Genomic DNA, 60,953 nt, shown 5'->3' with positions numbered 1-60,953 from the left:
TACGTTCGCGGTCGACCGCCGCTGACTCGTGGTCGACCACCGCTGACTCGCAGTCGACCGCCAGTTTGCTTGGCTGAATTTCTGGGTTGTTTTCTTCAGTTGTTTGCCAATTCTTCAGTAACATCTATTTAAACTCATGTAATTGAACACATCAATCATCAAATGAAACTACAACATTCCTCAATAATATTTATTTTCATGATGGTATCAGAGCAACCCATGTTCAAATCTTACTAATTATAATTTTAAAACAGATTTCCTAAAATTTGACACCATTGCGGGAGTTCAGGTTTCAGCCTATTAGAAGGGCGATCAACCTTAGGTGTCATGTTTGAATATAAAAATATAATCCTAAATCTTCACCATAATTTAACTAAAGCATTATTCATGTAAACTATATTAATAATTCAAATATCACATCAATTTTAGAAATTTACGAGATATATCGACTATAAAATTATACGAGTTTCGATCGGTACCTATTGTAGTCTTCATCAATTAATTAAAGTAAAGGACGGGAAACACTGTCTACAGTATTTTAGTATATTTTGTAATTTAAAATAAATTTCTGATACCAACAAATATATCATTTTTTATTCAAACTTATGGAAACCGCAAACTACCAATTCAGATACCGAAAAGGGAAAAACGAAATCACTACAGATACCAAGATTTTATCCTTCGAATCAATCAAACCCTCTAATCCATCTATTTAACCTTCCAAATTGGTACTACGCAACTTAATGCCAGAAACGCCGTAAAAAGGCTGCAAGACCGAAGTCAGATCCTCGATATAGCAACACAAAGATGCAGAGTGCAGGAAATATTGTAAGCTCGAACACTAGCGGAAGTATTTCACTGGTTTGTGCTTTCCTGCCTCCATATATGTTGAGGTAGATGTTGCACGAAAAAGCCACGAGAAGTGACACCAAAGCTAAGAATAAGGACACATAGGCAAAGAAGTACCTCGTCGGGAGAGACCTACGGAAGTCCTGCTCTCTATAAGGAGAATTCACAAGGGTCAAGAACAATACAAGGGCAGTGGAAGCACAAGAAAGGCCGACCACGTATGAATGACTGAAGACCTTGAAGGCTGTCTTGTGGTAGAAAGTGGGGTTTCCGTTCTCTTGGTCACCTGGAATGGAGAAACTGGAGGCGAAGACTACCGCGGCGACAAGACCTGAGCATGTTTTCCCGATTTCTACTAGCTGAACCTTGGCATCTTTTACCATGTCCTTGTGATTCTCGGTGAAGAGCTCGTGTGCTGTTTTCTCGCCTTCATTGCGACTGTACTCCAGATCTTTGGGGACCAGCTTTTTAACCCTCTGCACCAGAAGAAAGAATTAGTCACAGAAATTCATGTGCTTCTTTCTCAGAACAAAAAAAGATAACTCCACATGTTTATCTGCTCTACTCACTGCTTGCAGATTTATCTTTCAGCAATCATCTAGCTATGTTTTTCATGTTTCAATGTAATGTGTTATTAGATAAGGAGCATATATTGTTCAAGAGTCTAGTGAGACATAAAAATGAGATACTGAAGTAGCTTAGAGGCTCAAGCACCTGTATGGACTTTAAAGTTGCAGTTGTTATACTTATTTGAGTCGCGGGTCCGCAATCGTCCTTTTAATTTCTGCACTCTCTCTCTCTCTCTCTCTCTCTCTCTCTCTCTCTCTCTCTCTCTCTTTCTCTCTCTCTTCCCCCTCCCGATCTTATAGTTGAAAGCGGTTCTTAATTTGAAGCTCACCTCAAACCATTGGAGTTCTTTTTGCATTTGTAGAGGAGACGCATCTTCTTTCTCCATTTTCTCTGCAGCAAAATGCAAGATAGTGTTCTTAGTGTTTTTGTCAATGCTCGACAGCAACCATGATGGAAGCACCGGGTTAGTGCCAGTGACCATTGACTCCACGATCCCCACAATCTTTTCTTGACCATTTTGGATGGCAACTTGTAGGATGTTTCTTCCCTCAAAGTCCAAGAATATTGCCGACTGTGGACATACCTTGAGGATTTGCTCTACAAACTCGTGGAGACCCATTTTAGCCCCGAGCGTTAATGGTGACTCATCCCATCGTCTGCTGTCAGAATTCTTGGTGTCTCCTAACATGGATTTTGCTCGTGTCATTTTACCGGAGTCATCTGAGGAAACTGTTGGCTTCCTCTTTCTAATGGAGTCTGCAGTTTCCTCTTCAGACGGAGCTGTCCTTCCCTTCACAATGAAATCCCAGTAACTAGGATCTTTCGCCAGATACTGAACAAGCTCCATTGCTTGCTTATGTTTTATCTTCTGCTGTTCAAGGTACACAACTCCGGAAAACACTGTCCAAAATTGTTGGTAGAATTAGAATGGTCTATATGAATAAATGATAATTGAATTTTCTTAGAGATGAGGACTCACTTTGCTTCAGAATTATGAGGAGAAGCACCCTTATCCATCTGACTGCAATAGAAACTGCACAAGATTTTCAATTCTATCAAGTTCTGAAAATTTGGCAGTTCCAAGCCCGTGCAAGAAAGAAAAAGGAATAAAAGAAGTCAGTGTAAAGGGAGTCTTTACCTGGAATCCAAGCAGTCGTTAACAAGTCAAAGAAGGTTGCATAATTGGGTGGAAATTTACTTCGGTGTCTCGTTAAAAAGCGTATGCCTGCCCTCTCCGCTGCATCTCCAAGCGGCTTCACGTTCAATTGGTGATCAAATGACATGCACCATCGTAGTCAGAAGAAATTTTTACTGACTTATGTGCTAATTCTTAAGGCTAGCTAGTCCTTACCCAGTATGATTGATCAGAGTTTTCATGTGTTACTTGCTTCTCTAGATCGCCTTTATGGGTCATATTGGCAGCAATGCTGTCTTCTAGAGGAATAACTGAAAATTCATCAAAAAGGTAGGAAAAAATTATGTCTACATGCATTCTTGTTATTAATGTTCCGACGTACTTTGCTATTTCATTCCGAAGCATTATATTTTATATTGTTGGGTTAATTGCATGTTGACTCCCTGTACTATCGTCCAGTTGTGGATAGGCCCTCATAGTCCTATTGTTGCGGACTGACCCGTGTACAATCGTCTAATTGAGGATGGACCCCATGAGTGATTTTTTTTTCTTTTTTGACTCTTCACGAGGTCTATTTGTCAAAAAAAAAAAAAAGAAAGAAAGAAAGAAAAAACAATAAACAAATTTCTGTCTCTGAAGGTAGAAGAGCCAAAAATTTAACTCGGGGTCTATCTGCAACAATAGAACCACAAGGGATCTATTTGCAACAATAGAACCACTGGGGTCTATCTGCAACAATAGAACGGGGTTCTGTCTGCAACCGGGAGATAATACGGAGGTCTGTCCGCAATTAACCCTGCATTGCTTCTCCGGTCTCGGTCTGAAGAAGAAGAAGGGAAAAAAGGGGCTCTCACAGTCATAAATAAGAGCCGAAAAGGACCCAAGAGATAATTTGCTCCGAAATGCATCTGGAATAGTCACCACGAGTTGCAGAGGTGTGACTGCTCTATCGTTGCGGGTTGTCATCAGGTCACGGTATTCACTTGCTATTTCCAAGGCGAGACCTTCCAATCATATATATATGTATGCACAAAAAGTTAATATTTATAAACCTTGAACGCCCAACAGTGGATGCACAGAGTGTGAGTTCCCATCTTCGACTCGAAGTAATATTGCTTATAAATATTAATTATTTGGAGGAGTCAAAGTTCATCACGCCGAATATATATATAGGCGGTTGTTAGCAAAGGTTTGGGGGTTTAGTGAGAAGAACGAAGTTTGGGGGCGCTCTGAGGCATGCAGCCCTTTTTTCGCCCTCGGGTGTGTTGTAAAGTTAAGCAATATTTGCAGAGAATGATTTTTGATATATTTAACTCAATAATAAACTGGCCATTATATAGGCTTTACAATAAAAAACTTTAAACTGAAAAATCGGAAATGCTAGTACTTAGTGGATAATCATGGGCCACGATTTACTCCACCAAATATTAACTAAATACTCTGACTTCTAACTTCTAAGTGTTGGGAATTTATCAAATAAATAAAGATTATAGCATGAATTTAAACCCGGAAATTAAATAAATAATATATTAAATATAGATAATATAAATTAGAGAAACAGGCCTGACGGGAGCAGTCGTGTAAACACTGCCCTAGAAGATTGAGGACCCGCCTATCGCCCTGGCGCAGATGATCCCTTCTCCCCTAGCGGTAAAAACCCCCGGAAACGGCCCGGCCTCTGCACTCGGGCGAGAGTGCAGAGCTTCAGCTCAGATGAAGAAGTTGCCCATAAAGTAAAACTAAAGTATAGATGAAAATGATATGTAGAGGAGAAAAGAAAACAAGATAAGTTTTCCACATTTTTCTTCATGTTTCTTGAGCTCAACATATGTTGTTTATATAGGGGTTGAAAAGAGCCGTTACAAAATCCCTCAATAAATTTCGTAACGTTCGTCATAATGTATAGTCATTATGCCCATTTTAATTACAAATTAAAACACATTAAAACATATTTTAATTGCATATTTTAATTACAAAAATTTATTAGAATTCATTAAGGCAAAATTGCCTTTTCTTTAAAAATATCCAACAACAACTTAATTCTAGACCCAATTTCCTTCTCCATTCTCGCAATTGTTTTTCCACGTGAGCCTACTATCATACTTGTGAAATCGTAACCAGGATATTCTTTCCCAGGTATATAAATCTTTGTTTTGATCTTAGTGGCCTTTTTCCTCATCCATTTTTTTAATGCTTTTTGGCAGCTAGAATTATTTTGGGTCAACTTTTCGATGAATTTTTCCCTCTATTCCTTGAGTTTGCTGCGAAGCCTGACCTCCCTTGTATTTACTCTAATCGCAAAGTCGTCGTAAAGAGGTGGTGGAGACCTTTCACTCTCTGGTCGATAATCGACTAGTCTAGACTGCAGCTTTTTTGATATTTCAAAAAGTTGAGCAATCAATTTTGAAGTTTCTATATCATTAAGAGGAGGATTATTTGCGGTGGATGCCATGCTATATTGAGAATCATCATCGGATCATCTCGATTGCCGAGTTTTCCTCTTTTCTGATGATGAGACTATACTACCAACATTCTCTGCTAGTTCTTTAACTTTATTTTCAGTAACATTCCCTCTGTCACACCTCTTTTTGCCAGCAATCTCTTTAGCAGGCAGTTTTTCAGGAACAGTTACATTACCAGCTGAATTCATAACACAAGATAGCTCAGAAAATCTTGGCGCAGAAGCTATATCAGATGTCATATTCATCTTGCCTGAATTCAAATGCATAAAATTTTTAAAATTATTCTATTATAAGAGGTTACAAATTGGTTGCCTACAAAGGAGACCGTCCAAATTTAAATCGGTTGCCTACAAATGAGACCTTCCAAATTTAAATTGGTTGTCTACAAAGGAGACCTTCCAAATTTATGTTGCCATTTTTCTAGTACCACCTCTTATACAAATAATAATAATAATTGTACATACGTGCTTTAAAATTTCAAGTGCATTCTTGCATAAAACCTTGAAATTAATCATGTAACAAATGCAAGTTATCCAAAAGATATATGAACATTTATTGTAATATCCATTATAATGCAATAAAAGAGATGAACTTTACATATGAAGATTTGAACAATATCCATCATATAAAATAGAATTTTAAAAAATGCACCTCTTTGATTTGTTCGCTCATATATTGATCATTTATCATTAGGCAATATATGATGCAAGAAGCGTAATTAAATAAATGCATATGAATTTTTCTCATAATTCCGGTCCTCTTATTCCAGGCAATATATGATGCAAGAAGCGTAATTAAATAAATGCATATGAATTATTCTCATAATTCCGGTTCTCTTATTCCAAACCAAAAACTCCTAAAGTGAAAAGATTAAAGTTTTACCCGGGTAGTTAGCCAGGTAAGGATAGTAATAGAGGTTGATCAAAGATCAATTAAGTACCTCGTTCCTTGCAGAGCGCGTTACGCAACCCTTAAACCTTGCCTTAGACACCAACTAATCCAAGAAAACTTGAATCGGTTCACTCAATGAGTTTTTGTTCCTTAACAGTATATAGAAACTTTAAAATATTTCCTATTGATGTTCGAACCTCATGATTTTCATGTTTTGAGAGTAAAAACTCATCTGCTGCAGACAACTGCCACTTAAGTTGCTGAACAAATCTGCATTCACTTTTACCACCTTCTGTACTAAGCTTATTAGATGCATAAACACTCCAAAGTATGGAATTATTAATAGAAGGCATCATATTATTGATAGCTTAAAGAAATAAAAGTATTAAACCATGAACAAATCCAGATATTTCAAAGCATCTATGCATCCAGAGTTTGTTCTCTTTATTCTTGTCAAAACCATGCATATAAAATTTTTAAGAATAAAAATGTGCATTGCTACAAATTTATAGCATGTTTCAAATGCGAATGACATGCACCATCGTAGTCAGAAGAAATTTTTACTGACTTATGTGCTAATTCTTAAGGCTAGCTAGTCCTTACCCAGTATGATTGATCAGAGTTTTCATGTGTTACTTGCTTCTCTAGATCGCCTTTATGGGTCATATTGGCAGCAATGCTGTCTTCTAGAGGAATAACTGAAAATTCATCAAAAAGGTAGGAAAAAATTATGTCTACATGCATTCTTGTTATTAATGTTCCGACGTACTTTGCTATTTCATTCCGAAGCATTATATTTTATATTGTTGGGTTAATTGCATGTTGACTCCCTGTACTATCGTCCAGTTGTGGATAGGCCCTCATAGTCCTATTGTTGCGGACTGACCCGTGTACAATCGTCTAATTGAGGATGGACCCCATGAGTGATTTTTTTTTCTTTTTTGACTCTTCACGAGGTCTATTTGTCAAAAAAAAAAAAAGAAAGAAAGAAAGAAAAAACAATAAACAAATTTCTGTCTCTGAAGGTAGAAGAGCCAAAAATTTAACTCGGGGTCTATCTGCAACAATAGAACCACAAGGGATCTATTTGCAACAATAGAACCACTGGGGTCTATCTGCAACAATAGAACGGGGTTCTGTCTGCAACCGGGAGATAATACGGAGGTCTGTCCGCAATTAACCCTGCATTGCTTCTCCGGTCTCGGTCTGAAGAAGAAGAAGGGAAAAAAGGGGCTCTCACAGTCATAAATAAGAGCCGAAAAGGACCCAAGAGATAATTTGCTCCGAAATGCATCTGGAATAGTCACCACGAGTTGCAGAGGTGTGACTGCTCTATCGTTGCGGGTTGTCATCAGGTCACGGTATTCACTTGCTATTTCCAAGGCGAGACCTTCCAATCATATATATATGTATGCACAAAAAGTTAATATTTATAAACCTTGAACGCCCAACAGTGGATGCACAGAGTGTGAGTTCCCATCTTCGACTCGAAGTAATATTGCTTATAAATATTAATTATTTGGAGGAGTCAAAGTTCATCACGCCGAATATATATATAGGCGGTTGTTAGCAAAGGTTTGGGGGTTTAGTGAGAAGAACGAAGTTTGGGGGCGCTCTGAGGCATGCAGCCCTTTTTTCGCCCTCGGGTGTGTTGTAAAGTTAAGCAATATTTGCAGAGAATGATTTTTGATATGTTTAACTCAACAATAAACTGGCCATTATATAGGCTTTACAATAACAAACTTAAACTGAAAAATAGGAAATGCTAGTACTTAGTGGATAATCATGGGCCACGATTTACTCCACCAAATATTAACTAAATACTCTGACTTCTAACTTCTAAGTAGTCCTAAGATGCTACTTTATTTTAGGAGATTAAACTGCCACTAAGGCACTAACAACTAACCACTTAGTCCACTAATTTTGGGGCATTAACAAACACACTCCCTTGCCCTCAAAATCAGTCACTCCCATTTTGGACCTGAAGTACCCATGCTTGCCAACAGACAAGGACTTTGTCAGAACATCAGCTACTTGTTCCTTAGTTCCACAATGCTTCAGTACAATTAACTCTTTTGCAACAAGATCTCGAATGAAATGACAACGTATATCAATATGCTTTGTTCTGCTATGGAATGCCGGATTCTTCGCCATAGCAATTGCTGCTTTGTTGTCACAATAAATCTCAGTTGAACCAAGTTGCTCTTGTTGGAAGTCTGCAAATAACTTCCTTAACCATATTGCTTGACATGCTGCTGCAGTTGTTGCAACATACTCAGCCTCTGATGATGACAGAGCCACCGTTTCTTGCTTCTTCGAGCTCCACGTAATAGCACCGGAACCCAAACTGAAAACACAACCAGATGTGCTTTTTCTGCTATCGAGATCTCCTACCCAGTCACTATCTGTATAGCCAACCAGCCTGCAGTTTGATACTTGTGAGTACCAAATTCCGTAACCAAGAGTTCCTGCCCTATATCTGATAATCCTTTTCGCTGCTCCGAGATGATGCATAGTTGGATTATGCATGAACCTGGAAATAACACTGACAGAATATGTTATATCCGGTCTTGTATGAGACAAGTAATTCAATCCGCCAACCATACTTCTAAAATACAGTGCATTTGCCAAGCCCGTACCATCATTTGCTATGAGGGACTCATTTGGATTCATTGGAGTTGGAGCTATACTGCAGTTTTCCATATTGAACCTTTTGAGCAGGTCATTTGCATATTTTCGTTGAGAAATGAAAATCCCTTTAGCACATTGATTTACTTCAATCCCAAGAAAATAATGCAACAACCCCAAATCCGACATTTCAAAAGTTTTCATCATAGAGGACTTAAATTCAGCAACAAGTGATTCACAAGAACCCATATATATCATATCATCGACATAAAGACAAACTAACAATAAGTCAGTTTTACCTCGTTTCTTCACATAAAGAGTAGGCTCGTTTTTGCTTCTTTCGAACCCATTCTCCAAAAAGTATGAATCAATCTTGCTATACCATGCTCTCGGTGCCTGCTTCAGGCCATACAAAGCCTTCCTTAGCCGATAAACTTTGTCTTCTTCACCTCTCACAGCGAACCCTTCAGGTTGTGTGACATATACTTCCTCTTCTAGATCCCTATTTAGGAACGCAGACTTCACATCGAACTGGTACACAGGCCAATGTAATTGAGCAGCAAGAGCCAAGAACGTTCTCACCGTCTCAAAGCGAGCTACTGGAGAAAACGTCTCTTCAAAGTCGATTCCTTGTTGTTGAGCATACCCTTTAACAACTAGACGAGCTTTGTGCTTGTCTATACTGCCATCAGCATGGTATTTGGTTCTGAATACCCATTTAAGCCCGATTGGACTCTTGTTTTGAGGAAGATCGACCAGCTCCCATGTAAGGTTCTTCTCGATGCAATTTATTTCTTCCTTCATTGCATTCTCCCACACTTGCTCTCCTGCAGCATCTGCATAAGAAACAGGATCTGACACATACAAAGCAAAGTTACATGTATCATATATTTCTCTCAGGGATCTTGTTTTTCTTGGAGGTGACCCGGACAGTGAGTTTGATGATGATCCAGAATGAGGACTTTGGTTTCCAGAGGAACCATTGTTGCTTGGTGAGGAAGGACCCGAACTGTTGCTTGAGGTTGTGGATGAAGAGACGAAGCTTGGCTCGGGACTTGCATGTGTTGCTATCTCACCAGGTGGGAGTTCAAAGTCTTCTGAAGCTCCAGTTAATGTTGATGTTTATGCCCCTTCATGAACCAGACTCCAATCCCAGCTTTCTCCTTCATTAAACTCAACATTTCTACTGACAAACACTTTACCACTTAACGGATTATACAAGTGATATGCCTTGGATTGTGCACAGTAGCCAATAAATTAAAATACACTTAACAGACTTTTCATCAAGCTTAGAGCGAATGTTGACTAATGCATATGCTACACATCCAAAAACTTTTAAGTGGCTTACCCGAGGCGCTCTGCCTTTCCACGCTTCATAAGGGGTCTGATTGAGGACTGCCTTTGTTGGAGAGATATTGAGAAGATATACGGCTGTTGCTACCGCTTCTCCCCAGAACTGATTTGGAAGCTTCTTCTCTTTCAACATGCATCTTGCCATTTCGACTACAGTGCGATTCTTTCTCTCTGCCACACCATTCTGCTCTGGCGAGTATGGTGCTGTGAGTTCTCTACGAATGCCATTCTCATCACAAAAATCAGAAAACTCATCACACAAAAATTCTCCACCACGATCAGTTCGTAGACACTTAATATAGCAGCCGCTCTCTTTTTCCACCAAGGCCTTAAATTTCTTGAAACACTCAAAGGATTCAGATTTGAGTTTTAAGAAATAGACCCAACTTACACGACTGTAATCATCTGTAAAGAGCAAAAAATATTTACTCCCTCCAAGAGATTCTGTTTTCATCGGACCACACAAATCAGCATGCACTAACTCGAGCACATCAGAAGCTCTCCAGGACTTACCACTCGGAAAAGATTTTTTACTTTGTTTGCCAAGCACACAACTTTCACAAAAATCAATGGCACTAATCTTTGGCAATCCAATAGCCATATGCTTCTGACACAACAATTTTAGCCCATTGATATGAAGATGACCATAGCGTAAATGCCACAATTTTGCTTCATTATTACCCTTAGCAACTAATGCACATCCTGTAACATTTGACACTGCTAAAGAAAACATTCTGTTTTGAGACATGTGAACATTAGCTATGGACTGTCCACTTTTCTTATCTTGAATAACACAATTCATATCATCAAACACAACAGAATATCCAGAACTCATAAGTTGACCAACACTTAACAAATTATGAGCTAGACTAGGAACGTATTGCACATCAGTAAGAAGCTTTACGTTACCCTGAGTTGTTTTGATGGCAATTGTACCCTTTCCTTCAACCCGAATCTGCTTGTCATCACCAAGTTGAACCTCACTTTTCTGATCCTCGTCAAGATCTCGAAACAAAGACTTTGTGCCCGTCATATGATTTGAGCACCCACTGTCTATAAACCAGACATCATCTAAAACATCACCAATAGAGGAATGTGCCATAAACAACTTACTTTCTTCTTCAACCTTCTCTATGAAATTGGCATGCTTCTGCTCATGTCGTTGTTTAGACCAACATTCAACCTCCTTATGCCCGTACTTCTTGCAATAGTGGCATTCTCCAGCAAATTTACCTCCAGCAACTTTACCTCCAGAAAATTGACCACGTCCTCCTCTTCCACGGCCACGACCTCGACCACGAAAGCCACCTCTTCCACTTTCGCGACCTCCATTGTTATCGGACCTCCATTTGTTCGAGGGCTCCCCTCTCACTTGAAAAGCCTTCTCTTCCACCTTTTCCTCGTTTCTCTTGAATCTATCTTCATGAGCTAGCAAGGAACCCATTAATTCATCAAAGGAATAGGTTGACATGTTTTTTGATTCCTCAATGGCAGCAACAACGTGATTAAAATCTTTTGTTAAACTCCGCAATGCTTTACTGACTACAGTTAAATCAGTAATATTTTCACCATATGATTTCATTTGATTCACAATTTCAGACACTTTACTGACTACAGTTAAATCAGTAATATTTTCACCATATGATTTCATTTGATTCACAATTTCAGACACTCTAGACAAATAACTTTGCACAGATTCTTTGCTATGCATACCTAGTTCTTCGAAATTCCCACGTAAGGTTTGCAATTTAAAACTTTGCACAGATTCTTTGCTATGCATACCTAGTTCTTCGAAATTCCCACGTAAGGTTTGCAATTTAATAGAAATTACCTTACTATCACCATGATACTCCTTTTTGAGAATTTCCCATGCCTCTTTGGAAGAACTAGCTGCTGAAATTCTTGGGAAAATTGAGTCATCCAGTGCTCCTTGGATGTATAGCAACGCCTTTGCATCCTTCTTTCGATTCTCTCGCAATCGCTGATCAGGCTCTGCCGGTACTTCTATCGGCTCGGTATACCCTGTTGCCACCATATCCCAAAGCTCTTGGGATTTGAACAGAGTTTGCATCTTTCTTTCCCTTTTCTCTTTTTTTTTAAATTTTTGTTATTTGAGGACCCAACCTAACTTAGAGAAAAAGAGCTGCACGTGTCTTCTTTCTCTAATGCTCTGATACCAAATTTGTTGTAAAGTTAAGCAATATTTGTAGAGAATGATTTTTGATATATTTAACTCAATAATAAACTGGCCATTATATAGGCTTTACAATAAAAAACTTTAAACTGAAAAATAGGAAATGCTAGTACTTAGTGGATAATCATGGGCCACGATTTACTCCACCAAATATTAACTAAATACTCTGACTTCTAACTTCTAAGTAGTCCTAAGATGCTACTTTATTTTAGGAGATTAAACTGCCACTAAGGCACTAACAACTAACCACTTAGTCCACTAATTTTGGGGCATTAACAAACAGGGTGGAGGTTGGATTTGAAAATTTCCATTGATTAAAAAGAACTCAGTTAATGTAATGTTTGAATTTACTGAGTTCGTTCTGAATGAAAAACAGAGAAGAAGAAAGAGGATTTTTGAGGGGCTCTGGTAATGGGTAAGTGGGTTTTCTTATTGATTTTCGTTGTGCTTTCTCAAGGAGAATGATCCTCCTTATATAAGGGCTAAACCCATCAACTCTACGATAGAACAGGACTTAATAGCCAGTAGGAAGGAACCAGAACTGATAATGGTGCAGCAAGAGCTGAATTATGTCCACCAGAGGCATAATGCTGGAAGCTATAAAAACCCTGGTTCTAGTAAACCACAACCACGAGGACCGAAATCACAGCAGTTCAAGAGAAAGAAAGTACCCCGTGGAGCCTGCTACAATTGTGGAAAGTTCGGGCATTTCAAACCCAATTGCCCACAAGGTGAAAAGCAGGAGAATAAGGGAGGCTATAAGCATCCAGAACAAGGGGGTACTAGCAAAAGAGAATTCGTCGGTGTGACGGAATGTAATGCTGTGATGACGGATATCAGTGGTTGGTGGATCGACTCCGGTGCGACTAGGCATATCGCAAAGGACAAGAATGGAGTCGTAGAATTCACCGAGCTGAAGAAAGGAGAACAGAGAATCTATATGGGAAATAATACCTATCTCGATGTAGAAGGTATTGGTTCGTATAGATTGAATCTTGGGGACAGCATTCTTGTCCTCAAAGATGTGTTCTATGCGCCAGGAATTCGACGCAATCTGATCTCTGTTCCCAGCTTGATGAAGAAAGGACTGGAAGTGAGGTTCTATAATAACAGGGTTTCTATAGGCAAGAATAATAAAGTGTATGCTATGGGTAAATATGTGCCCGAGCATGAATTATGCATTCTTCCAGTAGTTTGTAATAATTCTGATAATAAAATTTCGAATTTGAACTACTTGTCCTGTTATATTTCTGAATCTGAATTGTGGCATTCTAGACTAGGACATGCTAGTATTTCAAAAATGAAAGAAATTATCAGAATGAACTTGCTTCCTGCACTATCTAATGTTCAATTGCCACCATGTGAACATTGTTTAACTGGTAAAATGACTAGAAAACCTTTTGTTGGCGGACATAGAGCCAATGAACTTTTAGGGTTGATACACTCGGATATTTGTGGTCCCCTAAGTGTCAAAACTCATAGTAATAAAGAATATTTTATTACTTTTATAGATGATTATTCCAAGTTTGCACACGTCTATCTTATATCCAGAAAATTAGAAGCTTTTGACTGCTTTAAGAGATATAAGACAGAAGTTGAAAATCAACTTGGATTGAAAATCAAAATTCTGAGAACTGATAGAGGTGGAGAATATAATTCTAAAGAATTTGAAAGTTATTGTATTCAGCATGGAATTAAAAGGCATACAACAATGCCGTATACGCCACAACAGAATGGTGTTGCTGAAAGAAAAAACAGAACATTATTAAATGTAGTTAGATGCATGTTGTCTCATTCTGGTCTCTCTAAAAACTTTTGGGGAGAAGCATTGTTAACTGCAAACTACATTTTAAATAGAATTCCCACCAAATCAGTTATATCTACACCTTATGAATTATGGAATGGGAGGAAACCTAATTTGAGTCATCTCAGGAAGTGGGGATCTATAGCCCATGTTCTCATTCCATGTCAACTTAGAGATAAGTTGGATTTTAAAACAATAAAGTGTAGATTCATAGGGTATTCAGAAAAGTCAAAAGGTTATAAGTTCTACAATAAAGAAAAAGGTGTCATTGAAAGCAGAGATGCTACATTTCTAGAGAATCTAGAGGAAGAGGAACAAGTTCAAGAGGAAACAGAACCTCTAACTGTAATAGATGATGATTATTACAGTGTTGTTCCCACTAATGACCCTGATATTGTGAATGAACCTAACCTTGAAAATGATGAAATACCTATAGAAATTAATGTACCTAATCAACCGGTTGTAGGCAACAAAAGGCAAAGAACACAACCTTCATGGATGGATGATTACTATTTGTATTCATGTGAGTCATCCTGTTTTTCGGTAGATACAAATATAGAAGAACAAGATTCCTTAACCTTTTCTGATGCGATGAAGTCGCATGAATCAGCTTTATGGCTAGAATCTATGAGAGAAGAACTTGATTCCATAGAAAAGAATAAGGTATGGGAGTTATGTGATCTACCAGAAAATAGGAAAGCCATAGGATGCAAATGGGTGCTCAAAAAGAAATATCGTGTTGATGGATCTATTGATAAATTCAAAGCACGGTTAGTTGCCAAAGGTTATAACCAGAAGGCAGGAATAGATTTTCAGGAGACGTATTCTCCTGTAGCTAAATTTGCATCCATTAGAATTATTTTGGCTATTGTTGCATATCTTGATTTGGAGTTATTCCAAATGGATGTTAAAACTGTATTCCTTAACGGAGAGTTGAAGGAAGCAATATATATGCAACAACCTGAAGGTTTTCAGGTGAAAGAACAGGAACATAAAGTTTACAAATTAATAAAATCTCTATATGGTTTAAAACAGTCTTCTAGACAGTGATATCTCAAATTTCATGATGCAGTTACTAAACTTGGTTTTATTCAAAATAAATTAGATAATTGTGTATATGTCTTGAAAAGTGGGAGCAAGTTTACTATATTATCCTTATATGTGGATGATATATTGCTCGCTGGAAATGACATAGAAATGTTGAATAAAACCAAGGCAGATCTCAGCGAAAAGTTTGAGATGAAAGACATGGGAGATGCATCATATATTCTTGGAATTCAAATAATTCGAGATAGAAAGTCTAGAATGCTAAGTTTAAACCAAGAAAAATATTTAAGATCGGTTCTTAAAAGGTTTGGAATGGAGAATTCCAATCCGGCACCAACTCTGTTGGTTATAGGAAAGAGATTATGTAAAGAGCAAAGCCCTGGAGAGGGGCAGAAGCCATTAGATGTTCCTTATGCTCAAGCAATTGGAAGCTTGATGTATGCAATGTTGTGCACCAGACCTGATATAGCTTATGCTGTGAGTCTAGTCAGTAGATATCAAAGTAATCCAGGACCAGCACATTGGGAAGCTGTTAAAAGGATTATGAAGTATATCAGAGGTACATTGACTCATAGATTAGTTTATCAAGCTGATTCGCTTGAACTCCTCGGTTATTCCGATGCTGATTTCGGAGGTGATAAAGATGATGGAAAGTCTACTTCGGGATACTTATTCATCTTTGGAGGAGGAGCTGTTTCTTAGAGTAGCAAGAACCAAGGGTGTGTTGCTAGATATACGCAAGAAGCTGAATATATAGCTTGCAGTATGGCAACTACACATGCTGTCTGGATAAGACGGTTTTTGATTGATCTTGATCTATAATATTAACTAGCTTTTTTTGGGTTTGATCCACAGTGGGAAAAAGGTGGAAGGGGTTGGTTACAGGGGGTTCTTCATATTGGGGCCTTGACACAATTTTCCCTTGTAGGAAACACATTTTCCAAAAAAAAAAAAAAGGAATTTCTTAGGTTCTTTTGAAAATGAGTTTTTTTAATATTTAGCTTGCAATGAAATTGGGAGGAGGAAATAGGTTTTCATGTTTTCCATTGTTCAATTCACAAAACTAAAGTAAGAAGCGATAATACTTTAATCTTTTAAGAAAACTCAAGCCATTCAATCGATATTTTAAACCCTTATTAATAGTTTTTCACCCTTTTTCAAGCTTTGAGTTCGGAAATGAGTTTTCCTACAATTTGTTAGCTTGACTTGGTCATTGATGACCAAATCAACCACTGTTTCTCTGTTGAGAGAATGGTGGAGAACGTGAATCATGGGTGGTTGAGAGAAAATCTCTCATGGGGGCGGATCTGAGGGGTAGAGATGATGAGTTTAGCCCTTATATAAGGAGGATCATTCTCCTTGAGAAAGCACAACGAAAATCAATAAGAAAACCCACTTACCCATTACCGGAGCCCCTCAGATCCGCCCCCATGAGAGATTTTCTCTCAACCACCCATGATTCACGTTCTCCACCATTCTCTCAACAGAGAAACAGTGGTTGATTTGGTCATCAATGACCAAGTCAAGCTAACACGTTCTGGATGTGAATGTTACTCGTCGGGATCGTAAATCCGAAATAAGGCTGTAATTACTGAGAAACTGGTTTATTAAGCTCATGTTTGCTCAATTCGAAAGGTGAAAAAAAAAATTGTGAAGTTTTTATCCTATTTTTTTAAAATGGGTTATCTGACGGAAATAAAGGAACATACTCGGAGCATTGCCCATAATAGCGGAATGAAGAACAGTAGCACCATTTTCTCTCCGAGCACTCGGATGACCGCCCTTCTCTACAAGAAGCCAAAACATTTCACTCTCCCCAAACAATGCGGCTTTATGAAGAGGAGTCTCCAGCTGTTTGTTCCGGGCGTTAACAAGGTCCTGCTTTCTCTTAATCAATGCTTGAGCCATCGTCACATCTCCCTTCGTTGCAGCTACATGAAGCGCTGTATCTCCATCATGATTCGACTCCGACAGTTGGTCGTCTGGAATCGCCGCCAAAATCTCGATAGCAAGATCGGTCTTGTTGTATGCAATCAAAACATTGAGGAGAGGGTCTTCTGATAGGTTGACTGGGCCTTGCTTAGCGCGTTCCCTAAGAAAGTCTTTATTGTTTTGGTGTATGGCATCATCAATCTTTCGATGACTGCGAAGAAAACTCGTATCGCGGTAAATGGAAGGAGTTTCTTGATCTTGTGCTGCTAACCTTGGATCCATTTTTCGGTTTATTTCAGGGGCTAGTTTTGCATGAAAATTGGTTTCATGTGAATGCCGATATATATATTGTTCTCTAAAGGGTTAATTGCGGATAAACCCCTTATACTACAACTGAATTGGGGATAGAGCTATGTACTTTCATTGTAGCAGATAGATTCCTACATATATATATTTTTCTTTGCTCTTTTCCCCTCGAAGAAGGAGGAAACCTCATTTCACTTGGGGGTCCATTTGCAACAATAAAACTATAGGGGTCTATTGGCAATTGGGAGATAGTAAGGGGTCTATCTGCAACTAACTGTTCTATAAAAGGTGATGTACAGGTTTCTTTTGGCTTTGCTTGTAGCTAGAGGATGGAATGCTGGGATGCCTGGTCCCAGATTCTCAGGGAGGAAAAAGCTGATAAAGCTTAGTTAATTAATTCCAAAGAATCGGGAATTACTTGTACTGCTTATACTATAAAAACGTGGAGACTTGTGGTAATGATTGTCTTGAACTGAGCTGGCCGTTATAAGGATCTACACTTTGCTTGGGCATTTTTCTCTCTGACTTTTTAAGAGTTCTTTAACAAGCAAACTGTCGCGGTTGAAAAGTTTTGACATTTCACCTCAAGTAAGGTTAATTGTTTATGACAATGCTCTTGTTTATATAATTAAAATATCAAATTTGCTTATTCGCTTGGATTTTTTGCGTTATGATGTTACGCAACGAGATCTTGAAGCGAGTTTTTCTAGCTCACTACTTCCATAAGTAAGATCCTTGCAGCTGTTGTGCGCAGCGGAACCGAAATAGCACAAATACAAACGAGATAGAATCACAATCAATAGGTAAAACAAGAACCAAACAATGCAAGACACAGATTTTACGTGGTTCGGCAATGTGCCTACATCCACAGGGCAAGGAGGGGAGATATTTCACTAATAGGGTGAAAGAGAGTACAAATAGGGTTTACAATCACGTAAAATCTCACAAATAAAACCCTCAAACAAGCTCTCAAATCCCTCACGATTTCTCTCTCAAAGTCTGCTCAAAACTCTCTCAAAGTCTGCTAAAAAACGTCTCTTCAAACCCTAGAAATATCATGTTCCTATTTATATCAAATAGGAATCGAAAACCAACTGGGAAAAACCAACCAGGCCCATAACCGCAATCCGGTTGATCGGACATGATGTTTCGGTCGACCAGCCAGAAGATCGAAATTCTATCTTGTAATCTAGCACATGGCCGGTCGACCGTACAGACATGGTCGGTCGACCGGATCACATCTTCGATCGACTGCACATACATGGTCGATCGACCGGCCAAAACATGTTTATATGACCCTGTTCAGTGCATGTTTCTGGTCGATCGGACCTAAGCCCGCTGTCGACCAGCCAGCACCCAAAATGTCTTCAGCTTCGCTTTTCCTGTACTTTTTTCGCTGTTTTCGTCATTTCTACAAATCTCCACCTCGGTGAAGTTTTCCTAAAAACTGAGCCGACCCTGATGTTTGCGTCGAAAATTGTTGTATTCATTGCGGTATTCATTACAACTTCGGTCGTTACAATGAAAACAAAAAGATAATCTTTTTATAAGATCTTTACATAATGAAAACAAAAGTTACAACTCTCGTCAAAACAAACGCAGAGAGATCGTTTACCGGTCTTCTGCTTGCGTGGGTGTCTTTGCCTGTGCCGGGGTTTATCCGTGGACCACCTTAGATCTAGATCCGGTTGATGAAAAATTTGGCAGAGCTTCGTCTTCACCGAGGAAGTATTTGATTTGAAGCGCTGAGATCGACCAAGCGAAATCAGGGCTCTTCTTGAGATCAAGACCAAGCCTGATCTCAAGGACCTTCTTTATGCCGAAGAACTCGCCAAGATCTGTCAACCCTCGCTGAAATTCGTGCTCCTTTGACTCCACAATCCGGCAGCACCTCCTCGTCTTTATAATCAATCGCCCCAGCTGAAAGGAGGCCCTATGCTTGTATTTATAGGGCTTCGGAAGTGGTTATTTGGATGAGAACAAGTGATTTGGCCTTATCTTTAGTCAATAACAGCCTAACCACGTTTGTAGATGATATCAAGTCAGTTTGGATGCTCAGGAACCAACAAATCTCGATGAAAAATTCGGCACGGACGCGGGGGTTTTTTGCTTTGTTGAGTTCTTCGGTGTTTTCCGGCTTTTCAGGGCTTGTGTTTTCCACCGTTTTGCGTGTTTGACCGTCTTGTTGACTTGTACGCTTCATTGCAGAATTGACCGTCAAACGCGTGTTGATTGACGCACGCATGTTGATTGACGCATGCGAACTGATTGATGCGCACGAATTGGTTAACATGCACGAGCTGAATGATGCGTGCGTGTTAACTGACTGTTGGGCGCGTTTGTACGCTTTGAGTTGATTAACGCGTGCGGTCTGTTCGCGGTGAAAATCGTGTCTTTCTTTGTAATTGATTCCATTGTCATCTTAAATAACAGCTTTTTGAGTTACAAAGATCCGGTCTTTTTATAAGATCCGGTTACAATGAAAATCAAAGAAAATAAAAAAAAGATTACAACTTTCTCCTTTTGTGTCAAACGAATCGCGAGCTCCTGTTTTGCGGTCTCTCGCTTGTGTGGGTTCTTTGCCTGCGCCGGGGTTTATCCGTGGACCACCGCGAGATCTAGATCCGATCGGATCTATGCAGTACGACGGGTATTATTTCACCAAGGAAATAATAGCCGGGGGGATTGGTTCACCAAGGAAACAATCGCCCAAATCTCGGGATCAAAGGCCAAGCTTTGATCCGGAGTACGCCTACGTAGATCTGAGATCCGGTCCTCTCGAACTCTTGCCTTATTTGGCGTTGATGATCGCCGAGCACCAGATCTGGATGAGCAAGTCCCGAGCCACCCCGAGGTGGCTCGGCCACCGAGCCACCGAGCCACCTCAAGGTGGCTCGGCTGAGGCCGAGCCACCTTGGGGTGGCTCGGCTTTGGCCGAGCCCCCGCGGGGGGTGTTTTCCGACTTTTTCGAGTCGTTTTCCGTTGTCTCGTTTGTCCGTGTTTCGGTTGACCTGAGACTCTGATTTGATGGTTTGATTTGGCAGTAATTTGGATTCCTGATTTGGCAGTAAATCCGCTTCTGAGTTCGAGTCCGAAACTGATCTTGATTCGATCGTGATTCGTCCGAGTCCGCTCTCGGTTGGATGACTCGTTGATTCCTCAACTCATTAGCTTGATTCTGCACGCGGGTGGATTCATTCCGTTGCTTCCGTGCGATTCGTCGATCTCGTCGCCTCGTTGGCTCGTCGGTTTGTGCCGAGCTATGCTAGGGGACCTATAAGCAATTTTATATGCCTACAGATACCCCCTCCAAAGTATTTCAGCCTCGTTCTTTTATAGAAGAGTCTGGAATACTTTGGATATGATTGTCCCAACCTTCAGTCGGTGTAACGGGACCTTGGAATGGCTTCTGTTCTTGATTCCTTCAATCCTTCAGGCTATTCGGTGCTTTGTCGAATATCTGAAAGGGTTTCGGTGCTGCATTTATTGTCTGACCGTTGTCGGAATTTCTAATTTGACGTCAGTTCCTAATTTTCTGATCTTTAGCTCGTGCTTGTTGGTTCAACATAGAATTGACCATCGAATGTTGACGTTGAGTCTTTGTTTGCGACGCGTTGTCCGGCGTAGTGTTATTGAGTTATCCTTAAGAATATTTATAAAAACATTCTGCAGGAACTTCTCAACCGAAAATAGGGAACAGTTTATACTCATATACCTTATTGGAGTATTAAGAAGCAGTTTATACTCGTATACTTTTCGGAGTATTGATTCTTTCATTGCAACGCATTGATCGACGTTGACCTAGGGTTACGCGTTGACCGGCGTTGACCCTAGGGTTTTGAATGTCGTACGTTGACTGTTTGGTCGTAACGCATTGACTGGCGTTGACCTAGGGTTTCGCGTTGTCCGGCGTTAACCTTAGGGTTTTGAACGTCGTACGTTGACTGTTTGATTGCAACGCGTTGACTGGCGTTGACCCTAGGGTTTCGAATGTCGTTGGATGCTCAAGTCACGAGACCAACTAATGAAGTTGATGCGTCAGTGACTCTCGTATTTATAGGATTTTTGGCAAACCCTCAGCCATCAACGGGTTTGATGAGCCTTTACCGACCACCGTTTGAGTCGGGCTAGCATGCGAATTATCTAAATCCGTTCCGCATGTAACGTTGTGCTAAGAGAGTTAACGCTCTTAGTGCTACGATATTGAATACGTAGACTTCGTCTTTCTCCTGTGAAAAGACTAAACAGCAACGTGTATGAGACGTTGACTTAGGATTTTTGGCAAATCCTCAGCCCTCAACAGATTTGACATGCTCTTACCGACTACCGTTTGAATCGGGCTTACATGCGGATTGTCTAAATCCGTTCCGCATGTGACGTTGTGCTAAGAGAGTTAACGCTCTTAGTGCTACGATATTGAATACGTAGACTTCGTCTTTCTCCTGTGAAAAGACTAAACAGCAACGTGTATCAGACGTTGACTTAGGATTTTTGGCAAATCCTCAGCCCTCAACAGATTTGACATGCTTTTACCGATTACCGTTTGAATCGGGCTTACATGCGGATTGTCTAAATCCGTTCCGCATGTGACGTTGTGCTAAGAGAGTTAACGCTCTTAGTGCTACGATATTAAATACGTAGACTTCGTCTTTCTCCTGTGAAAAGACTAAACAGCAACGTGTATCAGACGTTGACTTAGGATTTTTGGCAAATCCTCAGCCTTCAACGGATTTGACGTGCTCTTACCGACTACCGTTTGAATCGGGCTTACATGCGGATTGTCTTAAGTCCGTTCCGCATGTGCTTCTCTTGGGGCAAAGACGAACCCGAAATGGGAGAGAAAGAATTTTATATTCTATCTCCCGACACTGAAGAAGAAGAATTTTATATTCTATCTTCAGCTGGAAAGGAGACTCGAGGTGGGATCTCCACCCCCAGAATCCGGAAAGGTGAAACTAAGAGTGGGATCTCCACTCCGAGAAAAATTCAGATAATCCTAACTGTCCGAAGGTTTGATTATCGAACTAAAGGTGAATTTCTCGTTTATCGAGAGTGAATTATGGTTTTGATCCTAACTGTAGGAAGGTTTGGCCAAATGGGAGTTTGAGGTGACCCTAACTGTAGGAAGGTTTGATCACTTAATTTGAAAGTGGACCTCTCGTTCATTGGAGGAATCGAGAGGGGATTTTGACTGTGGTCCTAACTGTAAGAAGGTTTGACCAATTGGGAGGTTTGAGACGATCCTAACTGTAAGAAGGTTTGATCGTTCGATTTGTGGACCTCTCGTTCATGGAAGGAATCAAGAGGAGATTTTGGCTGTGGTCCTAACTGTAAGAAGGTTTGACCAATTGGGAGGTTTGAGACGATCCTAACTGTAAGAAGGTTTTATCGTTCGATTTGTGGACCTCTCGTTCATGGACGGAATCGAGAGGAGATTTTGGCTGTGGTCCTAACTGTAAGAATGTTTGAACAATTGGGAGGTTTGAGACGATCCTAACTGTAGGAAGGTTTGATCGCTCGATCTGTGGACCTCTCGTTCATTGGAGGAATCGAGAGGGGATTTTGGTTGTGCTCCTAACTGTAAGAAGGTTTGACCAATTGGGAATTTTATGTCCAGGAAGGTTTGATCGCTCAATTTGTGGACCTCTCGTTCATTGGGGGAATCGAGAGGGGATTTTGATTGTGGTCCTAACTGTAGGAAGGTTTGACCAGGTGACAGATCAAGATTTATTATATCCGGACTCTAAATATGAAAGTGTTGAGTGCACGAACATAGCGTAAGTTTGATTGGATTGAACTTGATCGAATTTGGTGGTCCCACCGTTAATTAGTCTGATCGGTGAGAGATTTAGTGTTCATCACTTTGTTCATATTGATCGGGTTATCCCTAAAAATATTAACATTATTTTGGGAACTTCCCGTTACACGAATTATCCACCCCCAGCTTTCTTACAAAACTGGGTGTAACGAGGAGTACGTTATCCTCAATCGCATGTTCTCGTATACTCTTTGGAGTTTTGTTTCGACTTAATTGAGCGATATAACGCCGGCTTCAACCAAAGTCTGAATGCTATTCTTGAGAGCAAAGCAATCCTTGGTGGGATGAACGACCCTCCTGTGGTATGCACAGTACTTTGGGTCCGTAGTGTTGTCAGCTTCCTCCTGATTTGTGATAGGTGGTAGCTTGATCCTGTTGCTTCCAAGGAGGGATTCGAAGATGGCTGGAACGTCTTCGTCCTTGAAAGAGTACTCTTTTTGGAGTCTCGGACCCGAAGTCTTTTGCTGCCTTCGAGATTGCTGTTGTGACGCTTGATTAGCACCACCAGTAGCTGCAGGTGTTTTGCCCTTACCACGAGAGGCGAAGTTTGAGTCCAGCGGATTAACCGTCGGTTGGTTCCTCTCGGCCTTCTTCCTTCTAAGGAATCGCTCAGCCTGCTCCCCTCGGACCTTCAGATCCTTCCAAGTGTCAGACGGTGCTGTTCCCATTGCTTCCAACACGTCCAACGCAAGGTTGTTGTGGCAAGTTTGGAGGATGAATTCCTCTGTGATCGGGTCCCGGCAATTCATCGCCTTGTTCCGGAACCTTTTGACGAAGGTGTCGACTAACTCCCCGTCCTTCTGCTTCTCATCGAGCAATGATCCGATAGATATCTCGGTGTCGTCGTCGAAGAAGTTGGCCAGGAACTTGGTCTCCATGTCATCCCAGCTGTTCACGCTTCCTGGCTTGAGGCGGCGGTACCAATCGAAGGCGGCTCCGCGAAGAGTGCCGACGAATGACCGCACCATCAGAGGCTCATTGCCAGAGATTACCCCCAGGTGTGATTTGAAATAAATCACATGCTGAGTGGGCGAACCCTTCCCATCAAATGGCGTGAAGTTAATTAGGTTGAACTTCGCCGAATATGGGATCGATTCCCACTCTCTTGGGTATGGACAGGGAATGCCTGTCTTCTTCGTCTCTTGAGCGGAGATCAATGTGTTGATTTTGCTCTCGAGGTTCTTGATCTTCAGACTTTCACTTGTATCCTCGTTGGCATCCTCGTTACCACCCCCTGCATTGACGGGAGGGTTATTGGCATTGTGAGCTCCATCCCTATCCGTGTGCTCTTCTTCCTGAACAACCTGATTACGGTGACTTGGTTCACCTTGTTGGTTCCTGAACGCTGGTTCACCTTGCTGGTTCGTCAGTGCCTGAATTTGTTGCTCATGCATTTCTCTCATACTCTGCATGGCCATCTGCATTTCGAACCTGAAGCTCTCCTGTTGTTTAGCCATGGCTTCTTCGAGCATCTTGGCCACTTGTTCCGCGCTTATCATGAATGACTCGCGGGGTTGTCCTTCGCTGGACACTGTATTGTCCGATGCGACAGCAGAGCAGGAATCCGATTCTTCATCTTCCGAAGGCAATCTTGTCCGAACCCTACCATAAGTTCCTCGTATGATGGCTCCAGACCTCAGACGAGTTAGATACTGGGGTAGGGGTACTGGCGGAATTGACTCGGGATTATCCCGTGTCGATGCCCTTTTGCTGGTCATGTTGGTGGTGACCCTAGGAAATTCTCCGTCTTCGACTATCCTTCTTCTTCGTCGGAAACGCCTAGGCCTAGATTTCGGCATTTCGGTACTAAGTCTTTCGAAAACCGAAACTCTTTCGGGGACTGCCTTGATGCAGTTGCACTCAGACAGTACCACCCGAATAAGCTTTGAACAAGGGCACTGAGTTTCTAGCCTTCGAGGACTTCTCTTTCTGGCTTTGCTCGTACCCCCAGCACGATAGTACAGCTCTTCTATTTGAAAGTCGGAGCAACCTATCATGTGTTGGCATGACTTCTCAGGTATAACGCAATCATCATCAGACGATAACATTTCCTTCTGAGAGCGAATTATCTTCTTCGGACTTTTGAGAGTCACGCGCCTCGAAACGCGCCTTTGTGGGCGTGAATTCTCAACGGGCTCCTGAACTTCGATGCACAAATTGGTGCGCATGACTGCCCTGGTCTCTTTGTCATGTTGGAGGCAACGGCGACCCCTAGCATGTTGCGTCGTCCGGGGCTTCTTCATCGGGCCCAAACGATCTTGAACAGGAGCTTTGCCTCTCTCGTCGGGAATCGGACCGAGGCGCTCCAAGACTGACTTCCTTTTCTGGGATGGTCCTGCGGGATCTCCCGGAGCAGTTGTGGAAATCATCGGCGGTCTGGATTGATTCGCCGAAGGTTGCACTTTCGACGGCCGCAGTTACTGCTTTTTGGTCTGAACCGCCGCTTCAGACTTCGGCCTCCAAACTTTGCTGGTTGATGGCGGCTTCTTGGCCCCCTCTTTCTGCAACTTCCTACGGGCTTCTTCAGCTTGAGCCCGTGCCTGCCCTGATAGTGCGCGGCGCTTGCGAATGCGTTCCTCCAGCGTTGATCGGTTCCGTTTGACACGGACCCATTCCATTGTTGGCAGCTTGGAAGAGGCGTCGTTCATCTGTTGTTGAGGCTGTTTGCCTCTCTTATTCTTTAGATCCGCGTTGTAGCGGATCCCGTCAACTGACTCCATGGCCTTTGCGAATTGTTTCGCAAGGGCTCTCTTCGAGAGAGTCACCCCGCCCTCTGCGGCAGAAGGGTTGGCCAGAACAGCTCCGACCTGGTTGGGAATTGGAGGAATCTCACCCGATGCGACTTTGGCATCAAACGGGGCGAGATCTTCATTGGTGTTTTCAACGTCTTCATACCAACGAGTTTTTCTCCTGGAGGAGAACTTGGACTTCTTGGACTTGCGGGGGGAGGTTGATCTGGACGAGGACGACAAGTACTCCTCGAACTTCTGCTGGTCGAACTCGTATTCGACCTCCTCCACGACCGGGATTGAGATCCGCGGCTGCGACGCTCCGATCTCGGCAGCAAGATCGGTGGCTCCCACTGTGGTCGCCAGATTGTTCGCGATGAAAATCGTGTCTTTCTTTGTAATTGATTCCATTGTCATCTTAAATAACAGCTTTTTGAGTTACAAAATATCCGGTCTTTTTATAAGATCCGGTTACAATAAAATCAAAGAAAAATAAAAAAGATTATAACTTTCTCCTTTTGTGTCGAACAAATCGCGAGCTCCTGTTTTGCGGTCACTCGCTTTGTATGGGTTATTTGCCTGCGCCGGGGTTTATCCGTGGACCACCGCGAGATCTAGATCCGGTCGGATCTACGCAGTACAACCGGGTATTATTTCACCAAGGAAATAATAGCCGGGGGGATTGGTTCACCAAGGAAACAATCGCCCAAATCTCGGGATCAAAGGCCAAGCTTTGATCCGGAGTACGCCTACGTAGATCTGAGATCCGGTCCTCTCGAACTCTTGCCTTATTTGGCGTTGACGATCGCCGAGCACCAGATCTGGATGAACAAGTCCTCGAAGTCCCAAAGCTTGGATCTTTTTAAGTTCTGAGTCTTGAATCCAGCAGGGCTTCGCCTCCAAAAAATCCAACCCTTGAACAAATGAACCACCTCTCCTATTTATAGGCCACCTTCACTGTGCCCGCGCACAGGTGGCCGACACACCGAGCCACCTTGAGGTGGCTCGGCCACCGAGCCACCTAGGGTGGCTCGGGCTTGGGGGGCCAGCCACCCTGAAGTGCAGTCGGTTTGCGCGCGAGCACTCCCCTCAGGGTGTTGTTAGGTTCCGTTGTTTGGAATCGTTTGTCTTAGTTGTATCCGCTTTTGTCGTGATGTGCGGCTTTCCCGCGGCGTTGGATGTTGTCGCTGGACTCGATTTGGTTGACCTGGATTCTTGGCAGTTGTCGATCCGAATCCTGATTTTGGGCAGTAAATCCATTTCTGAGTTCGAGTCCGAAACTGATCTTGATTCGATCGTGATTCGTCCGAGTCCGCTCTTGTTTGAATGACTCGTTGATTCCCCGAACCGTTGGCTTGATTCCACGCTCGAATGGATGTATTCCGTTGCTTGCGTGCGATTCGTCAACCCCGTCGCCTCGTTGGTTCGTCGGTTTATGCCGAGCTATGCTAAGGGACCTATAAGCAATTTTATATGCCTACACGGTCCACTTGGCGTTTGCCCTTGTGGTGGTTCGTTATCGTGTCATCAACAGTTTGCCGATTCGCTTCATGCGCTTGTCGACGTCGGATGATCCTCTTTGCTTCGGATAATAATGTTCATCGCCTTCTCTCTATCTCGAGCTGTGTGCGGACACCTATAGGTATTTTTAGACGCCTATAGATACCCACTCCAAAGTATTCCAGACTCATTCTTTTATTGAGGAGTCTGGAATGCTTTGGATAAGATAGACCATCTCCTCAATTTCGTAGAGTGACCTTGAACTATCTCAATTCTTAACTTCTTCAGTCTTCAATCTATTCATTGTTTCGTCGAATAGGTGAAGTTCTTCCGGCGCTGCGTTTATCGTCTGACCGCTGTCGAAATCTTGAACTGAGATTGGTGTGTAACTTTCTGAACTTAGCTCGTGCCATTGAGTTGACTTTGAACTAATCCTCTCCATCGGGAATTCATATCTGATTGTAACTGAAATCCTTGGAGTCATCTTTTGCCTTATTTTGGCGAAATTGCTGATGCGTTGACCGACATTGATGTTTACTGTAACGCGTTGACCGGCGTTAACACAGTTTATACTCGTACGTTTGCTGGACTCTACACAGTTTAAGCTCTTAAGGCATTGGAGCGTGAAGGTCCCGAATGTTGGGCTGCAAGACCAACTATTAAAGCTGATTCATCTGCACGTGTGGATCTTATCCTGAAGTTTGTTGGATGTTCAAGTCATGAGACCAACTAATGAAGCTGATACGTCAATGACTCGCATTTATAGAATTTTTGGCAAATTCTCAGCCATCAACGGGTTTGATAAGCCTTCACCGACTACCGTTTGAGTCGGGCTCGCAGCGGATTGTTTAAGTCCGTTCCGCATGTAACGTTATGCTAAAAGAGTTAACTCTTTTAGTGCTACGATATTGAATACGTAGACTTCGTCTTTCTCCTGTGAAAAGACTAAACAGCGACGTGTATCAGACGTAGACTTTAAGGTTTTTGGCAAACCCTCAGCCTTCAACGGATTTGGCGTGCCTTTACCGATTACCGTTTGAATCGGGCTTGCATGCGGATTGTTTAAGTCCGTTCCGCACGTGACGTTGTGCTAAAGGAATGAACTCCCTTAGACTTGATGCTACGATATTGAATACGTAGACTTCGCCATTGTTACGGGAATAAGCTACCCGGCAACGTGTATTAGACGCTGGCCTATCCCTACTTAGGCTTCGGGATAAAAGTCCCCAGATTGGAATTCTGGTGTCTTCTTCAATCGGTGAAAGACTAAACCGGCAACGCGAGTTAGGCGTTGACTTATCCCTACTTAGGGTTCGGGATAAAATTCCCCGCGCGTGTGAAGCACGGATTTTGGCGTTATGAATAACGACATGCCAGCGCAGACTTATCCCTGCTTAGGATTCGGGATAAACTTCCTAGACTGGAATTCTAGTGTCTTCTTCAATCGGTGAAAGACTAAACCGGCAACGCGTGTTAGGCATTGACTTATCCTTACTCAGGATTCGGGATAAAATTCCCCGTGCCTGTGAGACACGGATTTTAGGAGTTGAAAAGGTGGTGTCTTCTCTTGGGGCAAAGACGAACCCGAAACGGGAGAGGAAGAATTTTATATTCTATCTCCCAAAGCTGAAGAGGAAGAATTTTATATTCTATCTCCAGTTGTAAAAGGAAACTCAAAATGGGATATCCACTTTAAGAATCCGGGAATGTGAAACTAAGAGTGGGATCTCCACTCCGAGAATCAAAAAGATTCGGATAACCCTAACTGTCGGAAGGTTTGATTACCGAACTAAAGATGAATTTCTCGTTTATCGAGAGAATCAAAAAGATTCGGATAACCCTAACTGTCGGAAGGTTTGATTACCGAACTGAAGATGGATTTCTCATTTTTTTCGAGAGGGAATTGTGGTTTTGGTCCTAACTGTAGGAAGGTTTGACCAGGTGGGAGGGGGAGTGTGAGATGACCCTAACTTTTATAGGTTTGATCACTCGATTTGTGGACCTCTCGTTCATTGAAGGAATCGAGAGGGGATTTTGACTGTGGTCCTAACTGTAGGAAGGTTTGACCAAGTGGATAGTGGGAGTGGGAGTACAAATCACAGTGGGAGTGTTGACTTGTACAAATCACTCAGTAGGGGTTCTTGGTGTTAAGTGATAATGACTTAGCACGAAGGGGTTTGACATTTCGTCAAGGATTGACAGATCAAAATTCTAAGCATTATATCCGGACTCTAACCATGAAAGTGTTGAGTGCACGAACATAGCGGGAGTTTGAATGGATTAAACAGGAAAGAATTTTGGTGGTCCCACCGTCAATTAGTCTGATCAGTGGGGGATTTTGTGGTGGGAGACTGTGAGTCGTTAAGCACCAATGAGAGTTTTGTGAGGAAAGATTGATCTAATGAAGTGATCGAATCTCATCTCAGCAAAAGAGTATTCGGAAGTCATAGTAGGAGTTTAGTGTTTATCACTTTGTTCATAATGATCGGGTTATCCCTAAGAATATTACATTTAACATTCTTCCGGGAACTTCCCGTTACATGAATTATCCACCCCCAGTTTTCTTTGCAAAACTGGGTGTAACGAGGAGTACGTTATCCTCAGTCGCATGTTCGGGTTATCCTTAAGAATATAAGATTCTCCAGGAACTTCCCGTTACATAAATCATCCACCCCCAGCTTCCTTTGCGAAATCGGGTTTAACATTGTACTTAGTTGGATGACCGAGAAACAGTTTATACTCATATACTCTTTGGAGTGTGAGAAGGAGCAGTTTATACTCTTATACTTATCGGAGTCTTCATTTGACTTAATTGAGCGATATAACGCCGGCTTCAACCAAGGTTTGAATGCTATTCTTGAGAGCGAAGCAATCCTTGGTGGGATGGAGGATCCTCCTGTGGTACGCACAATACTTTGGATCCAAAATGTTATCAGCTTCCTCCTGATTTGTGATGGGTGGAAGCTTGATCTTGTTGTTTTCAAGGATTCGTCCTTGAAGGAATACTCTTTTTGGAGTCTCGGGTCCGAAGTCTTTTGTTGCCTTCGGGATTGCTGTTGTGACGTTTGATTAGTACCAATAGCAGCTGCAAGTGCCTTGCCCTTACCACGGGAGGCAAAGTTCGAGTTCAGAGGATTGACCGTCGGTTGGCTCCTCTCGGACTTCTTCCTTCGGAGGAAGCGTTCGGCTTGTTCACCGCGCACCTTCAAGTCTTTCCAAGTGTTAGACGGTGCGACTCCCATAACTTCCAATATCTCAATAGATAGGTTGTTATGACATGTCTGAAGGATGAAGTCCTCCGTGATCGGATCTCGGCAGTTCATTGCTTTATTCCGGAAGCGTTTGATGAAGTCATCGACTGTCTCGTCATCTTCTTGTTTCTCATCGAAAAGTGTCCTGATGGATACCTCATCGTCGTCCTCAAAGAAGTTACCAAGGAATGAGTTCTCCATATCGTCCCAGTTGTTAATACTTCCGGGCTTGAGACGACGGTACCAATCGAAGGCCGGCCCGCGAAGGGTACCAATGAATGACCGAACCATCAAGGGTTCATTGTCGGAGATCATACCCAAGTGGGACTTGAAGTAGATCAGATGTTGAGTGGGTGAACCCTTCCCGTCAAACGGCGTGAAGTTAATCAGGTTGAACTTCGCCGGATACGGGATTGAATCACATTCTCTTGGATAGGGACATGGAATGCCGGTCCTTTTCACCTCTCGAGCAGATATTAGAGCGTTGATTTTGCTCTTGAGATCTTTCATTTTCTCATCCTCACTCGTGTCGGGCCTCGGACGATTTGAAAGAGGAATAACACGGCCACCCCCGACATTGTCATCTTCGGTGGAACCACCCCCAGCGTTGTTATCTTTAGTGGAGTCACCCCCAGTGTTTTGGTCAACGGGAGGGTTATCAGGATTGAGACGTTCATCTACATCTGAATCGCTATTTGCTTGGTTAGCAGTGTTGCGACGCCTGGATTCACCTATCTGATTCGACAAAGATGAACACTTCACGGGATTGTCCCGGACTGGATACCGTATTATCAGAAGCGATTGCCGAGTTAGCGTCCGATGCTTCATCATCCGAGGATAACCCTCTCTGCATTCTCTGATAATCCCTTTGTCTAATAGTTCCTGATCGCAACCGGGTTAGACGGTGCGATACGAGAGGGTCAGAACTAGAAGGTCGAATCGATTTTCCCTTATCAGCCATGTTAATTGTGACTTTTGGAAGTTCGTTATCATGAACAGTCGATCGCTTCTTACGGAGACGCTTTGGTTTGGACTTAGTCATTCCGTTGGAGATCCTCTCGGATACGGAGACCCTCTGCGGAGCGGTCTTGGGGCAACTGCACGCTGATAATACTGCCCTGATTAGTCCGGTGCACGGGCAGTGAGATTTGGTTTCTCGGGCATATCTCTTCTGAGACTCGTTCATACCCCCAGCCCGATAGTACAACTCATCGGTCAGATGACCGGAGCAACCTATCGTGTGTTGACATGACTCCCCTGGTATAACGTTGTCATCGTCAGATGAATACGTTTCTTTCAGGGGAGTTGCCGCTTTATTAGCATTCTCAAGAGTCACGTATTTAGAACTACGCTTTTGGGAGCGCAGGATCTCAACAGGCTCTTGGTTTTGGATACACACCCCCAGGCGGGTAGAAATTAGAGTTTTCCCTTTATGAGAAAGTTTGAAAATGTTGCGAGGGCATGTGCGACCCCCAGCTCGATGAGTCGCTCGGGGTTCAGTCACCGGACCCAAGCGTTCTTCGATCAGAACTTTGCCTTGATCCTCGTGCAAAGAACCCAGGCGATCGACTATCCTCACCTTGAATCGGGACAAATCCACGCTGTCACGATGCCCCGCCGGAGGTATGGAACTCGAAGGAATCGACGAAACATGTGCATAACGTCTTCTGTCTTTACCCTGGCGCGGGTCGGACTTGAGTGACCTGCGGGTTGGAGGGTCGGATCCAGGTAACCCGTAAAGTGGAGGGTCGGATTTGGGTGACCCGTGAAGTGGAGGGTCGGACCCAAGTGACCCGCGATTTGGAGGGTCGGATTTGGGCGACCTGCAGATTGACAGGTCGGATTTGAGTGACCCGCGATTTGGAGGGTCAAATTTGGGCGACCTGCAGATTGACAGGTCGGATTTGAGTGACCCGCGATTTGGAGGGTCGGATTTGGGCGACCTATAGATTGGCGGGTCGGATTTGAGTGACCCGCGATTTGGCGGGTCGGATTTGAGCGACCTGAGTGACCTGCGGTTTAGCGGGTCGGATTTGAGTGACCCGCGATTCGGCGGGTCGGATTTGAGTGACCCGCGGACCGGCGGGTCGGATTTGAATGACCCGCATTTTTCGATTTTTTCGGCTGCCGTCTTGGACTTTGGCCTCCAAACTTTGTGCAGTTTCTGTGGCTTCTTTTCCACTTCTTCCCTCTGCAATCTTTTGACCTCTTGCGCAAGAATTTGCGCGCGCGCAAGTAGTGCGCGGCGCTTTTTGATCCGCTCTTCAAGAGTTGAACGGGTCCTTTTGACTTGTACCCATTCACTTGTTGGTGATTTGGAGGAGAGGGCATTTGTCCGCTGTTGGGGCGCTTGACGTTGCCTAATTTTCAGATCCGTCTCGTAACGGGTCCCGTCAATTGACTCCAAAGCCCTAGCGAGTTGGCGCGCAAGGCGTTGGCGCTGCCTTTGGCGAGCTCCCTTCGATAAAATAGGCGCGCCTTCTGTACTCAACTCCTTGATTGAGGAGGGGTGGCGATCTGCAGATCCGGACTCATTGGAGGCCGGAAGGGCGTTGCAAGGTTCAGCTACCGCAACAACGGGGGCGTTGATCTTCCTTCGCTTGCAAGAGGCGGAGGATCTGGAGGAGGAGGACGACAGATATTCCTCGAACTTCAGTTGGTCGAACTCGTATTCGACCACTTCTTCAACCGGGATGCAGATCCGAGGTTGCGACACGACAGCTCCGACAGTGAAGCTGTTGGCTCCCACTGTGGTCGCCAGTTTGTTTGCGTCGAAAATTGTTGTATTCATTGCGGTATTCATTACAACTTCGGTCGTTACAATGAAAACAAAAAGATAATATTTTTATAAGATCTTTACATAATGAAAACAAAAGTTACAACTCTCGTCAAAACAAACGTAGAGAGATCGTTTATCGGTCTTCTGCTTGCGTGGGTGTCTTTGCCTGTACCGGGGTTTATCCGTGGACCACCTTAGATCTAGATCCGGTTGATAAAAAATTTGGCAGAGCTTCGTCTTCACCGAGGAAGTATTTGATTTGAAGCACTGAGATCGACCAAGCGAAATCAGGGCTCTTCTCGAGATTAAGACCAAGCCTAATCTCAAGGGACGGACGGGAACGGGCGTCGGATCTCTCGAACTCTCCTTCTTTATGCCGAAGAACTCGCCAAGATCTGTCAACCCTCGCTAAAATTCGTGCTCCTTTGACTCCACAATCCGACAGCACCTCCTCGTCTTGATAATCAATCGCCCCAGCTGAAAGGAGGCCCTATGCTTGTATTTATAGGGCTTCGGAAGCGGTTATTTGGATGAGAACAAGTGATTTGGCCTTATCTTTAGTCAATAACAGCCTAACCACGTTTGTAAATGATATCAAGTCAGTTTGGATGCTCAGGAACCAACAAATCTCGATGAAAAATTCGACGCGGACGCGGGGGTTTTTTGCTTTGTTGAGTTCTTCGGTGTTTTTCGGCTTTTCAGGGCTTGTGTTTTCCACCGTTTTGCGTGTTTGACCGTCTTGTTGACTTGTACGCTTCGTTGCGGAATTGACCGTCAAACGCGTGTTGATTGACGCACGCATGTTGATTGACACATGCGAACTGATTGATGCGCACGAATTGGTTAACATGCACGAGCTGAATGATGCGTGCGTGTTAACTGACTGTTGGGCGCGTTTGTACGCTTTGAGTTGATTAACGCGTGCGGTCCACTTGGCGTTTGCCCTTGTGGTGGTTCGTTATCGTGTCATCAACAGTTTGCCGATTCGCTTTATGCGCTTGTCGACGTCGGATGATCCTCTTTGCTTCGGATAATAATGTTCATCGCCTTCTCTCTGTCTCGAGCTGTGTGCGGACACCTATAGGCATTTTTAGACGCCTACACCTGATACCAATCATCCGACTCGTTGCATCCAGTACGAAATGGAGTCAATCCATAACAACGGACTCAATCCACAAGAAGTCAGGAACCCAAATGAGACTGCAAATAATCTCCACCATATAGGTATCAACTCATCAAACTGGCTGCATCAAACTGACTGCCTACATATCTACCTAAGAAGTCAAGCCTCACGTAGTTCACTGTTTGTTAGAAAATTTGTAAGAAGACAATTGAAAGAATTGAATTTGATTTATTCCCTCTAACTGCTTAGAAAAAAAATATTTACAACTCTCTCGATCTCTAACTGATTACAATTTGAATTTTCGATTACAAAAGAGAAGAGGATCAATATAAATCATCCTCTTTGTTTAATTCTCGGTTCTTTACGGTGGCGATGGAGTGCCTCCCTCGAATGCTCGCGTTTAGTTTGCTCTCCGTTGATGATATGAACGTCTCCCTTAACTGGAATAATAAACTTGCGTGGCAAGAAAAGAACTATTAACAAGTTTATGAACTCACAGCAAGTTTTGAACTCTGTGAAAAGAGTTATTTAAATCAAAAATTCGGTTAATAGCCAAGTGAATTTGTTGTTACCGAAGGATGCCTCAAGATCTCTTTGTTGCCAAGATGTTCTCTCTAGCTGATCTCCTAGTGATTTGATCCAAAAACCAAACTCTGAACCCCTATGCCAAAGTGCCGATCCTTTTAGATGATTCCAAAAACCGAATTTTTTTAACCTCTTCTCCATTAAATTTGTTGAGGCTTTATAGGAAGATAAGGGGTGTAACTAACTTCTTAATCCACATTTAAGTGGACTAGATTCCCTCAGATTATGGGAAAAACGGTTCTGAAACCGTTCAGCTCATATTTGAATGAGTCAAACGCCCAGGTCGGTGTTCTGGGTCCTAACTCTGCTGAAAATTAAAAACACAGGGGTCACCTGTGTTTTGAAAATTGAACGCAGACATGAACTCTGTATTTAGAAGTGGTTATTGACTTGTAACCTCTTCTATTGGAGCGTTTGCGAAGACCGTTGTTCTCTAATCTTTGCTTTGCTATTTGAGATATGAGAGTCATCAGATTGTAACTCTCACGGTTGATTGTAAAGGTTCTTGAATCAGACCTTTCATCAGTCATCATGAAGGTTGTTGAATTGTAACCTTTCTCAATCTACGTGTAAATCCTCCAACTGCAGCTTTTGTTTTATCAACGTGAAAGTCGTTTGATTGTAACTTTCATTGTCGAGATGTTGCTTAAAGTTTGATATGTATCAGCTATCTATTGTGATTTTTAGAAAGCCTACAGAACCCCCTCTAAAGTTTTCGAAAGTTCGTGGTTGACTGGGATGAATTTTTGGAATACTTTGGATTTCAAAGTTTATCGATTGATTGTTCACTCCGTCTGATTTCAAAGTTTAAACAACTCATATCTCAAGTGTGATCAAAACAATACTTGTAAAAATCCTCTTCAGAATATTTATGTGTGTGCTACAACACTGTACATGTATGCCTATGATTGTACATGTATCATCATGCGCCTCAAACCTCGCCGTCACGATTAAACACGCAAAAGAAATCATCTCAAACAATAGAAGGAAACCAGTGTCGGTCCACCGCCCATAAGGCATCAGTCGACCGACGACAACGTGCGTGATGTGCACGCAAAAAAGGCTCCATCGGTCGACCGGTTTCGACAATTCCTGACGACACAAACAGTTTTCTTATGTTTATAAAATTTACATCTTTACTTAACTATAGATATTATTAACATGTAATGCAAAACAAAATTTAAACTTTTATAATTATGTAACAGAGATTGACCTAAACATGATTATTACACAAATTAGGGTTTAACAACCTAATTAACCAAAATTCTCAAATAAAGGTGTACATTCTCAACATTATTACTAAATATGATGATTTCTATTTATTTAAAAATTATAAATTATTCTAAACAAGATAACATCACTTAGCTATCACATAATTAGGGTTTAAACATCTTAATTAGCAAAGAAATCTTATTTGAAAGGCTTAAAGGTTTTAAACCATATTAAAACATGGATTAACAAATTAAAACAAATTAAGATATAACCCTAATGATCATGATCATCAAACTAATAAAATAGCGATTAAAAAAATCTACAGATCTTACATTAGTTTAAAGATTAAACTTCATAAACTAAGTTTCTAAGACATTGGGTTAAACTTTAACATTATATTAACCAAAATAATTAATAAAAATATGATCTTTACTAACGGAAAGGTTTGGAGGAAGATGATCTTGCCTTAAACAGTGTGCTGTAATTCCCAAACATGTGTGAACAGACCCCCCCCCTTCGATCACGATTGCAAATCCCGCATTCCTCTCGACGAACGCCTCAGGAAACTCCCAGAAACTCAATATCTAGGGTTAGGGTTTGAGTGGGAAGGTAGTTGCTGATTATATCATGTGAAAGATGATTAAAAGTGATATATAATGAGTATATATACTCAGGTATAAAACTGGGCCCGAAACAAATCCGAAAATGACCCGAAAACGAAACTTGCTGGAAAACTAGAAGCCCGTCGGTCGACCGGTTGCTTGGCATTGGTATACATATACATATACATATGTATGTATATATGTTCGTGCGGGAAATTATGAGAAAATCGAGAATTGAATCTGTGTTATTCTCTCTAACTGACTTAGAAAATGATTACAATACTCTTAATATAATTTCTCTCTAACTGGCTTAGAAAAGAAACTATAATTCTCTTTATCGGTTCCGCGATTTACAAAAGAGGGAAGGATGAAACCCTCCCTTTATTTAAAATTGGGTTCTTTCTTTATGACGATGGGAGTTTGAATCTTGTATCCCGTTGACGATCCGAGCAACTCAACTTCGTGGGGCGTTGGTCTTCTCTCCTTGACTTGACGCCTTGAGAGAACTTGTGAGGAAAGTTTATAACTCTAGCCGAGTTTTGAGAATTCTCTGTGAGAGTGTTAAGAACTTGCAAGACAAGTTTGGAACTCTACACGAGTTTGGGGGACTTGCTAGGTAAGTTGAGAAACTCTCTGTAAGAGAGTTAAGAACTCTAGGCGAGTTTGAAGGAAACTTGTTTGAACAAGTTAGAAACTCTTTGTGAGAGAGTTGAGAAACTCTAGCCGAGTTTAAATCCCCAAGAATGGTTGATTTTAGAGAGAAGATGAAACTCCAAGAAAACTAGCCCAAATGGGTTTAAAGAGCAAGCCAAAAAGCTCTAAGAAAAGCTCCAAGAAAACTCCAAGAATTCTCTCCAAGAAACCTCTCTCCTTCTCTTTCTTCTCTCTTTTGATCCCCCTTCTCTCCTCTTTGTCCAGCCTCTTGTTTGCTGGAGATCCAACCCTATTTATAGGGTTATCATGGAGTTAGGTACCCATATAACAAGCCCTTAACTGTGCCCATACCTTGATGGGACAGTTTTGAAAAGTGTTCCAGCGTCAAAAACACAAGGGTCGTGTTTTGGAGAGAAAAACACGGGTGAACTCTGCGTCTGGCGACCTTTGCGTTTAAGTTTGGGGCGACCTCTACGTTTGACCCATCTGGTGACCTCTGTGTTTGGCGACCTCTGTGTCTGGCGACCTCTGCATCTTAGCTTGGGACGAACTCTGCGTTTGACGCATCTGGTGACCTCTGCGTCTGACGACCTCTGCGTCTGAGCTTGGGACGAACTCCACGTCTGGTGACCTCTGTGTCTGGTGACCTCTGCGTCTAACGACCGCTACGTCTGACGACCTCTGCGTCTGAGCTTGGGATGAACTCCGCATCTGTTGACCTCTGCGTCTGGCAACCTCCGCGTTTTACCTTGGAAGTGGAGGGTGACCCCTATGTTTTGAGCTCCTGGGACGCGGAAGAGGGTCTCCGCGTTTGAATTTGTAGAGATCATCAATTGTAATCTCTTTTCTTTGACTTTTGTTCAGATTGTCATTTTGTAATCTTTACACTTGGCCTTTGTGGAACGTGAGAGTCGTCAATTTGTAACTCTAACACGTTGCTGTGAAAGTCTTTACATTGTAACTTTCATTGACTGTTTGCGGAGGTCATCAGATTGTAACTTTCGCTTGTTGATGTGAAGGACATCAAATTGTATCTTTCATCATCTGTTGAATCTATGGAGATCAGCTATCTACAGTAATTTTTAGACAGCCTACACAACCCCCTCCAAAGTTTTCGAAAGTTCGCGGTTCACTGGAACGAATTTTCAGAATACTTTGAATCACAAGATGATTTTCATGATTCTGTATACAATAGGATTTTTGGCAAACCCTTAGCCATCAACAAATTTGATAAGCCTTTACTGACTACCGTTTGAGTCGGGCTAGTATATGGATTGTCTAAGTCTGTTCCACATGTAATGTTGTGCTAAAAGAATGAACTCTCTTAGGCTTAGTACAATGATATTGAATACATAAACTTTGTCGCTGTTTCTTCCTTTGTTATGTTTTCATTTGAAACACTGAAAGAAAGTTAGAAGTGCTAGAGGTGTAGTATTTACTTGGCATGAATTTTCACTTAGAGTGAAATTCAGAAATTTTCTTCATTATCACTAGGATAACTCCAGAAAATCTTTAATCCGCTGGGATTCTACAATGAAGACTTGCTATTTCTTTTCAAAATAGACCTAACAAGTTCATTGGGGGTTTGACTGTTATAGGTGTGATGTTAACCCAATAGTATTTTATGGGCCTATCACTCTATTGAAGAGAGTCGATAAACAGGTTTGGTCGTCATAGGTATGATATTAACTTGACGGGTTTGTACTTGTGATTTGAATAAGATTTTGGAGACTTAGCGTCTTGTTGGGGAAGATTACGATTTGAGCAATTTTGAGGACCTATCATCCTATTGGAGAGGATTGATAAGTTGACTATCAGAGGTGTAGTATTAATATGACAGGAATTTTGTTGTGATTTGAATAACTTTGTGGACCTATCATCCTATTAGAGAGGATTGATAAGTTGACTGTCAGAGTGTAGTGTTAATATGACAGGAATTTTGTTATGATTTGAACAACTTTGTGGACCTATCATCCTATTGGAGAGGATTGATAAGTTGACTGTCAAAGGTGTAGTATTATCATGATAGGAATTTTGTTGTGATTTGAACAACTTTGTGGACCTATTATCCTATTAGAGAGGATTGATAAGTTGACTGTCAGAGGTGTAGTGCTATCATGACAGGAATTTTGTCACCAGAGAAGATTGTCATATTAAATATGGAACAGACTGAAGTAATACTCCATGGGGATGATGATCATCAGAAGTGTAATATTAACTTGACGACGTGAAAGATTTGTTACTCTTAATCTAGTGGATTCTAAGCAACCAACCCCCAGTCTAAGTGAGTTCAGTTTCTCTTTTTAGACTCAGCTAGGGGGGAGAAAAAGGTGGTCCCATGATTCTCTATGGGTAATATTTCTTAAGAAATTTTCTATTGATTGGCATCATGAGCCTATCACCTTTTTTATTGATGAGACAGTAGGCTCCATTCGAGTAGACTGACTCTACCATGAAAGGGTCCTTCCTATTTGGGATTGAACTTCCCTTTCATCTTGTGCGTCATGAACATAGGTCGTCTGACTGCTAAGACAAGATCGGCTTTCTTAAAGATTCTTTCTTTGACCTTTTTGTCATAGGCTTTGGAGATTCGAGCTTGATATTGTTCGCGGGAAAATTCGTTGCTTTCTTCATTGATTCCATTGCTATCTTTTACAACAGTTTATCGGTTACAAAAGATCCGGTCTTTTTATAAGATCCGGTTACAATGAAAATCAAAATAAAAAATAAAGAAAGATTACAACTTTGTTTCCTTGTTTGTCGAACGAATCGCGAGCTCCTGTTTTGCGGTCGCTCGCTTGGTGGGTTCTTTGCCTGTGCCGGGGTTATTTGCCGTGGACCACCGCGAGATCTAGATCCGGTCGGATCTACGCAGTACTACGGGTATTATTTCACCAAGGAAATAATAGCCGGGGAGGATTGTTTCACCAAGGAAACAATCGTCCAAGTCTCGGGATCTAAGACCAAGCTTAGATCCGGAGTATAGCCTGCGTAGATCTGAGATCCGGTCCTCTCGAACACCTGCCTTATTTGACGTTGATGATCGCTGAGCACCAGATCTGGATGAGCAAGTCCTTGATGTCCCAAAGCTCGAATCTTGTTAAGTTCTGAGTCTCCAATCCAGCAGGGCTTCGCCTCTCTCCAAAATTTCCAACCTCTGAAAATGAGCATCTCTAGGCCTATTTATAGGCTCTCAGGACAGTGGCTGCAAAAAGGGAAATGTCGGCCACTGTCGGCCACTGTCGGCCACTGTCGGCCACTGTCAGCCACCGTCGGCCACCTTCAGCCACCGTCGGCCACCTTTACTGTGCCCGTGTGCACGTGTCAGAGGGTGGCCACCCATGGGTGGCCGGCCACCCATAGGTGGCTCGGCAACCGAGCCACCATGGGGTGGCTCGGCCACCTTTAGCCGAGCCACTCGGGTGGTTTTGGCTTTGGCCGATTCGTCCGGGTGTGGCGCCGTTGTGTTCGTTGTCCAGTTTTGACCGTGATTCGGTTGATCCCGACTCTGATTTGATTCCTGATTTGGCAGTAAGTCGGATTCCTGATTTGGCAGTAAATCCACTTCTGAGTTCGAGTCCGAAACCGATCTTGATTCGATCGTGATTCGTTCGAGTCCGCTCTCGGTTGGATGACTCATTGACTCTTCGAACACTTGGCTTGATCCCGCATGCGAATGGATGTATTCCGTTGCTTGCGTGCGATTCGTCGATCTCGTCGCCTCGTTGGTTTGTCGGTTCGTGCCGAGCTGAGTTAAGGGACCTATAAGCAATTTTATATGCCTACAGATATAACTCGATCTGTTGTTGAGCATGAAGTCCTTTATCATCCAACGCTTCCAGTTCGTGAAGGCGTAGTCGATGACGGTCCTCATCTATCATCCTGGTAGCAAGGACAACTCTTAGGGATGGGATCTGAATTTCTAATGGTAGCACAACCTCGCAGCCATACAACAAAGAGGAGGGAGTAGCTTTTGTTGGGGTCCTCACCGTTGTGCGATAGGCCCATAGACATTCACTTAGTCGTTTGTCCCAATCGCGTCGGCTTTTGGAGATGAACTTCTTGAGAAGCTTTACGATCGTCTTGTTAAAAGCTTTCACAAGGCCATTAGCTGACGGATAATATGCTGTTGACGCAACGCTTTGGATTGTAAACTTATTACAGAATCTCTAAAAACTGTAGTTGACAAATTGGGCTCCATTATCATGAACTATTCGCCTGGGTATGCCAAAACGGTAGACGACATGGTGTTTGATGAACTTGACCACGTCTGAAGCCTTGACTTCTTTCAAAGGAACTGCTTCTACCCATTTGAAAAAGTAATTGGTTACTGCTAAGATAAACCGATGCCCTTTGGATGTTAGAGGGAAAATGGGTCCAACAATATCCATTCCCCACATCTCGAATGGCCAAGACGAAGATGTCGGATACAGATTCCTTAGTGTTTGATGAATGAAATCACTATGGACCTAGCACGCGTGACATCTTTTAGCATAATTGACGGCGTCAACGATCATTTTAGGCCAGTAATAGCCGAGCCTGCAGAGTCGATCCTCTGGTTTAGCTCCGGGTTGATGATCTCCACACATTCTATCATGAGTTTCCCTGAGAGCTTCTTGTGCCTCTTTTTTGGAAAGGTAGCGAAGCAAAACTCCATCATGCGATTTTTGATATAAATTTTGAGATACCGTATCATAATAGAATCGAAGGGCCTTCCGTTTGACGGAAGCCGCTTCTTTAGAATTATCGGGTAGTATGCCATGCAAGACATAGTCGATGAATGGGAATCACCAATCTCTTTGTTCAAGACTTGTGGAAGCTTCACAAACGATCTCTATTGTTGCCTCTTCTGAGCGATTTCGTAGAGGGAACTTGGGGTGATACAAATTACGGCCTGCCACGAGTACCTTTGTTTCTGCCTTTGGTGGAAATGCCAGTGAAGTTGCTAGCGAAGCTAAGGCATCTGCATAGGCATTACGGGCTCGTGGAACGTGTCCTATAAAGAAGCCCTCAAAATTTTGAGCTAACTTTAGCACCACAAAGTGGTATGGGACCAAATCCTCATTACGTACTTCATATTCTCCTCGGACTTGATTTACGATGAGTTGAGAATTACTTGTCGGCTTCAAGGTATTGGATGTTAAGCTCCTCGGCCAGTTGCATTCCTAGTAGCAAAGCATTGTACTCCGCTACATTGTTGGTGCATGGCTCGATTAAGGAAAATCCTCTTGGGATCACCTGACCAGTTGGGGATACGAGCACAACCCCCCCACACTGGCTGTGATTCCTCCATCAGGACTTGCTCTAGATGCACCGTCAAAGAACAATTTCCATACTTGCATGACTCCTTGAGTTACATAAGCCTATGCAACTTCGTCTGGTAAGTCTTCATATAATCTGGAAGAATCAGGCATCGGATGGTTAGCTAAGAAATCTGCCAGGGCTTGGCCTTTAACAGCCTTCTGAGGCATGAACTTCATTGAATACCGTGACAGAAGTATTGCCCATTTTGCAAGGCGGTAATTTAGCGAAGAAGGTTTCGTCATGAGAACTCTCAAAGGGTTCACTTTGGAGATAACATGAATAGTTTGTCCAACTAAGTAATGCCGCATTTTCTGAATGGCGAAAACCAAGGCAAGGCATTCTTTTTCCACCGGATTGTACTAGTGTTCATCTCCAATCATGGTTCTACTAAGGTAGTAGATTGCCTGCTCATGGCCCTCATCATTGTTCTGAGCTATTGAAGCTCACAGAGAATATTCCATGGCCCTCACATATAACATGAATGGTTTTCCTGTCACCGGGGCCACTAGAACGGGCGGCTGAGTGAGATATTGCTTGATCTCCTCAAATTCCTTTTGGCAGTCTCCATCCTAAACAAAGGAGACCCCTTTCTTTATTAACTTGGACTTGGTGAAGGGCTGGCAGCATCCTGAGATGTTTGATATGAATCTTCGGATGTAAGCCAATCTGCCCTGTAGGCCTCTGAGTTCCTTGATATTCTTCGGAGACTGCATTTCTTGGATAGCCCAAACCTTTTCTGGATCAAGGGAAATACCTTTAGAGGTGACTATGTACCTAAGGAATTTACCGCTGGATACCCATAGGAAAGATTTGGTGGGGTTCATCTTCAGTTGGTGTACTCGCATGATGTCAAACATCATCTTCAAGTCTGAGAGATGGTCGCCTTTCTTCTAGCTCTTCACTGTGATGTCATCTACATAGCACTCTACCTTTTTGCGAAGATGTTCATGGAAGATCATGCTCATGGCATGCTGATAGGTTGCACCAGCATTCTTCAATCCAAACGGCATTACTATATAACAGTACACCCCCAGTGGTATTCTGAAAGCTGTGTGCTTTTCATCTTCAGGGTGCATTTTGATCTGATTATACCCTGAGAATCCGTCCATGAAAGACATCCTCTCATACCCATAAGTATTGTCAATCATGACGTCTGTGATGGGAAGGGAAAACTCATCCTTCAGACATGCGACATTTAAGTCACAAAAGTCGATGCAAATCCTAACTTTCCCATTTTTCTTGGTTACGGGGAAAATGTTAGAGACCCAGTCAGGGTGTTGTTCCTCTCTGACGAAGCCCGAATCAATAAGCTTTTTAACTTCCGATTCAATTGCATCCATGATCTCTGGACAGAATCGACATTGTTATTGTTTAACAAGTTTCATATCCGGATCAATGTTGAGACGATGCACGGCTACTTTTAGGTCAAGACCAGGCATGTTTTCATAGTTCCAGGTGAAGATATTTATATATTCTCAGATGAAAGATATACGGTCCTCTTTCTCGGATGGTGATAAGCTTTCACTTATAAAAATGGGCTTGGGATCAGTTTCATCTCCCATGTTTATCCGGATCACCTTATCTTCCGTGGGTGGCTCGCATTGCTCGAAACGCATGTCCCATAGAATGTTAAGGTGTTTGATCCATGGATCGTCAGTCGATTTAATCAACTCTTCATCATCCTCTTCGTCTTCATCTGGATGACTAGATGAGGTCATATTCACAATCAATCCCTTGAAGACTGCACCAATGCTGATGAGTGGTCCTGACATAAACATTCATTTTCTGAAGAGGGGGGCGTTGAAACGTAGCCTAATCCTCTCCCAGTTTTATGATAATAATCAGGGGGTTTTCCTTCTAGAGTGAAAGACTTAATTTGTTCTTGTCTTCCTTTCTCGAAGTTTAAACCTTTTGGGTTATTAAATTCATAACCTATTTTCTTCATCATACTGAGGGACTTGGACCCATAATGATGGAATTGTGGGATTCCGAGGTCTTCCTCTGAACTTTCCTGATCAGGTGGCCCAGGGTTGACTTTTCCAAAATAGATTGGCCTTTGGCCACTCTTCTTGGTTGGGACTATGAAGAAGGCTCTCTTGGCATATTCCATCTTTTCGAATATAGTGAAAGATGATTTGAGCGACAGGATAAGCGATGCTTTGGTATACAATGCATATCATGGATCTGTTCCTGTGCCTGCATCAGAGGATACATCAGACAAGTAAGCTAAGTTGAAATCTTCATTAATGTACCACTCGCCCTCACTGGATACATCATTGTTGTTGAGCTCATTCTGGCTTATTACATTCAAATCTAATTCCCACAGACATTCTTCCTCAGGTTCAGGCTCGGGTTCGTCGTTTGCTTCATTGCCGCTATCAGAATCTTCTTTTGGCTGCTCCGGTTCTTAGGAGTCCATGTAGAAAACTGAATCAGTGTGGTAGTTTTCCACACCCTTGAATGGTTGTCCCTAGGCTATCAGGGTTTTGACTTCTCCCTTATCATCGATATACTTCATCACTTGATGGAGGGTAGATGGGACAATACGATTTGCATGAAACCAAGGTCGTCCTAACAATAGATTGTAGGATGTGTCCGCATCTGTGATGTAGCGGGTCACTTCTGATCTGAGATCCCCGATTTGACACTTGAGCTTGATCTTGCCCATGGGTCGTGTGCTATTAGCGTTGAAGCTGAAGATAGTGGTTTGTGTTGAGTTCAGTCGGTGCTGAGGAATCCCTAAGAACTGCATAACTCTATATGGCATAATACTGAGGGCGGATCCCAGGTCGACTTGGACACGGTTGATCTCCGAAGACCCAATATACCCCGTGTAGTATAAGGGTCGGTCATGCTTGTGTTTGATTTGCCTATCTTCCTGAGTGAATGATATGCAAGGCAAACACTTTGTAGCTTGTAAGCATTGTGCGCAAGAAGATCCTTCGGTAGATTCTGGGATGACAGGCACTTGAGTAATAAAGCTCTCTGTATCCATTAAAGCTTCAATCAGAGCCCTTCTTGTGGACTTGGACAGTCTCAAAAGCTCATAAAGAGTGATCCTGGCAGGGATATTAGCCAGTTGCACCATGACATTGAAGTGGAAGGGAGCGCTTGACCCTCCTGCCTCTAGTTGGAGGAGGTTCTTGTTATAACGAACTTCTTTCGACTTCCCTTTATCGGTTGGCTTTTTGGGGAGGGAATCCCCAGCCTCCTTAGCTAGTTTTTATAGGCTGTCTAAAAATCACAATAGATAGCTGATTCCCCATCAAACACTGATGATGGAAGTTACAATTCGATGGCTTTCAGAAGACTACACTTTGAAGACTTTCATGTAGATTGATGAAGGTTACAATCTGACGATCTTCACAACAACTGATGAAAGCTCTAATCAACAGCCTTCACAATCAACATCTGGAGTTACAATTTTACGACTCCCACATATCAAAGAGTTAAAGCAAAGATTATAAAATAACGATCTTTGCAACGCTCTGACAGAAAGAGACTACAAATCAACGGTCTCTTCAAACTAAGACACGAAAGTCCTCCCCGCATACCAGCATTAAGACGCACCACGTTCATAGCCACGGACGCAGCTCAGATCCAGCTGCCAACGCTGCCAACGCAGCTTCCAGCGCTGCCAACGCAGCTTCCAAATTACTGCAAACGCAGCTTCCAAATTGCTGCAAACACAGCTTCCAGACATTGCGTTTGAACGCAGAATTCATGCCAGAACGTGGATTTTGTGTTTGACTTATTCAAATACGAGCTGAACGGTTTCAAAACCGTTTCCCATGATCTGAGGGGATCACAACTCCACTCAGGAGTGATTTAAGGGGGCGGTTACATCCCATTAGCCTCACTTAGGAGCGAATTAAGGAGGTGGTTATACCCCTTAATCCCTTATAAATAACTAAGAAATCAGCTTAGTTCAAGGGCTGGATCTTTCATCCTTCTTTTTGGCACCAAAGAAGAGATCTTTGGGGGGAATTGCTGGAGCTTTGGAGATCAGCAACAGCAGTTTTCTTCATCCTTGGCTTATAGACCGATTTCAGTTAAATCAACTCATTCATATAGTTTCAAACTCGTTCAGAGTTCTCCATAACGTCAAATCGTGAGGAGAAGACCACGTTCCAGTGAATCAAGACATTCGGATCATCAACGGAGAGCAAACTCGACGCGAGCATTCGAGAAAGGCACTCCATCGCCACCGTGAAGAACCCAGAATTAAACAAATAGGAGAATACAGATCAATTCTCCTCTCTTTTGTAATCAGGAAATCCAATTGTAATCGAGATCGAGAGAATACAAATCAAATTTCTTTCATTCTTTTTACTTCAAATTTTTCACCAAACAAAAGATGGCGACTCTGCTGGGGAAAAGCTTCTCTGACAAAGAAGTGGTGGCGCAATCCGATGTTCATCTCACTGGAACGATGGTTAAAACTCTCATCGTAGAGTTTGATCAAGCCAAGTACGATGAAGCCCTCTCCTCCGGATCCCTTAGCCCTAAGGCTATGCGCAATATCCACAAAGTCTCCAAAGAGACTAAAGGTCTAACTGCTCCAATTGTAGCCAAATCACCCAAGGAGGCCCTCCCCTTTGATCAAGACTGCTCGAATAGCCCCTCCTCTGAAGGAGTGGACTCGGCTTCTGCTAAACTCGTTCAACGAGTTGAAAGTTCTATACCCATGTCTTCACATCGGGTATTGGGTCATAAAAGGCCCATTGTAGCGACGAGTTCCATCAACACCAACAACCTCGCTGCAAAGGCCTTGAAAAAGGCCAAGAAGAACATCACTCGACGAAGGAGGAGATCCCTACGACGAGCACATCTCCGTGAATGCCGATCTTCAAGTCAACACGAGCTTCGTGTTTGTGAGCCTAAACGCGACCAGGTGCTCTACGTTTCTGCTTTAGAATGCAAGCCTCGCATCTATGAGCCCAAACATAGGCTCTGTGTGAATAAGACTAAATGCAACCCTCAGTGGTGCATTGTACAGTCAAAACGCAGCCTTCAGGAGTGCGTTCCATTAACTGAACGCAACTCTCAGGCATGCGTTTCAGAACCAAAAAGCAAATCTCGGGACTACGTTTCACCAGCAAAACCTGAATCTCAGGCATGCGTTCGGGGAACGAAATCCAGTAATAATTATCTCTGATAGTTTATTTCCTTCAAATTCCCCCACCAATCCTCTTCAATAGGATGGCGGGTCCATCAAAACTATCATGTTAATGATCACCTCTGATAGTCCATTCCCTCCAAATTCTCCTACCAATACTCTTCAATAGGATGACGGGTCCACCAAAACGATCACGTAAACAATTACCTCTGATAGTTTATTTCCTCCAAATTCCCCTATAAATCCTCTTCAATAGGATGGCAGGTCCACCAAAACTATCACGTTAACAATTACCTCTGATAGTTTATTTCCTCCAAATTCTCCCACCAATCCTCTTCAATAGGATAGCGGGGTCCATTAAAACTATCATGTTAATGATCACCTCTGATAGTTCATTCCCTCCAAATTCTCCTGCCAATCTACAATAGGATGGCAGGTCCACAAAACTATCACGTTAACATTTACCTCTGATAGTCCATCAACTTGCCAATCCTCTATAAGTAGGATGACAAGTCCACAAAAACTATCACGTTAACAGTTACCTTTGATAGTCCATCAACTTTCCAATCCTCTTCAAGTAGGATGGCAAGCCCATAAAAACTATCACGTTAACAGTTACCTCTGATAGTCCATCAACTTACTAATCTTTTTCAATAGGATGACAGGTCCACAAAACTATCACAGTTACCTCTGATAGTCCATCAGCTTGCCAATCCTCTTTAAGTAGGATGGCGGGTCCACAAAAACTATCACATTAACAGTTACCTCTGATAGTCTATCAACTTGCCAATCTTCTTTAATAGGATGGCAGGTTCACAAAACTATCACAGTTACCTCTAATAGTTAAACTCATCAGATAATGGCCTACCAGGTGATGTGCCTCTATTTTGACTTCATGGATAGTGCCCCACTAGGTGAAGTGCCTTGTCTACCTCTTTTTATTCCCCTGTTAAGTCTTAATCAAGACTGGGGGTTGGTTACTTGGAATCCACTAGATTAAGAGTAACGAATCTTTTATATCGTCGAGATAACATTACACTTCTGACGATCATCACCCCCACAGAGTTGAATACAGCTTGCATCACTCCCAATTTGTTACGTTAACAATACACCTGGATTAAGAGTAACGAATCTTTTACATCGTCGAGATAACATTACACTTCTGACGATCATCACCCCCACAGAGTATGAATACAGCTTGCATAACTCCCAATTTGTTACGTTAACAATACACCTCTGACAATCAACTTATCAATCCTTGTCGATAGGATGATAGGTCCTCAAAATTGCTCAAATCGTAATCTTCCCCAGCAAGACACTAAGTCTTCAAAATCTTAGTATCAAAATTCATCGCTTCTGATGATAAACTCATTTAGCAATTCTCCCCAGCGAGACGCTAGTCCCCAAAATCTTGTTCAAATTACAAGTACACAAATCCTGTCACGTTAACACTAAACCTCTGACAAAACCCACTTATCAATCCTCGTTAATAGGATGATAAGTCCACAAAGTTGTTCCAATCGCAACATAAATCCTGTCACGTTAACACTAAACTTCTAACAAAACCCACTTATCAATCCTCGTCAATAGGATGATAAGTCCATAAAGTTGCTCCAATCACAACACAAATCCTGTCACGTTAACACTAAACCTCTGACAAAACCCACTTATCAATCCTCGTTAGTAGGATGATAAGTCCACAAAGTTGCTCCAATCGCAACACAAATCCTGTCACATTAACACTAAACCTCTGACAAAACCCACTTATCAATCCTCGTCAATAGGATAATAAGTCCACAAAGTTGCTCCAATCGCAACACAAATCCTGTCACGTTAACACTAAACCTCTGACAAAACCCACTTATCAATCCTCATCAATAGGATGATAAGTTCACAAAGTTGCTCCCATCGCAACACAATCTTGTCACGTTAACATCGTACCTCTGACAACCCACTTATCAATCATCGTCAACAGGATGATAAGTCCACAAAGTTGCTCCCATCGCAACACAATCTTATCACGTTAACATCATACCTCTGATAACCCACTTATCAATCCTCGTCAATAAGATGTTAAGTCCACAAAGTTGCTCTCATCGCAACATAAATTTCTGTCATGTTAATATCACACCTCTGACAAAATAACCTTATTAATCCTCTTCAATAGGATGATAAGTCCTTAAAGTTGCTCCGATCGCAACAAATTCTCGTCATCCACTTATTAATCCTTTTCAATAGGATGATAAGTCCATAAAGTTATTCCGATCGCAACATTCTCTTGTCACGTTAATATCAAACACCTCTGACAAAATCAACTTATCGAGCATGGCTTGCTTCTCATCAAGTCTCTTTGTGAGATCTCCGGGGCCTCCTGCCATATAAGCGGAACTCTCATGTTCTGCGAAGGAGCTAGAGGATTGAGACTCTGCGATAGCTGAATGATCATTGTCAAACTTCATCCCTCTATCTAGTCTTCGGTAGTTAACAGGGAGTATGATTCCTTTCCGCATCCGAGTACGTCAAAAAATTCCATCAGATCCGTTCAAAGCCTCTTTCAAGCCATGGGGTTGATCCTCCTCTGACTCGTCAGAGAATTCCATCAGATCCGTTCAAAGCCTCTTTCAAGCCATGGGGTTGATCCTCCTCTGACTCGTCAGAGCTAGGGATTGGTGACCTCCTCACTCCGATCATATTAGAAGTGGATCCAAGGTACTCCGCTTGTACGGCCTTGATGAGGAGACATTTGTTAATCGGTCAAACACCGATGGCTTGGTTGCATGTGAGCAGCACCAGCATCCTGAGAGGACCGCGAAAATCAATCGTTCACATTGACATGAATGCGTGACTGGTTGAATCGGTCTTTCTCTCGATAACAACTCTCTCAAATCTGTTACATAGCTTTGAGAAGAGTTACTCATTGAAGGGGAGACTTGGATTGACACCCCCTGTCTATGGCTAGACGAGGCGAGTTCTTGACGAACATGGATCTTGAATCCATGTCAATCTATTTGAACGCGACGTCTCATATTACGTTTAACATTAGAAACGCGAGGGTTATGTTTTAACATTGAAACACCGGAGTCGCATTTTGGAGAGGAAACGCGAAGGTCGCGTTTTCAAGAGGAAACTCAGAGCTGATGTTCACGCTCAATGCGGAGCTGGCCTCTGTGCTCAAGCTGGGCAATGCGAGGGTCGTGCTCTTCGTGGTCGTAAGATTTGCACTCTAACTGGGAAACAGAGCCTTGAGGTCTACGTTCAGTGCAGACCTGAGGTCCGCATCTCGACTGTGAAACGTGCCACTGAGGGTTACGTTCGGTCTGGCTTCGGCGAAGCTTGTGCTTGGGCACAAAAACACAGAGTTCGTGCTCAGAAGCATAAACACGAAGCTCATGGCTATGTTTGGGCTCACAAACACGAGGTTCGCGTTGATCAGAGAGTCGGCTTGCTCGAAGTTGTGCTCGTTGATGGGATCTCCTTCTTCGACGAGCAGCGTTCTTCTTGGCATGTTTTAAGGCTTTTACAGTAGCATCTTCCTCCATAGAGATCAATTACGCTGCTTCAATGGGCCTTTTGCGACCCAATACCCATTGTTTGGGTATGGATATAGGATCTTCAACTTGATTGATGAGTTCCATTGGAGCTGAGTCTTCTCTTTCAGAGAAGGGACTATCTGAACAGTCCACCTAAGGGAGAGACTCTCCTTTGTGGGTCGGCCATAGGTGGAGCTTTAGTCTCTGTAAAACCCCGTGCTTTTGATGAGTTATGGAAGTGTCAACCAGCGTAGGAGTAGCGTTGAACGAGTCGGCGAACAACAGGGTCAAAGAACCCAGATTTTAGCTCATGAGTCGACCCATGACTGTCATGAGTCGACTCATGATATCAACCCCTGTTGTCAAATGGCTCTGCTGAGTCGACTCATCACCTTATGAGTCGACCCATGAGTCATGAGTCGACTCATAACAGAGCATGAGTCGACTCATCGGGGTTTTTTCTGGTTTTTATGGGTCGGGTTTGTTTGGGTTTCGGGTCGGGTTTTATCCACTCGTATATATTCTCCTCTACCCGAAAACACCTTATTTCATCAGCTAACCCCAGAGAAACCCTAGCCTCCTCTCCCCCTCAAAACCCTAGCTCGTTTTTGGGCATTCTTGAGCGATTTTTGGGGGATTTCAGCAGCTTCTTGTGGACTGCAGCAAAGGGAATTGTTCTTCATCACCTCTGAGGCGAGTAACATCTCGTCCAATCTTTCTCCCATGTTTTTAAGAGTTTACAACTATTTTCCATGAGTTTTATTGAGCCTAAGGCTTATTTTCAAGTATAAATCAATATCCTTGTTAGGGTTAATGCTAGAAATCAAGTGTTTCAGATTTTAAATGCCCACCAACAAGTTTTTGATGAAAACCCAGATCTGGAATTTTATTTAAAGAATAAAAATATGAGTTTTATATTGATTAAATGCTTTCTTTCATGTATAGGAGTTAAATGTTAGATTTAACCTACAAGAAAATCGTTTCTCATGATAAATATGTTTTTCTCACTGTATCATAGCCGAGAATCGATGGCTATAGAAGTGTAGATCAGTAAATGGAAGTGTGGATCGAGTTGAACGAGTTACAGTTGTGAGAAATGATTTGTTCAGCCCGTGAGTCGACTCACGACTCATCATGAGTCGACTCATCAGGTTGAGTCGACCCATGACTGTCACGAGTCGACTCACGAAGTCTAGTTGTGTTTCCTTTTTGATTCTGCTGAGTCGACTCGTCAGTATATGAGTCGACCCATAAGTCATGAGTCGACTCATAACAAACCATGAGTCGACTCACGAAGTCCTTTCCTGTTATCAAATGTGTTCTACTGAGTCGACTCGTAACAGATCATGAGTCCACCCATGAGACATGAGTCGACTCATAATTGAGTACAAGTCGACTCATCGCAGTATTTGCTTTCTGTTTTGTTTGTGCTTCTGTTTAAATCACCTGCTAGGTGTATATAAGTATATATATATATGTATATATATATTATATATAATATTATGTATAATATATACAGCGTTTACATATTCAAGGGTACTGTCTATCATGTTTGAACTTGAGGAGTGCCTTGTTATTGAGTATATTTGTAGTGATGACTGATTTACGCTGTACATGTAAGATGACATTTCGGCACACAAGCTTAAGTCAGTAAGCAGCGGTACGTACGGAATAAGACATGCATACCTTCTTATACACAGTCCTGGTGTTGGACTATAATCCATAAAAGTCCTCATGTTGGCCTATATTCATTAAGTGTTGGACTATAATCCATTACTATCATGTTTTAGACTTTTGCTAAAGCTTGAGCATGTTACTAAATCATGTTTGGGTAAACGGCATATTGTATGAGGCTGGGAATAATAGCTACTTAGGCTGGACATCGTCACCTATTGTAGCTTTGACAGGTTTACATTTTTATTGGTAGAGATAGTTTGTATTCATTTCTTTATTTTTGTTGTGACAAATCTCGGGTTTAATATTTAGGGATTTATAATTTGAGATACAAGGTATATACATGAGGGTTTCCTTGTTTGGATTATTTTGCTCGACGTACCTATGTCGTGTTGTATTCCTAAAGTACTAAAGCCCATTAATGTTTGTGTAAATGATATACTTAATTATGTATTACTGTATTTTTCATATACAAACGAGCCTATCCGCATTGGGGTTGGTTGTGATGTGTTCGCTAGCGCTTTGACGTTGCGTGTTCCTGACCCTTGTCAGGTAACGAGCCAGGAGCCAGGAGAGTCGTAGGTTGAGGGTGACCCTTACTAGTGTCTATTATCCTCTTTTTAGATGTATTTATTTTTGTACTCCACTTGAGACATTTTAGACTTGAGAGGTTTATATTCTAGAGTTATAAAGGCTGTGTGCCTTATTCCCTGTATCAGACATTATGTACTTTGAGACATGTTGAGGTCTCCAGATCTTTATTATTCATTTCATACTTTGACTATGTACTTCAGCTTATTTGATTGATGAGATGTAGTCTCCAGATCTTTATTATTCATTTCATACTTTGACTATGTACTTCAGCTTATTTGATTGATGAGATGTATTAATTTGAGTCCTATCATTTCATCAAGCATTTGTTGTAAAATCTTTTACTTGCTTTGTACTACACCTGTTGTTGATTCCATTAGAGAGATAGTAATTGTGATGGTGAAACATGTTATTGCACGGTGTGGTGCATGATAGGTTTGACATTTCTGGTTTCACCTCGGACTGCAGCCTTGTGTGAACCCAGGGGCGTCACAATTGGTATCAGAGCTCTAGTTATCTTTATAGCGCAAAGTCGTTAGAAGAGTTATGTAGATTAGAGGCGACGACCGTTAGAGTTCCAGATTTAGGATAATATATTGTTAAGAATATCTCCGATGAAGGAAGTTCAGTGATTTGGTATCGGGGAAAGCTTGCCTCGCTATATATTGGCTTGTTCATGGTAGTTGAGCGTATTGGAGCCATTTCATATCGGCTAGATCTTCCAACACGTCTACTTTGACTCATGAACTTTATTGTTTCTTATGATCAGAGAGATGGCAGGACGTGGGAGACCTCACACTCGAAGGGCCGCTCAGGCAGAGCCCTAGCAAGCCCCACCTGAGTCGCAGCAGGCTCCACCCGAGCAGGAGCAGGCACCACCAGAGCCGCAGCAGGCTCCTCAGTATTTGGTGGATATCATGGCTCCTCTTATTGCCAGGATGACAGCCATTGAGGAGTTGGTAACGACTCATATAGCACCACGGACACCACCACCACCGGTAGCTCAGCAGCAGGGGATACCAGCCGTCCCGATCAGAGAGAGAGACCCAGAGGTAGCACCTGCAGCTATTCCATTAGCGGTACCAGATAGAGCCACGGAGCAGGAAGCTTGGCTACGTATAGTAGAGAGGTATCAGAAGATGAGGGCACTAGAGTTCCAGGGGTCACCAGACCCTCTTGCAGCACACAAGTGGAAGGAGGATGTGAGCAATATACCATACATACACAGTGTAGATTCGGTTCAGAAGCAGAGGTTGGCATCCTACAGTCTGAAGGGAGATGCCGAGAGATGGTACCGGCTACAGTTTACTCCAGAGCAGAGGATGACCCTCACATGGGAGGATTTCATCTACTTCTTTGATGGGCAGTATATTTCTTCTACAGCACGGACTGAGAAGGAGCTTGAGTTGTCCCGGATGACTCAGGGGGACATGACAGTGGCAGATTATGAGAGCCGATTTATGGAGTTGCTGCATTTTACGGGTATGTGGCAGACAGGAGAGTGTCAAGCTCAGATGTTCTTAGCAGGGCTACGCCCTAATCTCCTCCGGTACCTCATCTCAAGGAGGTTCTATTCAGTTAGGGAGGTAGCTGAGGCCACCATTTCACAGGAGATTGAGACTACTATGTTCCAGAAGGACAAGGAAGGGGAGGCCAAGGTAGGACAGAGCGGGGACAAGGGTAAGAACAAGAGACCTTTGTCAGGGCATCAGCATCAGCAGTAGCAGGGCCCTCACAAGAAGGGACCCCAGCAGGATCAGAGAGCGCATCAGCAGCGCAAGTTCTAGGGATCTTGTTTCAACTGTCACAAGGTCGGGCACAAGGCATCAGAGTGTCATAGTGCACCAGCAGTAGCTCAGCAGGGCAGGGGTCCGAACCAGCAGTAGCAGTGATAGCAGGGCAGAGGTCAGGGTCAGCAGAATAGGCTTGAGGCACCGCCAGTGATGCAGAGGGCAGAGGGGCAGGTTCGAGCAGTCTAGGAGGCTTCCCTAGGGCAGATTGTCTCATATTCTCCAGCATTAGCAGTAGAGCAGTCTTTAGCCATAGGCAGAGTATATGCAGTGGTTCCCCGTGATCACAGTGCCAGCGGAGCAGTTGTAGAGGGTACATTCCTTGTGAATTCCGTTCCCGCCCGTATTCTTTTCGATTCGGGAGCTTCGCATTCTTTCATCTCGCATGCATTTATGGCTAGACTCCAACTCGTAGCTCAGCCTCTAGACACCCCTTTATCAGTCTCCATCCCTTTAGGTGAGGTATCGCTTCTAGAGAGCGTTTGTAGGAGGTGTACCGTCAGTTTAGACGAGTCGGAGTTCATAGTCGATCTGATAGTTTTGCACATGTCCGAGTTTGATGTCATTCTTGGTATGGATTGGTTGTCGTCCTACCATATTAATATTGACTGTTTTGCGAAGACAGTCAGATTGCGAGCATCCGATGGGTCCGAGATGATTGTGGCCACTTCTCAGGACAATCGCTTTGCGGAGTTATTTCTGGCGTTCATCGATGAGGTGATGCTGCGGGATCAGAGTTCTAATTTGTTAGAGACTCGAGTTGTCTCGGATTATCAGGATGTCTTTCAAGACATACCTGGGTTACCTCCTGTGAGAGAGGTTGAGTTTTGTATTGAGTTGCAGCCGGGCACAGCCCCGATATCCCACACACCCTATCGTATAGCGCCAGCTGAGATGAGAGAGCTTTAGACCCAGTTGGACGAGTTGTTAGCTCAGGGTTTTATTCGTAGGAGTCATTCTCCGTGAGGCGCGCCAGTCCTCTTCGTGAAGAAGAAGGATGGCAGCATGAGATTATGTATAGATTATCAGGAGTTGAACAAGGTCACTATCCGGAATAGGTACCCACTACCTAGGATTGATGACTTGTTCGACCAGTTGCAGGGAGCGTGATTTTTCTCGAAGATTGATCTTCGTTCTGGTTATCATCAGTTGCGGGTTCGGGAGATGGATATCCCCAAGACCGCTTTCCTCACGCGCTATGGATCTTTCGTGTTCTTGGTCATGCCATTTGGGTTGACCAATGCACCCGCGGTCTTCATGGACTTGATGAACCGGGTTTTTCATCCATTCTTAGATCAGTTTGTGATTGTTTTCATCGACGACATCCTCATTTATTCGAGATCGGAGGCAGATCATGAGCAGCACCTCCGTTTAGCTTTGCAGACCCTACGGGAGCACCAGTTATATGCCAAGTTCAGCAAGTACGAGTTTTGGCTTTCAGAAGTCAGATTTCTCGGTCACATCATCAGCAGAGAGGGCATATCAGTAGACCCAGCTAAGGTTACAGCAGTACTTGATTGGGAGCCACCAATGACAGTGACAGAGATTCGCAGCTTTTTGGGATTAGCAGGCTACTACAGGAAGTTCATCCAGGACTTCTCGAAGATTTTGACGCCACTTACACGTCTTATGAAGAAGGGTGTACTACAGGAAGTTCATCCAGGACTTCTCGAAGATTTTGACGCCACTTACACGTCTTATGAAGAAGGGTGTATAGTTTACTTGGAGCATAGAATGCCAGAAGGCCTTTGATATCTTGAAGACTAAGTTGACCTCAGCACCAATTTTGACTATTCCGAGCAACGACATGACATTCGTCGTCTACACAGATGCATCATTGACAGGATTAGGAGGCGTCCTTATGTAGACTCAGAGAGTAGTAGCTTATATCTCACGGCAGTTGAGAATGCATGAGCAGAACTATCCTACTCATGACTTGGAGCTAGCAGCAGTGGTATTTGCACTGAAGTTATGGAGGCACTACTTGTATGGAGTGCAGTTCGAGTTGTTCACAGACCACCAGAGTCTGAAATATCTTTTCTCTCAGAAGGAACTCAACCAGAGGCAGCGGAGGTGGATTGAGTTTATCAAGGACTACGAGGTCGCGATTCAGTATCACCCGAGGAAGGCGAACGTCGTAGCAGATGCTTTGAGTAGGAAGCGTCGACATCAGATTGCGGCTTTGAGGTGCTCATTGCACCGAGACCTTCTCACTCTTAGCCAGTTTGATTTTAGACCTGAGTTTGGTGGCACTAGTGTATTTTTGGGAGCTATATCAGTGCAACCAACTTGGAGCGGCAGAGTTGTTAGAGCTCAGTTGGAGGATTCTTGGATTCAAATCCGTAAGGAGGAGATTTCCAAAGAGCCTAAGGCCGATTGGACCATTGGAGCAGATGGAGGTCTACGGATGAAGGGTAGATTGGTTATGCCAGCTAGTGCAGAGCTGAAGAGGGAGTTGTTTGATGAGGCACACCGTACTCGATACACAGTACATCCAGGGACCACTAAGATGTAGTTCAAGGACCTGAAGAGGCACTTTTGGTGGAGTGGTATGCGCAAAGAGATTTTAGAATATATGGCGAAGTGTTTTACCTGTCAGCAGGTGAAGGCAGAATATCAGAGACCGGCAAGAACACTTCAACCTTTACCCATCCCAGAGTGGAAATGGGCGGACATTTCTATGGATTTCATTATAGGGTTGCTGAAGTTGAAGAAGGGGAATGATTCAGTTTGGGTCATTGTGGACCGGTTGACGAAGTCAGCACATTTTATTCCCGTGAGGACTACTTATATAGCTGAGGCGTATGCGAGGATTTTCGTTCGAGAGATAGTTCAACTTCACGGAGTTCCACATACGATTGTGTCGGATCGAGGATCGGTTTTCACTTCGCATTTTTGGAGGAGTTTTCAGGACTTGTTTGGCAGCAAGCTATCTTATAGCAGTGTATTCCACCCACAGACAGATGGTCAGACGGAGAGGGTGAACCAAGTGTTGGAGGACATGTTGCGAGCATGTGTCATTAACTTCCAAGGCAGCTGGGAGGATCATATCCCACTGATAGAGTTTGCTTATAACAACAGTTATCAAGCAACGATCGGTATGGCTCCATATGAGGCACTGTATGGGAGACCTTGTAGATCACCGATATGTTGGGAAGAGCCGGAGGATAGTTTGATGCTTGGACCAGAGCTTGTGAGGCAAACTACCGAGAAGGTAGCGTTGATCAGGGAGCAGATTCTAGCCGCTCAGAGTCGGCAGAAGAGTTATGCAGATAAGAGGCGAAGACCCCTCGAGTTTCAGATTGGGGATTTGGTTATGCTGAAGGTATCGCCTATGAAAGGCGTACAGCGATTCAGGAGGCAAGGAAAGGGCAGAACCGGAGGATAGCTTGATGCTTGGACCAGAGCTTGTGAGGCAGACTACTGAGAAGGTAGCATTGATTAGAGAGCAGATTCTAGCCGCTCAGAGTCGGCAGAAGAGTTATGCAGATAAGAGGCGAAGACCCCTCGAGTTTCAGATTGGGGATTTGGTTATGCTGAAGGTATCGCCTATGAAAGGCGTACAGCGATTCAGGAGGCAAGGAAAGCTTGCACCGAGATACATTGGATCTTTCCGGATTTTGGAGCGCATTGGAGCTGTGTCATACAGACTAGATCTTCCAGCTTCTATGTCTAGTATACACAATGTATTCCACATTTCTATGCTCAAGAAGCACTTGCATGATGAGGAGCGGCAGCGAGTGTTGGATGCACCGGAGATTGAGCTTCGGGATAATTTGTCGACTATTGAGATTCCAGTGTCCATAATTGCTAGAGAAGACAAAAGACTCAGGAACAAGGTGATTCCATTGGTGAAAGTTCAATGGAACCGAAGTGGAGTTGAGGAAGCTTCTTGGGAGCGCGAGGAGGACATGCGACGCGACTACCCACACTTGTTTGAGCAGGTAAAACTAATTAAAGTATTTATGATATGACTTCTTACTTGTATATTTATATCTATATATATATTGATACATATATTTAACACTAGAATGAGGGTATTTTCACTTAACTCTTAATCTTTCGAAACACATGGTATATACATGAGGGGTTTCTTGTTTGGATTTTTCACCCGACGTACTAGTTCTGTTAGATTAGCGGTTGAGTAAGAATATTTCCATTTTAGATCGTTAAGTATGGATATCGCTATATGCTTAACTAGCGCTTAGTATTACGAAATGTGTATGTGTGCGGGTTGGATTAGACCCTTATCGTGTTTTTCAAGTATCTTTATGAGATGATTATGATTTCCTAAATTTCGAGGACGAAATTCTTTTATTATCGTGTTTTTCAAGTATCTTTATGAGATGATTATGATTTCCTAAATTTCGAGGACGAAATTCTTTTAAGGGGGGAAGAATATAAAACCCCGTGCTTTTGATGAGTTATGGAAGTGTCAACCAGCACAGGAGTAGCGTCGAACGAGTCGGCGAACAGCAGGGTCAAAGAACCCAGATTTTAGCTCATGAGTCGACCCATGACTGTCATGAGTTGACTCATGATATCAACCCCTGTTGTCAAATGGCTTTGCTGATTCAACTCATCACCTTATGAGTCGACCCATGAGTCATGAGTCGACTCATAACAGAGCATGAGTCGACTCATTGGGGTTTTTCTGGTTTTTCTAGGTCGGGTTTGTTTGGGTTTCGGGTCGGGTTTTATCCACTCGTATATATTCTCTTCTACTCGAAAACACCTCATTTGATCAGCTAATCCTAGAGAAACCCTAGCCTCCTCTCCCCCTCAAAACCCTAGCTCGTTTTTGGGCATTCTTGAGCGATTTTTGGGGGATTTCAGCAGCTTCTTGTGGACTGCAGCAAAGGGGATTGTTCTTCATCACATCTGAGGTGAGTAACATCTCGTCCAATCTTTCTCCCATGTTTTTAAGAGTTTACAACTATTTTCTATGAGTTTTATTGAGCCTAAGACTTATTTTCAAGTATAAATCAATATCCTTGTTAGGGTTAATGCTAGAAATCATGTGTTTTAGATTTTAAATCCCCACCAACAAGTTTTTGATGAAAACCCAGATCTGGAATTTTATTTAAAGAATAAAAATATGAGTTTTATACTGATTAAATGCTTTCTTTCATGCATAGGAGTTAAATGTTAGATTTAACCTACAAGAAAATCGTTTCTCATGATAAATATGTTTTTCTCACTGTATCATAGTCGAGAATCGATGGCTATAGAAGTGTAGATCAGTAAATGGAAGTGTGGATCGAGTTGAATGAGTTACAGTTGTGAGAAATGCTTTGTTCAGCCCGTGAGTCGACTCACGACTCATCATGAGTCGACTCATCAGGTTGAGTCGACCCATGACTGTCATGAGTCGACTCACAAAGTCTAGTTGTGTTGCCTTTTTTATTCTGCTGAGTCGACTCGTCAGTATATGAGTCGACTCGTCAGTATATGAGTCGACCCATAAGTCATGAGTTGACTCATAACAAACCATGAGTTGACTCACGAAGTCCTTTCCTGT

At 42.8% G+C, this 60,953-nt stretch overlaps 1 protein-coding gene across 2 annotated transcripts; it reads right to left on the bottom strand.

Annotated features, from left to right (window-relative positions):
• On the bottom strand, positions 573–17,608 carry LOC109837451. Of its 2 annotated transcripts, XM_020405706.1 has the most exons (7): positions 16,643–17,608; positions 7,148–7,297; positions 6,511–6,605; positions 2,558–2,672; positions 2,399–2,452; positions 1,748–2,319; positions 573–1,325 (listed from the first exon to the last, which is right to left on the bottom strand). In XM_020405706.1, exons 1-7 carry the CDS (start codon positions 17,145–17,147, stop codon positions 741–743), a joined length of 2,076 nt encoding a protein of 691 aa, XP_020261295.1. In that variant the 5' UTR covers positions 17,148–17,608; the 3' UTR covers positions 573–740. The 2 variants fall into 2 exon arrangements, with proteins under 2 accessions (XP_020261295.1, XP_020261296.1); XM_020405707.1 differs by lacking the exons at positions 6,511–6,605; positions 7,148–7,297; positions 16,643–17,608 and adding exons at positions 2,771–2,865; positions 3,409–4,057.

The sequence above is a fragment of the Asparagus officinalis genome, chromosome 4 (genome assembly GCF_001876935.1).
Source record: "Asparagus officinalis chromosome 4, Aspof.V1, whole genome shotgun sequence".
Lineage (NCBI taxonomy): Eukaryota > Viridiplantae > Streptophyta > Magnoliopsida > Asparagales > Asparagaceae > Asparagus > Asparagus officinalis.
This window is presented reverse-complemented; position numbering and strand designations above follow the sequence as displayed.

Excerpts from the sequence above, each read along its gene's own strand:
- LOC109837451 (XM_020405706.1), bottom strand. The coding sequence starts at position 17,147 with ATGGATCCAAGGTTAGCAGCACAAGATCAAGAAACTCCTTCCATTTAC. Across the intron at positions 6,606-7,147 it reads TTCGGCTCTTATTTATGACT|TTATTCCTCTAGAAGACAGC; the intron begins GTGAGAGCCCCT and ends ATGAATTTTCAG. Across the intron at positions 2,673-6,510 it reads ACTCTGATCAATCATACTGG|CCGCTTGGAGATGCAGCGGA; the intron begins GTAAGGACTAGC and ends TTGAACGTGAAG.